Genomic DNA, 72,089 nt, shown 5'->3' with positions numbered 1-72,089 from the left:
ATATATATATATATATATATTTCCTTGGAATTGGCTGCAGTTTGTTTGAAGCTTCAGATGTTGCTATTAAAGAATGCATATCACTCAGCTAGTTGTACCTTCTAAAAGTTCTAATTACTTTGGTTATTCACCTTTCCTATAAATTTAAAAAACTTGTAGATTAAAAAATTGCAGACCTTGATCATAAGCCTACCATTAAAGCAAGGAAATGCAGGAAATGAGATGAACAAACAGAGAATAATCCGATATAATATCCAAAAAAGAAAAAAATTACTCATAGTTGTGTAAATTGCAATGTTCTTAATTGACCAGAATCTGAATTTGAAAGCCCTAACTCTTCCACTTTTACATCTTCAATTCTTAAAGGAATGATTTCTGATTCGAAACGTGAGAAAAACATGCCTTAAGTGAGATATAAACTATTTCTAATACAGATTAAAGAAGAGATATCAACTAATGTACAAATTAAGGGATCTAAACAAGTTTAATGTTAGGAAATGCCAACATTCATAGTGTGAATTTGATATAAATTTCTGATAACAGGTTTAGTCACTTTCTTTGTGTGAAAAAAAGCTAGAAAACATACGCCCTTTGCAGCCACTATATTAGTCGAAATGAACTGTTAATGAGGAAGAAAATAGTAAAGAGTGTAAAAGTTACAAAGAAATGTCACATATTATCAGATTCACATGTTCTTAAGAACAAAGAACATCCAACAGCATCCCCAAATCTTCCAATTACAATCACCAGTTCATTCCGTCAGAATTTGCCACTCCATTTGTGAATTTGATGACTTTGTGACAGCCCCTTTTAACTTTTCTTGCTACTTACTATCTTCTTTCTCATTAACCACATCAAGCAAAAGGAAATGACAAAATCTATAAAAAAAAATGTGTTTTCCATGCTGCAGATCTAGTGCTTCAAGTGGTGATGGCAAATATTGGATTTAATGCTAGAAAACTTTTTTTTAAAAAAAAGAAGGATATGCATGTCATATATACAATAGAGCCTCAATTTGTCATTGACATCTTTAGATTTCTATGAATGATCATCCTTATCGAGAGGCTTACAAAATGCCTCTTGAAACATGCAGTATCAGCTTCATGAACAAGGCAATAGAACTTTGATTTGTCATAACATATTTTCATTTGGAGATGGCATTAACCTCATATAAAAACTTTATTAGGAAAAATGAGTAAAAGTATTGAGAGAAAGACATTTCTATTTCATTACCTTCTGGTTTCACTAATTCTTCACATCATTGTCTTTTGTTTTCTCTTTTATGAGCCTCAATTATCTTAGCTCTACGACCTCTTAGTCTTGGTTGATCTGAAGCTTTTGATGGTTCCCCTTGGCTCAACTGGTTTTGTTTGCTTGAGAACGCATAATTATTGGGAATAGTGACTCAAATCTCATAAGAAACTTGTTTGGGATTGACTAGATAATATTTGATGGATAAGAAGACTTACAAAAGAAGAATTCTTAGAGAAAATGGATTCTTAATAGACAATTTTGACTTACAGAAGAAGAATTCTAAAAGAAAAGGGATTCTTCATAGGTAAGTTTATATGCTCATAAAAAAGTGAAGTCTTTATAATGTTAGATATGAGAAAAAGAGGTAAGAGAGTTGTAGTATTTTATGGGATAGACATCTCATAAGACCACTAGAGATTTAGATTTTATGAGTGTGTATATTTGTATATTTGTGAGTGGACTAAATGAGACTGAGATGGTCCACATAGGTATGATGAGTGGGTATATACGGGTATATGTTTGTTTGTGTTGAAAGGGTATACATGTGTATATGTTTGTTTGGGTTGAAAATACTTCATAAGACTAGAAGAGATTGAGAGGGTCTATGGGTATTAGTTATGCGTATTTGATTTGATTGTATGTTTGTAATTCTTTATAACTGGTAGATCTTGTTTCTCATTTGTGGACGTAGGTCAATTGGGTTGAACCACGTTAAATTTTTTCTCTTTTGTGATTAATTAATTGTTTAATTATGCTTTTGTTGGCTTCATTAGATAGAGACTTTTTGCTTAATAACAACTACCCATTTGTATACTATTATAACGTATTGGTTCGAGGACTCGACCACTAAACATAAAAATTTAAAAATTAAGAAAAACACGAAGAGTCACCACCAATCTTTTTTAAGGTGTGATTGACCACCCAAAAGTTTTATCTTTTCAATAAAAATAATAAAATAGGTTTAAAGCTTTACTAAAAAGATAATTTTAGTCTATGAAAACATATTAGGTTTAGGAGTTGGTTACATGTAAGAAAGAATTAATACTCTTACAACACCCACAAACTTGGTACCAATTAATTATGTGCTATTTGTAATTTTAGATAACAGTGGTTTTCTATATGAAATTTAATTATAATTCCCTTTATTTGGAAGAAATAAAATTAGGTTAAAAAATTTTTATTTAAGAATATTATGAAAATCTTCAAATTAAAGAAATACCTTCAAAGTCTTCGACATAAAGGTAGAATTTAAAGATAGTCTTTCCATTTAAGATTTATCATAACATTTCTTCTAAAATAATAAAATAATACTCTTTGTCATAACGTCTAGATCCGGGGATCTATCGCTAGACATTGACTGGAGGGAGTCGCCACCAATCTTTTTTATCCAGGTGTGATTGGCCACCTAAGGAATCTGCCCTTTTAGGGAACACCTAAGCTTAAGGGTCCCTAAAAGAATAGGTTCGGGTCTGCTTAACCAGAACAGAGTTCGGGAGTTCGGTTACGTGTGAGGAAGGTTATAGCACCCTCACAACGCCCATCAAAAGATGGTACCAGCTTGAATTTGTGTTATCCAAAAGCCTTAAAATTTTACCAAGTAGTTAGTTGTTGAAAATTATTCTCAATTGACTCTAATACTTTTAGCAGAAAATTGAGAAAATTCCCTCACCTCAAGAGTATGCAAGAAAAACTACTGTTTCACTTGCAGAGGCTCCGTCGTCGGATTAATTAAAGAAAAATCAAGATCAACCAATTAATTAATTATCGAAAATTATTCTCAATTGACTCTAATACTTTTAGCAGAAAATTGAGAAAATTCCCTCACCTCAAGAGTATGCAAGAAAAACTACTGTTTCACTTGCAGAGGCTCCATCGTCGGATTATTTAAAGAAAAATCAAGATCAACCAATTAATTAATTATCGAAAATTATTCTCAATTGACTCTAATACTTTTAGCAGAAAATTGAAAAAATTCCCTCACCTCAGGAGTATGCAAGAAAAACTACTGTTTCACTTGCAGAGGCTCCATCGTCGGATTAATTAAAGAAAAAAAAAATCAAGATCAAAATCAAAGTCAAAAAAAAAAAAAAAAAAAAAAAAAACCTGGAGCGGCTCGGATCGCGGCTCGGCTTGGTTCGGCTCGGCTCGGCTCGGCTCGGCTCGGCTCGGAGGGGCTGAAGCGCGCGGGTCAGAAAGCGGGTCGACGCTTCGGGTCGGGTCGGGTTCGGCAAAACGCGCGGATCCTCTTATTAACTTAAAGCCAAAACGACGTCGTTTTGGGAGGGTATAAAAGGCACCTTCCTCCGTTTTTCAGCAGACCGTTCCTCCCCTCTCTCTCTCTTCTCCCTTCTTCTCTGCCTTCTCTCTAGAATTTGAAGAACGCCGGTGCCGGATTCTGGAAATTTTGTCGGAATCTGGGAATTTCGCCGGAAATTGGCCGGAAGTTGGCCGGATGGTCGCCGGTTTCTGGGATTCTTCGCCGGAAACTGGGTCTGTCGCCGGAAACTTCAAAGTTCGCCGGAATTGTCGCCGGAAAATTCAAAATTCGCCGAAATTTTCGCCGGAATCTGGAAATTTCCCAGAAATTTCCAGAAAATTTTTTTGCCAAATTTTTCTAAAAAATTTTTCTCACTGCCAGAACACTCCTAAACTTTTCCTTAGCTCTCTAAACACCCCTATTCTCTCAATCAGTAGCTTTTGCTTCTGTTTTCTCTGTGTCCTTGAACTGTTCCAGGGGGGTCCCTTTTATAGGGATTGATCAGGAGTTCCTGATCAATCCCAATTCCTCCTTGGACGGGAATTCAGTCTTTGAATCCAACTGGACTCTTCTGATTGAATTCCCACTTCCAATGGGATTCTTCAGCCTTCAATCTCAGCCTTCCAAAATCAAAATAAAAAAAAAATAATAGATAATTAGAAAAGATATAAAACAATAAAATCTGATAATCTGAAGAAAATCAGAACAGATAATTTAGAGAGAAAAAAAATAAATAAAAATAAAATAATAATAATATAATAATAAATATATAACTATATAAATAAAATACATATAAATCTAATCTGAATAAAAATAAATAAATAAATAAAGATATACATAATAATAATAATAATAATAATAAAATACATAAAATACAAAAAGAGAGGAAAAAAAAAAAGAAAAAAAAAATACAGGATTGAAATGGGCCTTACCCATTTGGGCCAGGCCCAATTGATCTGGGCCTGGACCCAATTGGGTGTCTACAGCTGCCCCTCTTTGCACATTTTCTGTGAAACAGAAATTGCGCAAAGACGTAGACACCCAATCAAGACTCAATTCAACATTTTTTGATTTTTTGATTTTATTGTTTTTTTGTTTTTTTTGTTTTTTTGATTTTTTTTTGTTTTTTTTGTTTTTTTTTTTTTTTTGCCGAAGCTCCTCTAAACAGTGACTCAACGACTTTTGAAAGTAAATTGCTCCTCTAAACAGAGGTACCACGACTTTGAAAAAATAAATTGCTCCTCTCAACAGAGGCACCACGACTTTGGAAAAGTAAGTTGCTCCTCTAAACAGAGGCAACGAACTTTGAAAAGTAAATTGCTCCTCTCAACAGAGGTACCACGACTTTGAAAAAGTAAATTGCTCCTCTCAACAGAGGTACCATGACTTTGGAAAAGTAAAGTGCTCCTCTAAACAGAGGCACCACGACTTTGGAAAAATAAATTGCTCCTCTAAACAGAGGCAACGAACTTTGAGAAAGTAAATTGCTCCTTGGCAATCATGTCCAAAGGAGTTGAAAGTTGTGTTTGAAGGGATTCTAGGTGATTATGCCCAAAGGTCTTATAAATCAACCCTGATACCAAAAGACATCCTATTTCAAGGATTAGGAACTTACCTGACAAGCTTTTTCTTTTTTCAATTTTGCCAAATATCTTCATATTTGTCTTCTCCATGTGGGATGTTGGAACACCCCTGCTTCTTGAATTTATACACTATATTCTCCTGAAAGTAGTGTATGCTGTGCAAATGCATATGAATTTCAATGCATGCTATGCAAATGTTCAATGTATGGTACTCAAGCTTCTCTAGCTCTTTTTTTCTTGGGTGTCAAGCCCTTTGATTCCTCCAGGATCCAATTGCACTGCTCTTCTAAGATTGAACCAGTGTAGCTCTCAATTTGTCTTTTCCACTCACATTCTCCCTTGTTCAGTTTCTCAATACTCTGGAATAAGCTTCATCAATCGATCATCACTTGACCATTATTCAATGAATTTCTCAGCACTAACAAATTTCAAAACAAGTTTCATCCACCATCACTGGGTCATTGTCTTAGCATTTACCATTCCAAAACAAACTTTGTCCATTGATTGTTCTCATCATTCAATCATAACTTGCAAGCCATATCGATCAATTCATCACTTTTCAAGATTTGCCCCATTATATCATATACCTTTTCAAATCATCTCCTTTAGGTTTCTACCATTTCTTCATCATCTTAGATTTCTTTTCAAATGAATGCAAGACTCTTTGAAGCACATATTCATTCATTTACTATCATTTCAATTCTTGGCAAATACAATGCAACCAAACATTTTCTCAATTCATTCTAGGGGTGAAACAATAAGAGAACGCAAGGTGAATTATGGTAAAGATAATCAATGAAGATCTGTTTTGGTACAAAGCAAATGGGAAAGGAAATGAATTGGATACATGTCATTGGGATGGATGGTATGTCCAAATGATGAATATTCAGACAATTCTCAACATTAATCTAGGATTCTTTTTCAAAAACTCATTCCATTTACTGTTGAAGTCAACTTGAGCTTGGTGAACTTTGCTCCAGTCTTTGAGGGATCTTCAGATGTCTTTGATCTTCCATTCATGTGAGCCATTTGCCCTGGATCTTTTTTTTTTTTTTTCAAGATCACCCTTTCAGGTTTTCAATTTGAATCTCTTTCTTCATTTTCTCATTTTTTTTCTTTTTTTTTCTTTTTTTTTTTTGTTTTTTTTCATCATCTTCTTTTTTTTCTCATTTTCCATCCATTGTTGATATCTTTCATACATCCAACTTTAGAGCAATGTAGTATGATTCCATTGCTTCATCATGAGCATACCTTCGCTCAACATGTGATCATTCAAGTTTAGTATTCACACTTGATCTAAATGGACTTTTCAAGGTTGTAATGTAGGCCAAGGTGAAGGGTCATAAAAGAAATGGATATAATAGGCTCAAAACATATATTAAAAAGGTTCAAAACCAAAGGATCATTTGATACAACTTGGCATTTTGCCCCACATCATTTCACTGCTTTTTCTTTCCTCACGCAAAGGATCTCATTACTTTGCCCCAAATCATGTGTGGCATTTATTTTTTCTTTTGCTTTTTTTTTTTTTCTCTTTCCATCTTTGAGACCTTTCGTGGTGTTTTTTTTTTTTTTTTTTTTTTTTTTTTTTCAAAATTTACCCTCCAGTGTAGAGGGTGATCCTTGGTTGGGGTTCTTCAAGAAAAAAAAATCATGATTGGCTCAAAGGGGTAGCAATAAATGGTTTTTCCAATGGTAAAAGAAAGATGGCCATTTTTCATCTCAATTGTGAATACCTTTCTTGAACATCATCTATTGAACAAAGCTCATGAATCTGTATAAAAGATTACACATCTTCAAGACATATCTATTTCTCCTCTAATAATAGCTTACTTTTTGCTCAAATCATCTTCCCATATTAAATGTGGATGAGTTCTCAAAATTAAATCCCAGAATTATTGTTATCATTGTCTAAATATTCATCATCTGAAATTTGAAAATGGGAATGTGAAGTTATGAAGGGTAACAGGGCATGGAATAATGGTCAAGTGAAAGAGAAAATGTAATGAAATGCATTAACTTGCCCTTATTAAGATGATAACAAGTGAAGTCATATTGCACAAAAAAGAAATCTAACATTATTTGAAAAGAAATCTTAACATGATAAAAAAACCTTCAACCCGCCTTATCTCCATTCTTAAAAATTAGCCCCCTCCATTGACATCTTGCCCCTCAATTCATTGTAACTCTTCAGATCCTTTCTGTTCTTGACTTTCACTCAGTACGCTAACATTGGGCGTTGTTGCTTTTCCCTGATCAAAACTTACCATTCCATCATTGATCAACCGTTGCACCTTATGCTTTAAAGCAGTGCAATTTTCAGTAGAATGGCCAGTAATTCCATAGTGGTAGTCGCAGTGGGCTGTAGGATCATACCACTTTGGATAGGGTGGTTTAAGAGGTTCCACATAGCTGGGGGCAATCAAGTGGCTATTATAGAGTTCTCGATATAACTCTGTATAAGTCATAGGGATTGGATCAAATACAGGTTTTTCTCGAGCAGTCCGTTGTTCTCGCGAGCCACTGGCTGGGTTAGTAGGGCGGATTTGGGTTCTTACAGGAGCCTGAATGTTAAGGCGATAAGTGGATGAACAAGATGGTTGTGGAGCTAGTTGGTATGGGTAGGATGAGGCATTATTCACAGCAGGATAGTATGGAGAGTAGCCTTGGGAGGGATAGGGTTGATAACCCCTGAATTGTTGTCTATCAAAGCTCACAGCTTGAGCTTCAGCTTCTTTTTTTCTGATGTCTTCTTGGTTTCTCCTCCTTTCAACTTACCATTTTTTATGGCACTTTCAATAATTTCTCCAGAGATCACCATATCAGCAAAATTTTTTGTTGCATTCCCTATCATTTTTTCATAATAGGGAGGTTTCAAAGTGCTAGCAAACAACACTGTGGTCTCTTTTTCTGTCAGAGGAGGTTGTACCTGTGAAGCTATATCTCTCCATCTCTGGGCGTACTCTTTAAAAGACTCGTTTGACTTTTTCTCCAGATTCTGCAAAGACAAACAATCAGGAGCCAAATCGATAATGTGTCGATATTGACTGATGAAGTCATGTGCCATATCACTCCAAGAGCGAATACGAGTCCTATCCAACTGAACATACCATCTAGCGGCAGAGCCAGTAAGACTGTCCTGGAAAACATGCATCAAGAGTTTTTCATCATGAGCATGAGCTGCCATCTTCCTGCAATACATGGTGATGTGGGTTTTGGGGCACTTGGTACCATCATATTTTTCAAATTTTGGTACTTTGAACTTATAGGGAATAACCACATCAGGGACTAGGCAGAGCCCAGCAGCATCTACTGACCCATAAAAGCTAAATCCTTCCACAGCCCTTAGCCTCTGCTCTAGCATACTAATCTTGGAACTTTCCTCAGCTTCTACTCTCATCTTTTCCTTCTCTTTTTCTTTTAAATCATCTAGATCAGGAATTGGTTCTGCTACCTTTTCAGTGAAGACAGGATTTATATAACTGTTATACTGCCCTGGGTTGAAGGATGATGGCATTCCAGGATATGCAAAGTGTTGTGGTGGGACCTCTTGGGCAGAATGGACTTGAGGTGGGCCGAAACCTGGAGGGTACAAAAGGTCAGCCACATCTTGTTGGCTTGTATTTCCTTCAACTCCTTTTCCTTTGTTCATGTTATTAAGAGCCTCCAGAATCTTGCTTAGTTCACTTTCAATCTTCTCCTGAGCTTTTTCTAGCTTTTCAAATCTATGAGAACTTTCCTCCTCCATTTGCCTTGCTCTGGATCTTGTGTTGTATGGATGAGTAAGATTTTCACTAGATGGAGCTATTCTGGGACCTTGAGTACCATACTTATGATTAGAAATGTTATGCTGTGCCTTATGTATGATGCTTTGATACACAAATGAAATGTACATTTTTCTAAATGAAATCTAGTATGAAATGGATGCAAATGATTATGTTAAAACATGATCATGAAATAATACAGATGCATACAATCAGACAACCAACATAGTTAGTTCCATGGATGAAATGAAAGTGATGCTGATTTCTAATGTTACATATGAAAATGACACAAAAGTTAAACAATCAAAATGATACACAAAGTTAAACAATCAAAATGATTAGATAAACACCCTTTTGTGTCCTAATTTCAAGGTATATCTATCATTGGGTAGAAAGGGCTCTATCCTAGGTGTAGGCACTCTTAAGGTTCACTACATGTGGTTTTAAAGTCAGAGTCTAAAGGTCCTCAAATTGTTCCTTACATCCTTGTCCATCACAGACTAGTAAGGCACCCTAATCCTCACCCATTACAGGCTACAAGCGGAAAAGGTTCAATTTGAGTGGGAGTATTTCGCTAGCCACTGCGGAGGTATTAGACCTCACGAAAGCAATAGGTACTTTACTCCCTCCTAGAGGGACGGAGCTCGGGTATAGAGCTCATGTTATGCACATGCACATGAATGACATAATTAACATAAACATGAATAATAACACATATATACAAACAGGTTCAATTTTATTAGGCTTTTGGATAACACAAATTATTTGCTGGCCTGACTCTCAAAGTCCCCAGTGGAGTCGCCAAGCTGTCATAACGTCTAGATCCGGGGATCTATCGCCAGACATTGACTTAAGGGAGTCGCCACCAATCTTTTTTATCCAGGTGCGATTGGCCACCTAAGGAATCTGTCCTTTCAGGGAACACCTAAGCTTGAGGGTCCCTAAAAGAATAGGTTCAGGTCTGCTAACCAGAACAAAGTTCGGGAGTTCGATTACGTGTGAGGAAGGTTGTAGCACCCTCACAACGCCCATCAAAAGATGGTACCAGCTTAAATTTGTGTTATCCAAAAGCCTTAAAATTTTACCAAGTAATTAGTTGTTGGAAATGATTCTCAATTGACTCTAATACTTTTAGCAGAAAATTGAAAAAATTCCCTCACCTCAGGAGTATGCAAGAAAAACTACTGTTTCACTTGCAGGGGCTCCGTCGTCGGATTTATTAAAGAAAAAGCAAAATCATCCAATTAATTATTGGAAATTATTCTCAATTAACTCTAATACTTTTAGCAGAAAATTGAGAAAATTCCCTCACCTCAAGAGTATGCAAGAAAAACTACTGTTTCACTTGCAGAGGCTCCGTCGTCGGATTAATTAAAGAAAAATCAAAATCATCCAATTAATTATTGGAAATTATTCTCAATTAACTCTAATACTTTTAGCAGAAAATTGAGAAAATTCCCTCACCTCAAGAGTATGCAAGAAAAACTACTGTTTCACTTGCAGAGGCTCCGTCGTCGGATTAATTAAAAAAAAAAAATCAAAATCAGCCAAGTAATTAATTATCGAAAATTATTCTCAATTGACTCTAATACTTTTAGCAGAAAATTGAGAAAATTCCCTCACCTCAGGAGTATGCAAGAAAAACTACTGTTTTTACTTGTAGAGGCTCCGTCGTCGGATTAATTAAAGAAAAAAGAAAAAAAAATCAAGATCAAAATCAAAGTCAAATAAAAAAAATTCAAAAAAAAAAAAAAAGAAAAAAAAAAAACCTGGAGCGGCTCGGATCGTGGCTCGGCTCGGCTCGGCTCAAGGAAGAGAAAACGGCTCGGAGAAGCGGCTCGGGAAGATCGGCTCGGCTCGGCTCGGCTCGGAGGGGGGCTGGGCACGCGCGGGTCAGAATCGGGTCGACGCTCGGGTCGGGTCGGGTTCGGCAAAACACGCGGATCCTCTGATTAACTTAAAGCCAAAACGACGTCGTTTTGGGAGGGTATAAAAGGCACCTTCCTCCGTTTTTCGGCAGAACGCTCCTCTCCCCTCTCTCTCTTCCTTCCCTTTTCTCTCCCTTCTCTCTAAAAAACCGAAGAACTCCGGTGGAAGATTCACCGGATTCTGGAAATTTTTGCCGGAATCTGGGTTTTTTCGCCGGAAGTTGGCCGGAAATTCACCGGTTTCTGAGATTCTTTGCCGGTTTCTGGGATTCTTCGCCGAAAACTGGGCAGGTCACCGGAAACTTCAATGTTGGCCGGAATTTTAGCCGGAAACTTCAAGGTTGGCCGGAAAATTCAACCGAAAACTGGAATTTTCCAGAAATTCCCAGAAAAAAAAATTTCGAAAAATCCCCAAAAAATTTCTGATAATTTCTGGAACTCTCCTAAACCTTTTCCTAGCCTTCTATACTCTTCCCTACGCCTTTGCTTCTCAAATCAGTAGCTCTAGCTTACTGTTTTCTGTGTGTTTTCTCTGTTCCAGGAGGTGCTTTATATAGGGATTGATCAGGAGTTTCTGATCAATCCCAACTCCTCCTTGGACGGGGATTCAGTCTTTGAATCCAATTGGACTCTTTAGATTGAATCCCCACTCTCAGTAGGATTCTTCAGCTTCAATCTCAACCTTCCAAAAAAAATCAAATAAATATAAAAAAAAATAGATAATTAGAACAGATAAATAAAAAAACAGATATATTATAGGATAAATAAAAAAAATAACAGATATATAATTAGATAAATAAAAATACAAAAATAAATAAAATATAATAATAATAATAATAATAATAATAAATATGTAACTATATAAATAATATACATATAAATCTATAAAAAAAATAAATAAATACAGATATACATTAATAATAATAAATATAAAAATACATAAAATACAAAAGAAAAGAGAGAAGAAAAAAAAAAGAAAAGGAAAAAAAAAATAATAATACAAGATTGAAATGGGCCTTACCCATTTGGGCCAGGCCCAATTGATCTGGGTCCGGACCCAATTGGGTGTCTACATAATGAATTCAAACAAAGTGACTCTTAACACTATTTGGGTTTAGCCCACCCTTGCCTTGTTGAGTTAGTCATTCGGGACCAAAAATTCCTTAACCTATTGGGATTAGTTGTTATAGGCATATAATACTTGTTGATTTTGGGGTTACTTTTTGAGTGGAAACTTGGAAAATATTATTTTTTGGCTTTGATTTAGAAGTAATATGCTTTGTTTGCTGAGATGAAAAAAATAAAAAAGCGCAAAATCTTGCTCTAAAAGTTTTCATAATTCTTATTGCTTAAGGCCAAATAGCTTTAGGGCTTTAACTTTTGCAAGTAGTTAGAGGTTTGAAATTTGTTCCTTGATTTAAGTTAATTAAATGTTCTGAAGCATTCCAATTGTCCATTAATTGACACCATACTTGATAATGCTAACGTTATTTCTTGAAAAATAATAGTTTTGGCTCATGTCATGTCTTCACTTCTCTCTTTTGATATTATATATATATATATATATATATATATAAGTTTTGGCTCATGATATGGGTTAAGGATATTTTTAAATTTCATCTGAATTTAAGTCTCTTTCAGGAGGATGATATGTTCAGGTTTCAAAACGTCTTTCATTGATTGGAAAGGAAAGTGGGTGTAATAACTTTCTTGTTACTAGGTTTTTGGATATTCTAGATTCATTAACTTGAATAAAATTTTCATTCATTTTTCCAAAAAAAAAATAGTTGACACTGTTTTTGTTCCTTCGTAAAGATTATCATTATGGTTAAAGTTTCTAAACCTTCAAAATCCCTTACGATTTTTGTATTTAGAAAAAAATCTCATATGATTTAATATCAAAGATTTTATATAATATTTGCATTGTTCTTATTGAATAAATGAATTGTCCATCACTTTTATTTGGCTTGATTTGATTGAAAAGTCAAAGCCTGAATTCTTTGTTTTTTTTTTTTTTTTCTTGGTCTAAATTATTACCGTTTAAACGTACGAAAACCGACCCTCAATTCTTGGACGGTTTGTCTCCCTTCGGTACTGTCGGGCAGTTACTCATACTCATTGACTACTACTTTGGGTACAAGTTTTACCTTGTTCTTTTACTTACACAGCATCAATGTCTTACTAATATTCTATTTTAGTTATTTTTTTTAAGAAATTAATATTCTATTTCTATTTATTAAGATATCACTCTTTACCCACTTTGAATTTAATTCAAATTCAAATAGTAATACTATCACTTAAATAAAATTAAATTTCGATAGAAATTTTAGATTCAATTCAAAATGGTTTTTTTTTTAAGAAAGAATTAATTATAAATATTAAAATTTGAATCTAAAATTTATTGATGGTTAGCTTTTAAAAATAATTGAATGAACAAATTTAGTTAAATTCCGAAGTTATTTAACTTTTTATTTAAATTTTAAATAAGTTGACAATACTTTCTTTTGAATATAAAAGAAAATAAAGAAAGTATCATTCTTGGATTCTTACTTTTTTTTTTCTCTATTCTTTATAATAATTCATGAGTAAAGAGAAACTAGATGTTCAAGAACTAGGTAAATTTGAGATTCCTATAGAATTTAAAGGGATTATTGGTTGACAAATGAGGCTTTTACTTTGAGTATTGTTTTGACTTGTTAAGGGCAATAATCATGAATTTCTTCAGTTGCTGGATAGTCTTTGCCCTACGGTTAATGGTTCTAAAACAATACTACTACATCTTACCAACAAGACAAACTCATTTATAACGATTCCTTCATCGTTGTTCTCAAAACTTGTTCATTTCCACTCCAAATCTAAAAAGACAAGTTTTATGACAATTTTCTGCAACTTGCAACTATTTTGCTGTCAAAGTAGTTACCGAGAATAATATTTAAAGGTAGACAATAGAGCTTTATATAATATAACCCGACAGCTTGCCCTAGTCCTTGTTGTTCATCAAATTGAAGAGGTTTAAGAATGTTAAAGCAATAGTGTTAGCCATAATTGGTTTCAATCAATCGTTTGAGTTTTTGATCATCTTGTTAATAGAGTGAAGACTCATCAAAGATTTCAAGTGAATTTCAATAGAGATTCCATGAAACTGGTTTAGCACTTTCGAGGTAGAATTCAATATATTGTAAAAAATTATAAAGAGGACCTGTATTCCAATAAAGTTTCAGGTGGGTTTCAATAAGAATTCATTGTATTGATACAAAGAAGACTGTAATTTTGAAAAAATAAAAAAAATTTCATGTGTTGAAATGTGAACTCCAGATATGTTAGGTACCATCTCGACCGAATGAACTAAATAAGTTAAATTTTGGTTAAAAAACATATTTGCTTGGTTGTACCCGACGCCATATCCTGAATCCTTTTAACATAGGCATTAATCTAGCTTGTTCCCTCTTTGGATGCCAAATTTTGAATCAAGCTTTGTGAACGAAAACCTCTAATCTGACTTTGCCCACAGATTAAGACCCCCATTAAAATCCAAGAGAAAATGTTGGAAGCAATAGTATGTTTTTATGGTTAAGTGTTGTTGTTGTTGTTGTTTTCTTCTCTGCAATTTCCAATGATCTGACCTTCCATATGAAGGACATGAAGAAGTACAGCTGCAAAAGTTAGAATGTCTTGGATTTAGCAACCTCATCAGAGGTGTAAGAGTACGGACACAATAAAATTTTAAGGATTAGATGGCAGAGAGACCCAATGTTCATGGGGTCAGCTGCCACCATGTTCATGATCACATGAGAGAGATGAAACAAAAGAAAAATAATTGAAAAAAATATCGAAATTTGGAGAAGGTGAAAGGGTAGATGAATTTTCCTCATGGTTTTGCCTATTGAAATTTTTTACTCAATATCTTGTTTTCTTTTTTGTTATTATTGATTGTTGTCATCACTGCATATTACATCACATTCAACCCTTTGGAATTTCATATCACAGCACATCCAACCCTTTGGAACGTTCAACTTTGTAATGTAATAGGTTTGAAGAGGTGACATCCAGTGGTTTTTAGGTTCGAATTTCAATACTTACAATCTTTTTATTATTTTCAGACTGCCATTTTTTGTTAAAAAATGAGTTACTTCAAAAGAGTAGAAAAGATTTTAGCGGAAACTGGCACATGCAGTGCCCGAAGGGAGGTTTCAGTGCTGCTGCTGAGGCATTGAATAATGAAATGATGACCCAAGACCCAAGTTTTTGGTGGATAAGGGGGAATTTGTCATGGAGCTGTAACGTGGCATGCGATTGCCTCATGGTAATGGAAGAGAAACCATGATTTTAGGGGGGGGGGGGGGGGGGCTTTTCCAGTACAGTGGAATCATTTGCTAAAGCTTTTCTATTTTCAGTCTTTTTCTTTTGCAACATATTTACAGTCATTTACTTTTCTCATATTCAAGCCTTATCTCTCACAACATGAATTCTAATCCCTCTTATCCTTATTGCTCTGTGATATCTGTCACTGCCCTTTCTTTCGTTTTTGATCTCTTGGAACCAAAAAAAAAAGCGTCCAAGCTTGAACAATGGTTGTCACAGTTGCAATATTCCGAACAATTATGGCTTCTTTGTAGAAAAAGGAAAAAAAAAAAAAAGACTATAATTGTCTCAGGGAATACTTTTACCAAACCCCACTGGGGCAAACGAGTACTGTCACTGATTCATTGATGTGTTACTATAAAAATTTAAAAATTCCCAGCAATTCATATTTCAATTTAATGGTTATTATTACATTGTTTCAATATGTTTATTTATAATCTACTAAATAATTTCTAAAGGTACTCGCAATTAAGCAAAATATGTGATAAATTATAATTTATTTGTTATATATTAGTCTAAGTATCTTAAAGATCACTCTATTGATAAGAAAATTGATTGTCATGTTTTACATTTAAAATTTTACTCATTGAATTTTTTTATAAAACTTGAATTTTAATTGACCAAATAAATGATATTTTTAAAAAAAACTAGATTAATTTGTGTGGACGCATAAGAAAATTGATAAAATTTAATTTAACAATGCATGATTTTCTCACATTCTCTCAAAAATGTTAACCCAAAAACATCAAAAACAATAATATGAACTAGAAATTTCAAAATATTACAAGTCAAAGAATGTTTTGGTTTGAGAAGTGGCCTCAAATATATGATATACAAAGAAAAGAGTACAGGACAGGGGAAAAGAATTATGGATGTCAGAGACCACTTTTTTAAGAATGAAGGATCAGTCCGACTGATTGCAATGTCTCACAAAGAAAGCAAGACACCACCCTTTTAAGAACTTCATGTCTCACTATAAAACATGTCACAATAATATTAGAAGTATTGGTCCCGCACATTTGTACTATAGGGTTCAATAAATCAGATAGCTGTACAAGAAAAGTTGGATTCATTCCTTCATTTATTTGTACATGTAACTACAAATTCCAAGGTAAAATACAGAAGTGCCTTTGAAATTTTTGTAAAAGCATACTTATTTCGCAATAATTTAAAAAATATCCTTGGGGCTTTGCCTTATATACAAAAATAATAGTGTTAAATAAATATTTTCAATAAAAAGTGCTCCTTGGATTCCTCTTGGGGAGAGAGAGAAAAAGGGGGAAGTGATGGGGATGATAAAAAGGAAAGGGGTTGAGGAGCTTCCTTCATGACTCGGCTGGTCTGTTTTGTCTTCCGCCTATTTTTGTTGTTATTGACAATAGAGTTCTGTTACTTTTTTCTTCTTATACTTGTCTCTAATTGAGAGCCTCTCTATAAAGTTTGGATGTTTTTGACGTAAAAATTTTTTTGAGTCAGCCTAAAGCTTATAAATATGCTTAAAGACATCAATATATGTATATATATATATATATATCTATTTTATATTAAATATGGATAAAATAAAACATTATCGTATTATAATTTATACCAATATATTAAATATGAAATATATTTTTTTGATTTAATCAAATCCATATACGATTTTGTTAAAATTTTTAATTGTATTGTTTTTATATCTTTTTTATATTATTTTATTGCATCATATTTAAAATTATTAGATCTAATGAAAAATCGATGCTCAATGTTTATAATCTATCTATCCCTCTTAGTGAATGCAAGATTTTTAGTTTATTGAGGGATTTGAGGATGTAGAAGGCCACATGACATACATTTTACACACTAGATTGGAAATAATTTTATGATTTGTACCTTGCATTGTGATTTTTCAATTTCTAAAAATTTCTTACATTTTTCTTTTTGTATATATATGTGTGCACACGTGCATTCATGCGCATATATGAAAATAATCATGCTTTATTATATTTAATTTCTCTTAAACTTTTTTATATTAAGTTTAATTAACTTTTTAATTATTTTTTGGATTGCTTAATTAATTTAATTAAGAGATTGGTTAGTCATGATTTAGTCACTTTTAAAGAGAAAATAAAGTATTTAGACAAACCTTTTTCAAATCATGCTCTGGTTAAAAAAATCACTAATTTTATAATTTGATCATAAAACTAACATTTTTTTCTTTTTTAATTTCTTTTGAAAAATATAGAAAAGGTTTGTGATTTTTTTGGTACATAAAGGCTGCACATTTTTAGGTGGTCGATAGGGTGTATCTTCATGGGCCACATGTAATTTTTTTTATTTAAAATTTTCAAAAATTAAAATTTAATTATTAAAATTAAAAATTCAATACTGAGATACGCATCTTTACTTGCATATAATTAATTAGTTGGAAAAAGAAAAAGTTAAAAGAAGACATGGGCCTATAATGATTCTTTCTTAGATGGCCTAATCAAAATAATAATGATTTTTCTTGGGCCATGCCACCAATTGATTCTCTTGAATAGCACTTCTTATCACCTTGAATGACACACTTTTAAACTTTTAATTTAACTTTGAGGCCAATTAATGTTAGTGAAATCCAATCTTTCAAGTTAAAAAACCCTCTGGTTGAAATTAATAATTTTCAATCATCATATTTTGACTTAATTTTATGTTTCTTCACTCTTTCAAATTTCTAAATTCTCCATAAAATATTCAAATAGTTCACTTTGGTTTGACAAATCAACTTAGAAATATTATTATTATGATTATGGTTAGACTATTTTCCGATAAGATCACAGGGTTTTTGAGTTTTGTTAGGCCCAATTTCCTTCTCGATTGATTTTATTGACACACTTTTATTTTGGTGCATTTAAAATTTTATTTTTGAAATACCTTTTTGTAGATCAAACTTTTAGATGATTTTATTTTTGTGTTAGTATGTAATTTATGCATTCTTCAACAAATATCACAAACAGAAATATAGATGAACAGAAGGAACAGTTTTTTTATCCGCCAATCTGTTGTAAGGATAAAAGCTTTCCCAAAATTTTGGCATACTCTAAGCAAATACCAATTTTTTTTAAGATGAAATTGGTGATCCAATCAAAGGGACACAATCTGATAGAAAGATATAGTAGTAATGGTTTCAAGTTGGAAGATGTTGTCTTGAATGGGACCATGTAGATGGTGGATGCCATTGAAGCAGTATAGCATGCTAGGCTAGCTCCTCTGGCATGTCCAGCACAACGCATAGACAAATATAGATATTGAAGAGGCAGTGGGAAACACTCATCAATGGATAAGCAGAAAGATGGGCAACCATATCATGAAATTAAATGGGATTTAAGGAGACAAGTCGCATGATATTTAAAGAAACCAAATTTATAGATGGGATCAGTTGTTTGATTTGTCAAAAGTGCAACAGCATTTCCTATGGGTTATGTGTGTATTCTTTGCTAATCAATCCAATGAAAAGCTATGGAATTTGGGTTTGATTTGAACAGGATGTAGGGAGCAGAAGATGCAAAATATGGCACCCTTCACAGGTCAATCACTGCTTAAATTATTGAAGGATTGATAAGATTAAAAGCACATGGCATACACACCAAAAGATCTGTTACAAGTTTCTGATGATGGGTCCATTGGTGCATAATTACATGTTAAAAGTCTTGGCATAAGTAACATCTTAATCTCTTTATAACATTTCTTTCATATCCAGGTCGATGGATTTTTTTTTGGTGTTATTCCATTTAATTTTCTATTTAACTTTGTTTAATTTGATAGAACATTATTACATGATTGTTGCTAAGAAACACTTCTTCCAAAAAATCAACAACTGTTTGACAATGGTATCAAAGCTAAAATAAAAACTTAAGAGTTTATTTTATGTTGAGATAGAATGTTGTGTCTGTTGGGAAATCAACAACTGTTTGACAATGGTATCAAAGCTAAAATAAAAACTTAAGAGTTTATTTTATGTTGAGATAGAATGTTGTGTCTGTTGGGAAATCAACAACTGTTTGACAATGGTATCAAAGCTAAAATAAAAACTTAAGAGTTTATTTTATGTTGAGATAGAATGTTGTGTCTGTTGGGAAATCAACATGCACGTTCAGATTACTCACAAAATAGCAAACTCAAAATAAGAATAAATATATTTAGCCTAACTCAAAATGATCTACTCGAAATCCAATACATTAACAAATAAATCTTTACAACCGTGAGATTTTTGGAATGAGAAAAGTCACTAAAACCTCTTTATTCAAAATTTAATTCAAAACCCAATTACACCTTTTTAATAACTTGCTCACTTAGCTATTCTCTTGGTATTTAACTATTTGGGAATACTAAACTAAAACCAAAGTATCTTATTTATAAAGTAAAATCTCTTATACTTTTATTAAATTTCTGATGTGAGATACAAGAGAAACTCTCAACTTTTGTAACTTTACTCAACTTTTAATGTGGGATTACTAGATTCAAGACAAACCCCAAAAATTCTTCCCTTGACTTAAATCTCCAAACACTTCAACAGTATCTGTAAAGCTGAACACTTGCCCTTCTTTTTTTCCTCTGTCATAGAAATCTTAGCAACTGAGCGTCCATCAAGCATATATAAATGATTTTTGACTCTATTTCCTTGTAGAATTATACTAGCATTCTTATACATTTTCAACCAATCATTACTACTATAATATGTGTACCCCTAAAAAGCTAACTCACTCAAAACAATAAATTTGTGGCTACAACTTGGTACATACCTTACATAATTAAAAGTCCTAACAATACAGTTGTGAGATCTAAGGCGAACACTCTTAATACATTGAATCTGCACCTTTTCATTGTTCGCAATCACAATATCTTCATACTTCTCATTCTCATCCAACTTTACAAAGCAATGTTTATTATTACAGACATGAACTCTAGCATATGAATCTAAAACCTAACTTTTATTATCGTTCAAAGTCTAAGTCTCATTCACACAAGTCGTCAAAATGACATCATAATCATCAGAGACGACAGCAACAACATCATTATTTTTTTCATCTAATTTTTTCTTGTTATTCATCCTTTTGAAAGCAGCCATATCCTTTTTTAGCTTCTTGTAGCGCATTTGGATATATCCATTTTCACCACAATAATAACATTTTATATCACTGTAATCTCTATCTTTTGACTTTGATCTCCCTCTTGATCCATCAACACTCTACATTTAATGCACTCCCTCTAGGTGATGAGTTCTATATTCTCATAAACCTTTCGTTCTCATGTAATAAGACAGTCACATCATCCAACTTCAATGTAGACCTACCTACCAACAAAGTGTAAACTAAAGGTCTATAGGACTTGAGCAAAGATGACAACAAAATTAAAGCATTCTCTTCATCTTCTAGCTCATCAATAGAAATTGGTAGCAATTGATGAACTAATCTATTAAACTCATTTAGGTGATTATAAAGACTTATACTTTCTTTCATCTTCAGAGAATAGAGATCCATCTTCAAATATAATTTGTTAGACAATGATTTTGATGCATAGATACCTCCAAGCTTATCCCACAAACTCTTCTGAATACTTTTAGTCAACACATTATACTTTACTTCTGAAGCTAGCGCCAATCTAATAGTACTAATAGTTTTCTTCTGAATTCTATTCCAATTGCTATAAGATATTCCTTTAGACTTACTCCTCTCTAATGCTTGATCCAATCCTTGTTGTACTAATAGATTTTGAATCGCATTTTTTCATAACATAAATTACTTTCTTTTGAATTTTATTCAAATTACTATTAGACATTTACTCATACTTACTACTTTCTAATGCCTGATCCAATCCTTGTTATATTAACAGATCTTGAATTGTATTTTGTCATAATATAAAATTATTTTTTTCATGAAATAACAAAATCTCAAACTTGAACACAAGCATACTAGACATACCTTTTTCAGATATCTTGAAATATTTGGTTCACGCTTTTCTTTTCTTTTTTTGAATCTCATACCACTTGTTAGGAAATCAACACGCATTCATACCACTTGTTGGAAAATCAACACCGACTTATAACACTTACACACAAAATAACAAGCTTAAAACAATAATAACAGGTCTAACTCAAAATGACCTACTTCAAATCTAATCCACTGACAAATAAATTTTTACAATTGTGAGACTTTTGAAATGAGAAAAATCACTAAAGTCTCCTTATTCAAAACTTAACCCAAAATCCAATTACACCATTTTAATAACCTACTCACTTAGCTATTCTATTGGTGTCTAACTATCTAAGAATATTAAACTAAAACCAAAACATCTTATTTATAAAGATGAAACCCCTTATACCTTTATTAAATTTCTAATGTGGGATACAAGACAAACTATCATCTTTTATAACTTTACTCAACTTTTACAACTTTATTTAACTTTCAATGTGAAATTACGAGATTTAAGGTAAATCCTAATGGTGTCTATCTATATACTTAGTGAACGAAAATAGTGCCATTTTTTAATAAGGAGAGTTAATTCTCTTATACTTTTTCATCTACTCCATTCCATCTTTTAAATACTATATTTCAGCTCAAAACCAAACTCATATTAGTAAAATCCTTGAAATTTAATACATAGCTATTTCTTTGATAGCATAATTATGAATGAAAATTTCATCAATAATGCTTATTTTCTTGTAATGTATGCATATGTGTCCCAATAAGAAATTGGTTTGTCACTCTCATTCTTTTTGTTTTTTTTTTTTTTTTAGATAAAAAAATTTGAATATTTTAACATTGTAACATCTAATTCAATAATCGATGCATGATTTTTTAGTCAAAATATTAAGTTCAAATCCTCCATTTCCATCTTCAAAACCCAATTTCAAAGAACTTTATGTGAAATCTTATATATAGTAGATCCCAACCCATTCTAGATAACCCACTGCTAAACCAATTGGGCTTTCTGGCTTAATTGAAATTGGAAGAGAATGAAAGTAGAAAAGGGGGCAGAAAGAATGATGATTCTAGTTTTTTTCAATACCAAAAAGAGAATACTAGAGAGAATATTGTTTTAACACCGTTTACTACCATTTTTCTTTTGATAGCATTAAGTAGTGACTTACATAAAAGTGAAAAAAATAAAAAAATAGAAATCGATTTCTATTTTAAGTTATGCTGTTTCGATTCTTCATTATTACATTATCATGTCATTGAGGAGAAGTTGATTTGGATGGGGATGAAGAGAAAACAGAAATCAAGGCACCAGATTGAGTGTTGCTTATTTGAATTGTTGGTTGAATGGAAAAAAGATTTGCGAAGGACCAAAACAATGAAACAGCAGATAACCTTTTGGGGTATTAATTACATAGTGCTAAACGCCTTTGATTTCAGCTTCTCGGTGGTCTTGGCTATTGTGTTGCTTTGCTCACCATCTTTTTAATTAGGTGTGCGAGAACTGTTGCATCTACGGGGTTCGATTTCGGATGTCGAAATGCCTATTAAACATCAGCCTGATCCATGCATTGCATTTCGTAAAAGTACTCAAAAGGATGAAGCAGTGAGGAGATTCAACATTTTTGGAACAAATAATGGGAAAATCATTCAATTTTCGCCATTGTTCGACATGTTTATAGTTGTTTTACGGCACTGGTTCTTTGTCTGGCAAACTGATTTGTAATTCTGAATGTCATTTTTTCGGACTATAAAATCAAATATCAATGGGAAATGCTAGTGGCGGCCATTCCCACACTCCCTTTACAACACTCGAGCAACTAAAAGGCCCACGTAATCGTACACAAACCTGTCACACGAGGTTGCAGTAAACCATTTTTATTTTCCGTAGCCTGTAGGTGAGAAAGTATTGGTTTTGACTCCCAATAAATTTTTGACAAAGACAATCAAGTCTTTTAAATTTTTCTTATGAAGACTGCAATATCATTCATATACATTAGTTTATTTTTTGCCAAGTCATATACAGTAGTTCAGAAAAGATTAATTAGTTAATTTTCTAGATGCTACCGGAGCAAAAAATTAATTTTATAGAGTACATCATTTTTTTAGTACTACTATTTTAAACTTAATTACTTTCATGTTTAATTTTATTACAACAGTTTAAAATCTACAATTTTAGAAATCTAAATTTATTTTATATGGATAATTTTTTGTTGAATTTTTTTTTTGGTTAACTAGATAAAATATTTGTGAACAAGAAATAAACTAAAATTATTTAAACATAAAACAAATAGCATTGAAATATTAATTAAAACTGGAAAGTATTTTGACATTTTGACTCTGTGTTGGAGTTTATTTTTTAGCCACTTTTTAAAGATTAACCACTATATTTGTAAATTAGTATTATATCTTTCAAAATTTTGAACAAAATAAAATATAAATTTATTTTATTAAAATTTAATTTAATTAAATACTTTAAATTATTAAAATCAAGGTTAACAAATTTTAATTAAAAAAATGTTACTAAAACTATATTTATGAGATGCAGAGAATATATTATGAATTGTTTTGCAAATATATTTGTACCCTAAAACCTTAGATTTTAAATTATTGTAATAAAAACAAACATGATGAAAATAATTAAGTTCAAAATAGTAGTACTAAAAAAATAATATACTCTATAAAAATAACTTTTTGTTCTGGTAGCATCTAGGAAATTATCAAGTTAGCCTTTCTGAACTACTGCGTATGACTTGGCAAAAATAAACTAGTGTATATGAATGATATTTCAGTCTTTATAAAAAAAAATTTTAAAAGACTTGGTTTTCTTTGTCAAAAGTTTATTGAGAGTCAAAAGCCAATACTTTCTCACCTACAGATTACAGCAAATAAAATATTGTTTATTGAAAGTTCAAGTGTTGCAGAGGGAGTGTGAGAACGGTTGCCGCTAGCATTCCCCAATATCAGTATGATGCTATTCATAATTATAATTCTGTTCAAGAATTCAACCACTAAATAATTAAAACTAGCCTGGCTTTGGTAAGTTTTTTCACAAAACTTTTCACTTTATCGATCAGGAGATCAAATAAATAAAATTGAAAATAAAACAAACGAAAATAATATGATAAAGAACTACAATTATAGGTAAAATATAATATTAGAAATTCCATTGTTTCATCTTATAAATCTAATTATAAATATAGAAATTTAATATAGAAATTGACAATTCTAAGCATCTAGAACACCAACTTAAGGTTTGGTTACTGAACCAATTTACAATCTTCCATTAAACTCATTAACTTCACTAATGGAGTTAAACGTAATTCCACCGTTTCCATCCAATTGCTTCAAAATATTTCCTTCTTCATCATACTTGATCAGATCCGGGACATCATTCTGAATCATTCCTGATCTCCCAGTGTTTAAAGCTACCCAAAATTTTCCTTTTGCATTAGTTTTAATTTTATCAGGAACTCTAGGTAACTGAGCAAACACTTCTGGATGATAGTTTCTTATTTCATCTTCAAGTCTAAACTTTAAAATTCTCATTCTAGTCGATTCTGCCACTAGAAGAAAAGAATTATTTTTGTTTAGAGCCACCCATTCGGAAAAACTAAACCTTTATACATTATGTGTACTTTTTTTGTGTGGGAATCATCAGAGATTTAAATAGCGGTCGCGGTCACGTTTTCGGTCGGGTAGCATTTGTCGCGTTTTCGGATATAATGGAGATAATTACGGTCATTGCGGTCATCACGGTTGTGAATTTTTTTTTTTTTGCACAATTTATTATAAAATATAATGATTATAATTATAATTATAAAAACTCTTATTCAATGATTTTAAAAATAGTTTATGACACTATGTTTTTTATTTTCTAAAAAAATTATTCACAATTTTATTTAGATTATAAAAAGCATACATATTTGGTTTATCCATAAAATTTTTCTTGGCCAAGTTCATATTCAATATTAATTCTAGACAAATCAAATATTAACAAAACATAATATGTTAAATACCAAGCATTTAATTTAATAAAATTACAAACTTAAAAATATAATAAATTCAAATTCCATCAACTACAATTATTGATACATATTTCAAATTTTACCACATGGTAGAATGACGAGGAGGATCAGATTCTCTATCTTCACTTTGAGAGCCAAGTTGACTCCATATCCATCCTCGAGGCCTTTGTTCTTGATACATTTGAGGTGGAGGATATATTTGAGGATGATACATTTGTGGTGGAGGGTACATTTGTGGTAACTGATACATTTAAGGTGGAGGATACATTTAAGGTGGATAATAACCATATGGAGGTGGATAACCATGAGGAGGTCGAAAATTATGTTGTTCTGGTGGATAGTAATGTCTTTGAGTACTAGTAGATGATTCATTATACTCAAAGTTACTAGAATTTGGTCTCTCACTTGAAAATGAAGAACCTCTAGAAATTTCATAGTGGTGCTTCTTCGCTTTTCCTTTTGATCGAGTTGTACGTGCACTTTGACCCTCACTAGATTCAGCAAATGGATTTCCTTCGTATTCTGCCATATTAATGAAAAGTCCACCAGTAGCAGCAAGCCCAAATTCTCCTCCAAATGGGCTGTAAGGTCGATTTGCATCCATATTATCACCAAAATTTGCATCATCACCATCACCATCTCTATCACCATCATCATCTGGACTTAAACCACCACCATCATCACTCTAACTTGGTGTTGGACTTGAACTTGAATGAGACACATTCCTTTCTTGAGATTGACGTGATTGTTCAACATTCATTTCATTATCAAAATTATCTGCAGGCAACCAATCAGAGTTTTGATCATCTAATAGAGGATTTTCTTTCTCTTGCAGCCATTCTTTTAATGGATCATCATCTTCAAAAATATGGTTAAGGCTAATAGGATTAAAACTATTATTTATTTCATCAATGCTCATTCTTTTCTGATGTCTCATCCTCAACCTCATGTTATAATAGGTATATACAAGTTTTTGGAGTCTTTCAAACTTCAATCTATTTCTTGCTTTGGTGTGAATATAGCTAAATGTGCTCCAATTACGTTCACAATTTGATGCAGATGTTGTTTGACTAAGCACTTTGATTGCTAGTTTTTGTAATTCAGGAACACAAGTGCCATATATCATCCACCACTCAGCTGTATAAAATTATTTAAATTAAATTTCAATGGGCTATACAATTAAATAATATAAATAAATTATAATTAGTTAACTTACTATTTACCTGATTCATTTGCTTCCAAGCTCTTTGTGCTTGTGGACTACCAAATGTTTCATGCTTGTCTCGAAATAATAACAACTACATCGATTGAAAATACAATAATAAATGAATAAATAAAAAATAATTTAATTTTTAATACATAAAATAAATGTTAAAGTTATAAAATAGTATTAAATATTAACCTGATTAATCATTCTGATTTGAGTATCTATCAAAGGTTCTAATCTTTCAATAACTACTTTTATACCCTCTAATGTTTCCTTAAATACATTTGCAGAATGTTCCACTCCAAATTGAAATTGTGGATTTAAGTAGTAACCTAAACATAATTTATAACAATATTATATTAAAGTAATAAAAAATAAATATATAAGCAATTTAAGTATAAAAAATAAACATATTTTTTAAATACCATCTATATTCTTGGTTTACTTACCAGCTGAATGCAAGTCAGAGTGCATGAAACTCTATCTATTGTCAATAATCTTTTCATATTCAGTAGAATAATGACAAGTTTGTTGAATTGCTTATTTAGCTCTATCCACAACCTCGTAAATAAAGCCCATTGTTGGTTTTTCATCACCATCCACAAGGAGCAACACTTTTACCAAAGGCTCATAAACTTTTATTATATCGCCTGCTTTTTTCCAAAAATCTTTTCCCAAAATGATTTTTTTGACTTCATAAGCAAGTCCTGATTTTTGTTGTCCCCATTTTGAATCTTTAAATTCCTATATATTCATCAATAAATTTTTAGAGTAATATATATTAAATTAATATTTTAAAACAATAATATCATAAAAAGATGCTAGATTTAAATAGTTGTACTAATTACTAAGTACTAACCTTTGAATTGAACATCTCTCTCAAACTTTGCTTTTGCCTCATTATTTCTTCTAATTGTATGAAATGAGTGGTAAATCGGGTAAGAGTAGGATGAAGTATTTGCTTCCCTTGTGTATATTTCTTCATCAAATTAATAGTCCAAATGTGATTGTATATAAAACAAGTCACTTTCTTTGCATCATCCAAAACTTTTGCCACATTTTTTTTCTTCCCAATATCTTCAAGGCACAAGTCCAAACAATGAGCTTAACATGCTGTCCAATACAAATGTTTTCTCTTCTCCATTAGTCTTTTTCCTACGGCCTTAAGTGTTGCCTCGTTGTGAGTGACTATTTGAACAATGTATTTTTCTCCAATTTCTTCCACAACTTTATCTAATAATCTGTAGTAAAAGTTTGTATCTCTACTACGAACACTTAAGACATCTACAGATTTCCAAAAAATGGTCCCTTTACTATAGTAAACAAGGAAATTAATGATATGCATTTGATTCAAACTATTGGTCCAACCACCACACATCAAAGTGACACCCAATTCATTCCAATAAGCTTTAAATCCATTAACCTATTCATGAACTTGTTGATACTCAGACTCTAAATACACATTTGAGACCTCATAAGGTGTTGGAAGTCTTACATGTTGGCCAACTTATGCTGCCATAGAAATGAAATTATGCAACCATGGGGAATTTGCTAATTGAAAATGAAGTCGATCATATATCAAAAATTTTGATACTGATTCACCCATTTTTCTTCTTAATGTCTTTAGAAATGAATCACTTACTTTTGGTTGTCTTGAACTTTTACTTCTAACCAATTCAGGAATAGCTCTCTTTAATGAAAATTCAGACTCATTTGGAGTTGATTTCCTTGTTCTTTCTTCAAAATATTCAATAACTGAACCATGAGAGCTTCGTCCTTCTTTATATATGTTACTCCAACCACTAGTTCTTTGTCTGAATTCTTGTCTTCTGTGCCACTCATGTTGTGATTGGATACTATCTCGCACAGCTTGTCTAGTAGCAATGTCTTCATCAATAAATTCTTCATAATCATCTTCCCCTCTTAACAGTGATAAAAATTCTTTTTTTCTCCTTTTGTTGTCAGCTTTTTTTTATTTGCTTTCTTGAAGGAGTTTCATCATATTTTCTCTTACTATACCTATTAATAATATAGTTAAAAAAAGAAAGAGAAAATTAGATGCACATGCTTATGTAATTTTATAATTTTTATTAAGAAATTAACAATAATATTTTTAAAGAAATTAAAAAAACATAACATACCAGTAATGTTGGGGCATGGTGCAACATTGCCAGTTTTATGAGCAATGTGTTCTTTGAAACGTGTTATTCCTCCTTTTACAACTTTACCACAAAGTTTACATGAAACATTTCCTTTTGTATTTGGCACAGGTGTTCCAAAATGCCAACCTATATCATCACTTGGCATGCCCTCTACTCCTTTACTCGGGAACTCTTCACGTGGTGGCATACTTACTATTTTATATAAAAACAAAATAAACTTATATTTAGAAATATTAATATTACTTATTACATCATTAAAAATTGATTTTATGCTAAATTTTTTAATTTTTAGTTTTAATCTTAAGAATATTATTAAATAACTTAATCTTTTTGATACACTAATTGATATTAATTTTTTATCACAAATAACTTCAAATAATTACATAATAAATACAATCTTCAATAATTACACAAAAATAATAAGAATTAATCTAATATTAAAAGAATTGACAACAATATAAATATCAAAATAACAAAAAAAATTATTAAATTTCATATACAAAATTATAAATTAATATCTAACACAATCAAAATATAATATTTAATTTTAATTAATTTTCGTCCAGCTTATATAAAAAATTTATCAATAATTTTCATCTACAATCTCTATGTATATCATATTAAATTATTAATCTCTTAATTTTTTTAATTATAAATCTTCAATCCCTCTAATTAGATTTTATCTAAAAAAATTTCAAAAATTAAAAGTTTTCAAACTTATATTTTAATAAAATTTTCAAACCTATATTTTTTATTTTTTAGTTTTTAATCTTAATAAGAGTAATAGATCATAAAATGCTAAATTTGTTAAGTAACTTAATTTTTTTGATACACTAATTGATATAAATTTTTTTTTATCACAAACAACTTTTAATAATTATATAATAAACAGAATCTTCAATAAGTACACAAAAATAACAAGAATTAATCTAATATCAAAAGAATTGAAAATAATATAAATATCAAAACAACAAAAAAAATATTAAAATTCAGATACAAAATTATAAATTAATATATAACACAATCAAAATATAATTTTTAATTTTAATTATTTATACAAAAAAATTTATCAAAATTTTTCATTTAAAATCTCTATATTATATTAAATTATTAATCTCTTTTTTTTAATTATAAATTTTCAAAACCACTAATTAAATTTTATCTAAAAAATTTTCAAAAATTAATTACAAAATTAAATAAAAAAATTCAATCCCACCCTTCAAACAGCCAATCCCTCCCCACCCCCATCAATGCCTCTCCACCTTCCCCCCAACGCCCCACCACACCCAATCCTCCCCACCCCATCCAATCTCTCCCCACGTGCCTAATATCTCAAATTTGTTTAATTCTTTCTAACAAATGGCAGACCCTTCTAGAAACGCTAATACTCTCTTCTGTTCATCTTCTTTTTCGTGTTGCCTTCCTTGGCTTTCCAAAATTTTCTTCTTATCTCTTTTTTTTTTCATCTCTCATTTTCTCTCACATCCCTTTATCACTATCACTTGCTGACTTGCCTAGTATCTACAGATACCTCGTTCCTCTTTCAAACTCTCACAGGATACAACAGATCATTTTACAAAAATTTTACAAAAAAAAAGGTAATTTAACTTTCTTTTCTTACCTTATTTGATCTTGAATGTTAATTGAAAACTTGAGGTTGATTTAAATTTGAATGCTAAAAATGCCGATTGAATGGTTGAAACTTGAAATAATTGATCTGTTTTTTAGCTCGTTTTTAAATTTATTTTGATGATAAAGATCTGAGATTGTGAGCTTTATTTTTTGCTTTGGCTTTTACTTTTAATTTTGCAAGTTTATTGTTTTATTCTGCAGACTTAAAATTTTATTTTTTTCTTGAACTATTAGATTCGTGAGTAGAAAAATGGAATAGTGACAATAACGGTCCATTATTGCCGCTATTGCCCGTTACGCCATTATTTTGCGGCCGTTACTCTCCATTTTTGCTGTGAATAAATTTATCAACTGCTTTTTATCTAATAACGGTGGTGGAGGGCGGCGCTACCACAATTTTGTCGCCGCTATTCCGCTATCAAACCATTATTTGAATCCCTGGGAATCATATCTGAGTAGCTTCCCACTACTATCCATTGATCTTAATAAGTAATCAACATACCTACAAAATCAGAAAGGCAATTAGTTTTCTTTTTTATATGAAAGTGGGATAAGGCTTTAATCCTAACATGTGATATTATATTGGGAGGGAAATTGATGAAGTATAGAGGCAGAGAAAGAAAAAGTGTGTTGCCTAAGCCACCTTTGGGTCCGACCACAAGTAGGCCAAGGTAAGCATCTGCAATGTAGAGATGGCATGTTGCAGTGTTGAATTTGAGACCCAATGGCCTTCCACTTATTGGTTCAAGGTTGGGATTTGTTGACCCATCGCACAACTTCCTTTTCCTTATCCAACAAATAAATCAACTAGACATTAGTCAACTGGTTGTTAATTATTATTTCAACAACTAATCAAAGGACCATGGATAAAACAATTGATTAGTTATATATATATATATATATACATATATACCTGATTGGTGAGGGTATGGCAAACTCTTTCCAACCTAGGTCTGGTCCTTGCCATTTGAGTATTCTACCATCAGATACTTCCCCTTTGCAATCAAAGGCGATGCTTTCAGGTCCTGCGACTTGAGTGAGGTTGGTTTGATAGTAACTTTTCTGGATAATCTCACTCTCATGATCAGGTGGCTGCTGACGGGATTGTTTGATGTTCAGAGCAAAGAAAAGCACAATGAACAAAAGCATGAATGAATGAGATTTCTTCATGGTTGGATATTGGAAACAAGGCTAGCAGCTGCAGATATAAGAATCAACTTCAATGGAACTTGAAAATGGTAAAGGTGACAAAATCAGTAACTGAAAAGTGAAGGAGGACGTGAATATGGGATATATATTTATAGTAGTAACTACTTGGGGAGACATAAAATACAATTTCAACCCGAGTCCAACTACTATCTATAGTGGGAGCCCACATGGATATAGAATTTTTTCTGCATCAAAAAATATCATAAAATTACTTACATGTACAAAAGCAAGATGCACAGATTTTAAAATATATGAAAAAGTTGTAATTTGTGCACAATTAGTGTTACTTGATGCATCTTTCAATCAACCGTGACAAAAATTTTCAATTAAATTAAATTTGAAGTAAGATTTTTATTTAAACTCAAATCCCTTTTCCTATTTGGTTGTGTAACTCATGTTTATACAAAACATTTACTTTATTTTAGTATTTGTTTTATGGGAGAAACAAGTCCGCATTGAATTAAGTAAATTGGTTTTCCTTGCTGACTTGGCACAAAGTCATGAACGCAACAAATTATGAAAAAACAAAAAATTTCTGATAATTTTTGTTGCATATATATTAGTTAAGTTGGTTGGCAGTTGGCTATGTAGTTGAACTTTGAATTTGTATCATCATTTTGATTGAACGATGACCCATTTACTGGTTCACCCATTTCTGCCAATTGCTCGGCAAATCAGCAAAGCAACAGCATGTTTGGACTTTGCAAAGTATAATACCTTTTTTTAGGCGATTAAAGCATAAATATTGTATATATACTAGTTTGTGATTAGCAGAAAGTTGCAATGATTTCTTGAGAAAACAAAAAAAAATCACCAAAAGAAGCATAAAACTTCGTTGATTCCAAATTTCCAATACGAAAACATATATTGATTCTCTAATATTGTCTGACAACTTTTAATGGGTAACATAAGACTTTTTTTTTTTTTTTTTAAGGGGTTAGAAATGGAATCAGTAATTGAAACTAAAACTTTGAGGCTTAATCAACAAATTACATGATTGTTGGCAACTAAGCCTAACTTTGAAGTGTACTATACATGTAAGTTTTTTTCAAGGCCTTCTTATATTATTTTCATAAAAAACCAATATAAAAAGGGTTTGCGAGAAAATTATTCACTGGACATTTTCGACACTTATGTCAAAGCTAATATTTATAAAATAAATTATCTTTTTGATCATCTAATATTTTTAAAATTTTTTACTTTGATTTTAATTTTAAAATATAGTGTTTTTATCACTAATATTTATATTTAACCATTAAAAGATAATATATTTTCAATTCACGTCATCGTTGCTTGACGAGTGATATATTCGTGTTAATTGCTTGATTATTTGATCATGCCCACATGATAAAAAAAATATTTAAACTTTTTTAATATAGATTACAATTGTATTTGGTTATAATAAATTTCATGTGTTCATATCTTTTATTAATGTTACCCTAAAAGGCCCATAAAATTAGTTCTTGTCAATAAATTGTTAATTTTTTTAGTATTAAGAAGTCAAAGTTTAAGATAAAGAGAAAAAAAAATTTGTAAACACTTGTAGAAATTCACTTTCTAAGAGTGGTGGATGAGAGATTTAGACTTAGTCCAAGTTCAATAGTTAAGATTTTCTAATGATAGGTTTTACCTTTTTCATTGTTCTTTTGCGGCCTTTTTCTTGCTGGTTGCTAGCAAACAACATATTTTAGCTAGTTGGAGCGTGACTGCTAGTGGGACCTAATCACCTAAACAAGTCTTGGGTGTTCGAAATTAAAAAAGCAAAAGATATAATCTTGTCCTAAAGAAACATTCTAATGACTAAAATTTGAGAGTCCGGAAATTTTATGTTTTGAATTTTGGATGAAGCATGTGAAATTTATAACATGCATATATAGCTCAACATTTGTCCAAGGTCACATGTGGGATCAAAATGTGGAGTTCTATCTCTATGTCTCTCCGATATGTCATTTGGGATCAAATCTTTTAATTTTATTTTAATGCAATGGCCGAAAGTTTTATTGGTCTTATTCTAGAAGTGGGATTCATGACATGTACAATCATCTTTGGAAGCTATTTCTTTTGAACAATTTTTTTCATTTGTTCAACAATGTGAAAAGCTGAATTCTGTTTATTAGATTCAGATTTTGTTTTTATTTGAAGACTGCTTTGCTTTGTGCTATTGTACAATGAAAATAACTGTATTCGACTATCTAAAAGTATAATCATAGATACAATTCTCATGATCATATAATGATTTTGATATTATAAATAGAGTGAGGAATTAGTATCTTTTGTATTCAGCTAATTAAGTTCATTCTAGCTACTGATCCTAATTTTTCAGCTATGCCATCCTTTGAGAAAAACCTAACCAAGGTTGATGTTAAGAAGCAAATGGCAATTCCTACTAACTTCATTGGGTAACTGCCACAACACGAAGGGGGGTGGACGATATACTTTCCTGTCCATGATGTATCTGGCAACGTTTGGGAGAGATTCGAGTATTATATTAGAAGAGGACGCAATTCTAAACTTGTTTTCTAAGAGAATTGGCATACTTATGTCCTTGCTAAAGGTCTCATTCCTGGTGATAAAATTATTTTTTGAGTTGCAGAAAATGTTGCCAATGATGATCCAAGATATAATATTGCAGCACAAAAAAGAAGTTTGTACTTTTTGGTGCGATCATTTGATCTAAGGAGTTCTAGTCATTTTATGGATAAGGTAATTGGGATATGCTATTGTTGTTTTTTGTTGCTGTTCGTCGTTGTTTGTTGACGTCGCCATACTGATAGTGTGACCCTTTTTCTTTTCTAGGTTGTCGTTATGGTAGCATGGTCTTTTTCGTTTTTAGGTTACTAGTATTTGTATTTAATTTTGATAAATTTCATGTACTTTTAATATAACTTTTATTTGTATCACTTAAGTTTATGCCTATGAATCATATTTTCTTCTATATTTTCATTCAATTTTTTTTTCATGATTCATTGTTGCTTTTACTATCTCTTTTTTGTTTTGAATCTCTTCCACTAATCTCTTTATTAATACTTTTCAACACACACTTATTATCACCTAATATCTTTATTAATACTTTTCAATATACGCTTATCATCACCATTAATATTTCTTTATTTAAAATATTTGATCATAATTCATATAATTTTAAACGTGTTAAACCCAAACACTGTTTTTTATTGTGTCTTGTGAATTATCACCTTGGAACAAGAAATATATTATCATCTTTGGATGATAATTGGATTTCCCATTTACAATGGTAAACACACATACCAATAGCAAATTTGAGCACCAATATTTAATGTCAAGGGTAATTCCAAGATCACAATTTGTAGCAGACTACATTTTACACTAGGCGATGGAACCAAGTAAAGTGAGTTTTCGCTTTGATCTTTAACAATGGTAAAAAGAGTGGCAATGCAAAAAATCTCTTGGCAACTCACATATGTTACAAAAAATTGTGGAAGAAAAAATGGCATGTTATGATTGGAGGAGGAATGTTTAGATGTGTCCAATGGCAGTGAAATCAACCTAACAGAACAAACAATTCTCCGAAACACCTTTTCATGTTCTAAAAAATCTGTGTTTAGGCCAATTTAGCTAATCCTCATCTGATGACAAAGTTGGATTGTTCGAGCAAGTGTCTTTCTGATGAAGTTCCAATAGCTTTGTCTCTGGATTGCATAACAAGGGTGATGTTAGAATACAACATATATCTATTGATTTCGAAGCCATAGTCGCAACCTAAAGGTTTCAAATTTTCCATTGACATTAAATCAAGTAAATAGTCAAAGTGCAGTTTGACACTGCTTTAGTATCTCTCAAGTGCTATTCGTAACTGTCATATTAAATGTGATGTTTTAGGGGAGATGACCTAAGCTAGTACCAGATTTATGTGGATTTTGAGGAACTTTCTATTGGGTCAATATCTCATACAATCATGTACATGCATGGATCCAACCATATGCTCCCGCATTATGACTGATGGAAAACATATTAAGAAATTGTGGGAAATATAAGCCATTGATATTTCACCATGCAAATCTTCAGGGATCATGTACACAAACTTTATTTTTTTAAGAGAACTTATGCACCTACCCTTTTTTTTTTGTTCCAAAGTCCATAGAAATAAATGATGTAGGCAGGCTTAGAATGATTATTGGTGCGTCAATTTGTAAGCTTTAAATGGACACAAACCTGAACAATTGGGTATATCCCATACAGCAACAGATGTCAGTGTAAACTCTGGTTCACACGGTGCTTGATTATCCTCATGGTTGACATTCATTGCAAGCATCCATGCACCAATTGTAGCATCTTCATTATGCAACATCTGAAAACTGCAATTCATACAAAATGGAAAAACATCATAACAAATCAGAGATCTAAAAAAGTAGTGGATGAAGCATCTTTAGTAATATTCATCTAATGTTATGAAATGGGCTGTCAAAGAAATAGAACATGTTGCATAATATATATTGGATTAAGCTTTCCTAATATTATCTCACTTTTCTTTATGAATATCTACAATTTCGATTAAAACCAACCCCTTAACCTTCTCAATCACAACAAAGGAGGAGGAAAAGATAAAGAGGTTGATCAACATAATAATTTTTCAGTTATATTATATTGTCTTGAGAGAACAAGGTTGGCCATGACCCAAAGAGTTCAAACATTTGAGTAACATTTAAAGCTAAGCATGTTGAGTTCAAAAAGAGAGATGAAATTGGGCAAATTTGGGAAAGAAAACCTACAAAGTCAGCAAGTGAAAAACTGTGATCCAAAATATAGCCAAGGGAAAAGAAACAAGAGGAATAGAGAGAAATGGTTTAGCAGATAATTACAGGATTAGATATAAAATCGTTAAGCGTACTTGTTGTTTCTGATAGCAACCAAACTTGCAACAACATCAGTTGAAAGAATATATATAGGACAATAAGCATGAAGAAAGTACTCCTTGCCTAGTAGATAGGATAGTGGCTCATACCTTCATCAATTTAGTCATATCTGATCACTCACTAGTATATCAATATCCAAATGCCTACCTTTTTGGCCTCATATGCTCTAACATTGAATTTTGTCGAACATAATTCAAAATAGAAAGCTATGATATTCTATACTAGACATATAATTACCAATAAAGGAGAGTACATAGGCAGAACATGATGCATGGTGCAATTAAGATGCATGTACTTGTGACCCAAAACATGAAGCCAAAAAAGCAGTTGAATATACATATCTAAACCATAGATAGTAAATATAACAACTCAGAATCAAAGAGCGCATATGCAGCTTTAAAGAACGCTAACCAGAAGCAGAAATTCTAAAGGGATCTTCTTTCAATTGAATAACATGATGAATCGATAACTAAAATATTCAAAATGAAGTAACATTTTGTATGGGAACTTACTGAACTCCTCTATATCTAACAGAATGAAATCATCATATTCTGCAACTTCTTTTTTCACCTCTGCCATCTTTGAATTATCATTTGTTGTACCAATTATAAACCTAAAAGCTAATCATGTTGCCTCTTCCAACCTGAAAAACAAAATGAAAAAAATTAAAAATTAAAATTGTTGCTTCTATTTTTTTTTTTTTCAATTCTTAAAAAATGTTACTTTGCTTTGAGTCTGGTGAATAAGAGTAACTTCTAAACAGAGCTTAATTGTTCTAAAATTTTATATACCATTGAAGCTCTTGACGATCCGAAGGCATTCAAGTCTTCCTCAAGGACTGTTTTCGATCGGTCGAATCGAACCCAGTTTGGATCCCAACAAAGCCCATAGCTTTATGCCTCTTCATCCCATAATCATCATCTCCACCAGCTCCACTTTTATTCCCATCCCCGGTTCTGTCCCAAAAAACCCAGATGGACCTCGGGCCGGAGCTCCGAAACGGTAACCTGACCCACCGGAGGAGAGTGGCAAAGAGGAAAGAGACGATGGTGAAGGTGAAGAGGGCGAAGAAGATCAGGATCGTTGATCTGGTAGGGTGAGTGGGTGACGGCAAAGTGCGCGCATGGAAGAATTTGGGAGGTGATGGCATAACTGTAATTGTGTTGCCCGCCGTGGGCACAAGCTTTAGTTATATACCTGAGAAAAAGACTAGTAGCCCTTTCAGCGGAAAGATTACATACAAGTCTTTGCATAATTTATTAAGGCAAATACATCATAAGACAAAAAAAAAAATGATGAACTATGGCAAGCTTCTAATATCAGATTAATTAAATTAAAATTTCAATCGTAGATTGATTTACGTCGTCTCAATACATAAGTGATTTTCTACTAATTATTTTAACCACAGATACACACAATTGATAAAATCGTAGATTTAAAGTTTATTTCTTTCCTGGCCTTGGATTCCTAAGAGTATTTAATTCATCAAGAGTTTTTGCCTTTGTTTCTTTCTTTGTTTACCTTGCGTTCTAGAGTATTTTATTCTCTTTAAAATATTACTTCTTTGCTGCTGCTTTGCCAATGACATTCAAGCCTAGTTTAAGAGAGAACAACTTGGATTAGATTTAATTTCTGCGGCAGGGCATTCTTGAGAAGTTGTCCCGATTCTAAGCCTGTCTTCAAACTCGGTCCTAACTTCTTTGGAGCAATGATTCTAAGACAGAATTAATCCACACCAATCAAGAATACACAAAGATCTCAGACTGAGCATTTTTATATTAGTGAAATCAAGCCTAAAACAGTTCTTGTAATGGTTTTCTTTTCGAAATATGTAGCTTTCAGTCCAGACAATACTCTCAATTGGATTCTGAAGATTGCTGCTTTTATTTAAAACCAAAATTACCAAACCTCTACTCAGGTTTCTTTCTCTTCTGATTTTTCTTAAATTTTGCAAATATTCATCAGTTTGCAATCACAAGAAAAATGCAAATTACACCATAAGTCTATCAGTTACTCCATTTGCCAGGATGATGATTGTAACTTATATCATCTAACTGTTGGGATTCTATACTTTTAGGAATGGTTTTCTACAGATAATTGTTTTCGATTATTCCATAACTGAATGATTTTTGTAATGAGAAGTGCATACATTACTTTGTAATTACGGTTTGTTTATTTCCTCTGTATCTTGTATACAGTGAGGAGGACTAAGGAAATAGACCTGTGCTGACAGGCAGTCAATTGAACTCCTCAGCAACAGCTATTCACAAAATTAAATCCTTCATATCTCTCAGCACGGTTCCTCTTCCAGTCATCCACCTCAACCTCTAATTGTAAGATCCTTGCATCTATGATCTGGAGCAGTATGTGTCCTATCTAACCAAAGTAAGCTCGGGCAATTTTCTGCAAATGTTCCATCGCAAATCTCACATTGAAATTAATGCGTAGTGCATCCTTTATTGTGTCCCACCACCTAAATATTTTCTTTTCAGTAACTTGCTCAAGTTGTAGATCATCCATCTCTTTGATTGTAGGTCACAGCAGCACAGGGATTTATTAGACTAGTTGCAGAAACACCACCAAATACATCATTGATTCTCTCAACAGTCGGAATAAAAGACACTGGGAAACTGTCTCCCAACTGTTGTACATCATTAAAAAGTCCCTTGAAGTTTTTATGTACCTGCAATGCCACCAAAGAGACTTAGAGACATACATATACCACACATATGTTTTTTTCCCTATTTTGTTTCTAAGGATGTATGGTATAAATTTCTGATAATTGTTTTAGTCACTTTCTTGTGGTGAAAAAAGCTAGGAAACAAAAGCCTTTTGCAGCCATTATATTAGTCGAAATGAACTGTTAATGAGGAAAAAAATAGTAGAGAGCATAAAACTTAACAACTAAATGTCACATGTTATCAGATTCACATGTTGCTAAGAATTAAGAACATTCAGCAGCATCCCTATCTTCTAAAGAATCAAATCTTCCTATTACAATCGATAATGCTATCTGTCAGAATCTGCCTCTCCATCTGTGAATTTGATGACTTTGTGACAAGTCCCTTTTAACTTTCCCTGCTATTTACTATCTTCTTTCTCATTAACCACATCAAGCAAAAGGAAATGACAGAATCCATAAAAGTTGTTTTCCATACTACAAATCTTGTGCTTCAAGTGGTGATGGCATATATCGGATTTAAAGCTAGAAAGCCGGCAAAAAAACATAAGGATAAGTATGGCATATAAATAATAGAGCCTCAATTTGTCATTGACATCGTCAAAGTTTGTGACAATGATCTTCTTCATTGAGAGGCTTACAAAATGCCTCTTGAAATATGCAGTATTAGCGTCATGATCACGATAATAGAGCCTTGATTTGTCATAGCCATTTAAGTTCTCCCATATTTTCATTTGGAGATAGCATTAACCTCATATAAAAACTTTTCTAGGAAAAACGAGTAAAAATAATTGAGAGAAAGACATTTCTATTTCATTACCCCTTGGTTTAGCCGATGCTTCACATCACTATGTCTTTTGTTTTCTCTTTTCGGAGCCTCATTCGGTTTATCTCTACAACCTCTTGCTGTTTGTTGATGTTAAGCTTCTGATAGCTCCCCTTAACTCAACTGGTGCATACAACTGAAAGTTCATTGGATCAGCATGTATAATTTGGTCATACAGTCTCATTTGTGAGGATAAATAGGAACTTGTAGCTTCTGATGTAGTATTCACCATATTTCCGATGCCAAATTTGTCTTTGCAGTTTGCAGATTGACCGATTCTAGTTGATCTAGACAATTAAATGATATAATAATATTAACCACAAAGATGAGAATAATTAAACCATATGTTATGAATCATAATACAAATGATAAGGAAAACATTCCATTCAACTTAATGGGGTACGAAATTATATAAAATCTTGTTTGAAGAACATAAAAAGCAGATTAGTCAACTTTACCCAAAACAGAGGGAAAGGGGAACGAACAAACACATAAATTGAGCCTCCCACCAAGAATCTTCAATGAATCCCGGATGAAGAATTGACAAATCAAAAATTAAAAATAAGAGCTGAACATTTCCTTAGATCATTGATAAGTACGAGGCAAATACAATCTGGCAAATTTTAGGTGTTGTCTAAATTTATTCGTAACGGTTGCAAACATGTCTTTTACATCTTGCAAGAAATCAATTTTGTATATACTGGTCAGCTGGTTAACCTATCCGGCCACTAATCCTTTACAACCTACTGATGACAGTAATCTTACTTATCCATAAGGGAGTGGTTGGCCTGAGAATTTAGCCTCAAGATATCAAAGGCAACAACAATTGGACCATTAATTCCGAGAATCAAAACAAATGTTAGAAACTCCAACATTTATAGTGTAAGCAAATTAATTATTTACTAAATCTCAATAATCAAATTGAGTAAAGATCCATACCTTGTTCTTAGCTTGGCGCTGCAATTGCTTTAATTCATTTTCTAAAGCTGAATGATTCAGAAATTTTAATTGGCAAAAATAGTATACAACTACATTTTCAGACATATGATATTGAAATATGTACCTTAAAACTTATTTTGATAGGTAAATATTTTACTTAACTAGAGAGAAGAACGGGAAAATCTTTCTACAAGCAGAAGTACCGCTAATTATTAGTAAAAGATAAAAACAACCTACAACATAAGAGACACAGCCAAGTAAACAGACATCACCAATCTGACAAATAATAAAGCAGCTAAATCTCTCAATGCTGAAATAAACTGGAATTGACTGCATAGTCCGCTGCTTGGTTTTTGCTTCTGAATCTTGGTTTTGTTTTGCAATGAAACTTTGAATTGCAGAGAACAGTGAATGCAGCTGCGAGAACCCAATGCTTGAGAGCAATTGAGAGAGCAAAGAGGGAAAATTAGTTTCTTGCATGCATTTTCTATTTATTCTAACCGTTTTATATAAGAATTTTATAGCACAAGATTGAAGAGATGGGTATAGGGTCTTGTAATTATGTACTTGGGTTTATAGCACAGGATTGAAGAGATAAAATTTGTCTAAATCTAATAACAAACCATTCCAAATTATCGCTGAACTGAATAGAAAATGAAGAGTGAATTAATAATGACAAGCTAACACATTTCATACCATATTAAACTTGCTCAATGCTGATTAGAAACTTATGTTTGATTTTCTTGAGCATAGCCACAACATCCGCCATATTGTTTCTATCCTCAGGTAACTCAGCTGAGCATTTCAAAGCTAACTCCATGATAGATGATATGCAATTTGCTTTAATAATGAAATATTCGTCCTCTCTACTTAATAAATTGGCATCTGCAATATCAATCATTCCTTTAGATAAGGATCTTTGCATCCAATGCCTCATAGTCATTGTTTCACAAAAAATTTCATCCGTTGGCTTCTTTTTTGTGAAAGTTTCTATTAAGAGAATCCCGTAACTATAGATGTCACATTTTATGGAAACAATTCCTGCTGATCCAAATTCTGCATTTCAAGCATAATCAAAAGTATTATTGATCATTAATTAATTCTAAAAAGATTGTCTACCTATATCATGTAAAATCCTGAATATGAAAAAATTGTAAAGAAAAAAAAGAGAGAAAATAACCATAAGTATTCAAAAGATCACCTGGTGCCATATATCCAACAGTTGCAAGTGTCATGGTTTGTCTCATGAAATCATCTTCGTCTAATAGTTTGGCAATGCCAAAATCTCCCAAATGCGCAACCATGTCTTCATCTAGTAGAATATTACTTGGCTTTAGGTCACAATGGATTATAGGAGTTGGTTGTCCAGCATGGAGGTATTCTAGAGCTGATGCAACATCTATCATTATATTGATCCTTTGTAAGATATCAAGAAAATAGTGTTCAGAATGTAACCATTTTTCAAGACTTCCATTAGGCATGAAATCAAGCACCAAGGCTTTGAAGTCCACATTGGAGCAACAAGTAATGACCTTGACAAGATTGCGATGGACTATATTACGCATAGCTTCACATTCAGTGTCGAAACTCCTAAATGCTCCTTCTATCTGCAAATTGAAAACTTTTATTGCAACATTCATCCCATCTGAAAGCCTCCCTTTATATACAGATCCAAAACTCCCTGAACCAAGAAAGTTGCATTCTCCAAATCCATCAGTTGCTTGTGAAAGTTCAGCATATGAAATTCTTCTCCATGTTTTCAAAAATAACAAATCTTCCTTAACCGGTAGAGTTATACTCCACCTTTGGCGTTTTCTGTATATAATAGTAAAAACTATTATTACTACAATAGTAGCAATTGTTGGCAAACCATACCTTAAAACACGCAATATGGTCAACTTGGAATTTCTGTGGATGCTACTCTTGCAAGGTGGGACTAGCAATCTAGATGGACCACAAAGTGCATAATTTTTCATGAATGATCTATAGGAAAAGTTTTGAAAACATCGTCCAGTGGGGATTTCTCCTTCCAATCTATTGTAGGAAACATTAAAATATTTTAGATTCGAAAGCTTTTCCAATGATTTGGGAATAACTCCAGAGAGATTGTTATTGCATAAATCCAAGAATTCCAAACTAATCAAGCCACCAAATGATTCAGGAATATGACCAAGAAACTTGTTATTAGATAAATCTAAAGAAACCAATGTTTCAGGGCCCTCAATTGTAGACGCCATATCACTCATTAGTAGATTCTTTGACAAATTCAAATACATTAGTGCCCTTAAATGTCCGATATCAAGTGGATGTGAGCCGCTAAAGTAGTTTGAGGACAAATCTATTTCTAAGATATCTTTAAGGCTCCACAAGGTTGGGGGTATTGCATAACTCAATTTGTTGGATCGCAAGTAAAGATTTCTTAAAGAAGTCAAATTACTCAAACAAGTAGGCAGAGGTCCATTGAGCTTATTAAATGATAAGTTCAATGTATATAATCTCTCCAAACCACAGATTTTTTCAGGGATGGGCCCTTGTAACTCATTAGTCTGAAGAGTCAAACTTTGGATATTTCGTAGTCCTCCTATTATCGCTGGAATAGATCCACTTATTTTATTATTGCTAAGGTCTAAGAGAAACATGTTGCTTAAGTTAGCGACTTCCAATGGAATATTACCTTGAAGCTCACAATCAAAAGCTAAAAGTTGTTGAAGACTTGTTGAAAGATTGCCAATGTAAGTTGGAAGAATGCCATTCAATGGATTTTCTGAAACATCTATAAATGTCAAATTCTTGCAATTTGCCAAAGATGAGAGAAAGCTCCACTTGTGAGTAGCAGGTTCTGTGGTAAAATGATTGCTCCCAATTTGGAACCATTCAAGGCGTCTTAAGTTGCCAAGGGTACTTGGAATAAGGCCAGAGAAGGAGTTCTCTTGTAATGCAAGGATCTTGAGCATGGAAGCATTGGAGATGGAATTGAGAATGTTTCCACTCAGATTATTTCCATCCAGAATGAGTGTTTCAAGTTTTTGAAAACTGTTCATGGGTGGTAAGTTACCTGTTAAAAAACTGAATCTTTTAGTATTTTGTGCTTACCACAATTTTGTCAAAGAGAGTAAATTTGACAAGATAAAACCTAAATTGAAAAAAATTAGAAGTTGAAAGAAAGATAATGTATATGTTTACAATTTATGTTTATTTTTGTAGAAATATTTGTACAAACAAATCAACCACCAATCCAACAAATTTTATTTTTTAAATTAAAGGAAAAAAATTATCCTTGTTTTAGAAGTGGAATGTATTACTACCATCAAGCTAATAAACATACATCACCAATTGAATGGCATAAACGAAGAGGTTGAAATTTATATTTCATATAAGAATACAAGAATTTAAATTATAAAAATAAATGAAAAGAGATTAAATGTTCGAGATCTTTCAAATTTTGAAGTTTATTTAGGTCCAATAGATTTGTAATTAAATTTCAAAGTAGCCCATTTACAACATTTTGACCTTGGGTAACGATTGCTTTGGGTTTTAATTTACCAATTGGTATTGGTTTAGATTAGATTCATTTTTTGATTTCTTTATTTTATCTTATTTTATTTCAAAAATTAAAAAAATTAAAAATACAAAAAGAATAAAAAATTCCAATTTTCCTTTCTTTAACTTTTTTTTTATTTTTACATTTTTTTATTTATCTTTATTTTTATTTTATCTTTACACTTTATTTTTATTTATCCGTCTTTGTCCTTTTATATTTACATTTTATTTTATTTATCTATCTTTATTTTTTTATATTTTCTTTATATATTGTTTTCATTTTTGTATCTTTTGTTTTGTTATTTTTGAAAAAAATCATAATGAAAACCCAAGAAAAATGAAAGACAAGTTTTAATTGGAAACAAATAGGTGATTAAGCTTAGGAAGATGATGACACATATCATCAGGCCACTTACCTGACAAACTATTGTTTTGTAGAGCAACAGTGGTCAGAGAAGAAATGTTGAAGATGGAAACTGAAATCTGACCAGTAAGGCCCATATCTCCTGCACTTAATATCTCTAAGGTAAAAAGATTACCAATTTCCTCAGGAATTTCACCTGCAAATAAGGTAAACAATCAAAGTGTTAGCTTGACTACCTATTTTGTTTAATTATGTCAGTATATTGGTTTAGAAATTGAATATTTTGCATTGAAAAAATGAAAAAAAGATATGAAAATGCATTTAGACTAAAGAAATCAAATTAAAGCTCACCTTCTAAGTTATTTACACTCAAATATACTTCTTTGAATTGTGTTAAATTTCCAGTATTTCTTGGAATGAACCCATTCAATTGATTTCTAGACAATGTTAATATTTTTAAGCTTACTGCATTTGCCTATACTTGATGGAATATAACTAGATAATTCATTTATGAACAAGTAAAACACTTCAAGTAAAACACAAATCATCTGGCAAACTGCCAGAAAAACTACTATGTTGGAGATAAATCTCTTTCAAAGGGAAAATCTTGAAGAAGAAAGATGGAATCTGACCCGATAGTTGATTGTATCTTAAGTCCAAGATCGCTACGTCGGACATGTTAATAAGTTTTGGAGGAATCGTGCCTGTAAAATTACTATTTCTCTTACCCAAGCCGTTGAGCTTGAACTTATGCGTGGAGCTGAGCCAAGCCATTTTGTGAGCCATTCAATCAAAACCAGTTTTGGTAATTTTTTGTTTATTTATTTATTTTATTTGTTTAAAATAAAAAATTATTTTTTAAGGATTAAAAAATTAAATTTATAATAATCTATTAAACTATTGAAGGATTTTTATTGATTAAAAAATTTTAAAATAAATTTAAGGAAATCTTACCACAATAAAGGATCTTATTAAAAAATGAAATCTTACTTAATTATTAGATGATTTTATGAATTTTAAAAAATAATTTTTCAAAATTAAATTTATGATAACATATCAAACTATTGCAAGGTTTTCCTGAATTTAAAGAAAAATTTCAAAATAAATTAAAAAATTCTTATTAAACTATTGGATAATTTTATTTTGAGAAATAAATTTTTATCAAACTATTAGAGAATTTTTATAGATTTAAAGAAAATTTTTAAAATACATTTAAAAAATCTTACCAAATTATTAAATGATCTTATTTGAGACAAAAAATTCTACAAAACTATTTGAGGATTTAATGAATTTATAGAAACAATTGAAATTAAACTTTACCAAACTATTGGAGAATCTCATTTGGGAAATAAAATCCTATCAATATATTTGAAGGATTTTATGGATTGAAAAAATAAATTTTTGAGAATAAAATCCAATAATGAAGCCTCTTCAAGAGTGATAATAATCTCCTTAAATACTCCTGATGTTAGAAAATATTTCTAAATTGTTACTAAACAACTGGAGTAAGGAAATTTTCTAAAAATTATAATTTTCAATTTGAGGATCTTTTTTGAAAAATAATTTTAAAGCTTAATGAATAACATGAAATCAACTGATATTATTTTTTGGATAAATGTTGTAAGGATTTATCATTTTTCTTGTACATAACCATACTCTCGAACCTATTTTGGTTTCATAGACTAAAATCTACTCTTTTAAAAACTTGAATTAAACTTAATATATTTCTTTAAAAGGAATAAGATTAATTAGGTGACCAATTACATCTAAATAAAAAAATTAGTGACAACTTTTATATTTATATTTAGCGATCAAGTTTATGGTCTTGTACATTATGACACATATTTTTGTCATATATAAAAGATTAATTTCATATTTTAATCATAGTTTTTTTTTATATAAATACGGTATGAGATCTTTTCAAATTTTGTTTATATTTAACTCTTTTTCAAACATCTTAATGGTGCATTTTTCTTATTGATTTGTTGCATTCAAGACTTTATTTTTGAAATGTTCCCCACAAGAATTGAACTTAGGATAGTGTAAAATTGAAACTCCTTTCTTTACCAATTAAACTAACTCTTTATGGGTTAATTATAGCTTAATTCCTTTAATTATATTATCAACTCATAAAAACAATATGCATAATTGATAATCCTAAATGCTAATTCATTAAGAAAAAGTGAATTTAAAATTTAGTTTAGTTAAATCATATAATATTTTTAAAACCAAACATTCAATAGGTTTGAGATTTGAACCCCAACACCTACAACATTTTTTCTTATTCTCATATTGCAATGTCCTATATTAAAAAAAAAAAAAAAAAAACAAATGAGAGCCTGCATTTTACTTCAAGATTCACTTCATATATCTTGGTACTTACTAAAACAATAAATTAGACTTAATAATTTAAAACATAATACAATGACATGATAAAAATAAAAGATACAAAAATCATACAGTCTAAAATTTTAACAAAAACCATAAATGCATTTAACAAAAAAAAAATATATTTGATATTTTCGTTTAGACACGAATTATGATACAGAATTTTATATAAAACATAATATAAATATATAAATTATTAATATTTTAAATGATATAAATACATGAATTATTAACTTTACAGTAACTATTTTTTTTCCCATATTCACTATTTCTTAGTTAAAAAGAATAGAAGGGAGGCACAAATCTCTGCAGTAACCGAAGAATCTGATAAGATTGCAAACGGTTCCATCTCAGACGGTGATTTTCGGAGTCGAAATAGAGTGTTATCAAGAGTTTGGGAAGAGGCAGAAGAGTGGAGGGAAGCGGAAGCTACTTGGGAGGTGGCCAAACAACTGGGTATCGCGGCGAGAGGAGACGAGCAAGTGGTAATTAGAAAGATATACGAGCTGTAAGGCAAGAAAGATCTGTACAGGGGATGAGGAAACTAATTTACTAAAGGAAACGGAGGACATCTGGAGGGCGGGCAAGTAGGTTGGTTTATCAGCATTAGGAGAGGAGGTCTTGGTCGCGATACTACTCTATCTAAATCTTTTTGCTTTATTCGTTGACTGGTGGTTTAATTTATTGAGTTGTTGTGAGGAATTTGTTACTGGGGTGGTTGGTTACTTGTGGCATTTTTAGGTGGGTTTATTGCCTAGCTGATGGGCATAGGTGATAGGGCTCTAAAAGAGAAGTTATTCAAGGCCGTCTTCGGATCTTTAAGCCAAAGATAGCAAGGTCAACGAGATTTTCAATCATTCTTATTTAAGAAAAATTCCATCATTTTCGTTGAACATATATCATGTTTATTTTAACTAATTTTTAAACTTTTATTAATGAAAATACTTTAAAATAATCAAAACATTTATTTAGTATTTAATTGTTAATAAAATATCACAAAATTTTACAGTAAATGCGGTGCTAAATTTTTAAAAATAAGCATTATTTAATTCAAATTTTGAAATGGGCTGTAATCATATATGCTTGATTTTATGCAAATAAAAAATATATAGTAATAAAATGGCACTAAAAATTTTCTAGCTCCAATTACAAAAACTGTGAACTAAAAAAGAAAAACACATTTAATAGAATGTTTTTTGACTTGGAAAAAAATCGAAGCCAGATGCATGCCTTCTAAACTATTTTCAGCTATATGTACTTCTTCGAGCATGTTTAAATTCAAAATACATTTTATAGCACTAGTTTTGAACTATATATATATATATATATATATATATATATTTGACTAGATTAATCAATTTTTATACCTCAAAATTGAAGAGAGGCTGATGATAGGTTGCGATCATACAAATAAAAAATATTTTAGCACTGAGTCTTATTAGGTTAACTTTGGCACTAAAAAATTCTAAAGAAAAAAAAATTATGTGGAACCAAATAACTCTAAAATGATTATGAACTAAAATGAAGAAAAAAAATTAAATAGAATGCTTTTAACATAGAAAATAATATCAAAGACAAAAGCATACCTTCCAATCTGTTTTCACCTAGATATACTTTTTTGAGCAGGGTTAAATTTCCAATACTCTTTGGAATGAGCCCCGTGAATTGATTTATAGATAATGTCAAAATCTGCATATTGTAGCATTTGCCTATACTTGGAGGAATATTACCAGATAATTGATTTTCAGATAAGTAAAGCCACTTAAGCTTAGGAAGATGATGACACATATAGTCAGGCAATCTACCTGATAAACTATTGTTTTGTAGAGCAACAATGATCAGAGAAGAAATGTTGAAGATGGAAGCTGGAATCTGACCAGTAAGGCCCATATGTGATGCACTTAATATCTTTAAACTAAGAAGATTACTAATTTCCTCAGGAATTTCACCTGCAAACAAAGTAAACAATCAAAGTGATAGCTTCACTACCTATTTTTTAAAATTATTTTAGTATATTAGTTTAGCAAATTAAAAATTTTGCATTGAAAAAATGAAAAACAAATGCAAATGTGTTTAGACTAAAGAAATCAAATTAAAGCTTACCTTCTAAGTTATTTACACCCAAATATACTTCTTTGAGTTGTGTTAAATTTCCAATATTTCTTGGAATGAACCCATTGAATTGATTAATAGACAATGCTAATATTTGAAGCTTGCTGCATGTGCCTATACTTGATGGAATATAACCGGATAATTCATTTGTACCCAAGGCAAGTATCTCGAGTTTAGGAAGATAGACACCTAAATCATCTGGCAAACTACCAGAAAGACTATTATATTGGAGATGAATCTCTTTCAAAGAGGAAATCTTGAAGATGGAAGGTGGAATCTGACCGGATAGTTTATTGTTCCCCAAGTGCAAGATCTCTAGGTTGGACATGTTAACAAGTGTTTGAGGAATTGTGCCTGTGAGACTATTATTTTTCATTCTCAACTTTTCAACTCTATGTAATTTCCCAAGCCATGATGGAATCCTCCCATTAAGGCCGTTGAAGCTTAAATCAATGAGCCTCAAACGATGCAGTTGCCCCAATTCTTTAGGTAGATGACCATAGAAACTGTTGTTGCTCAAATCGAGAGAGAGTAGAAATGAGAGATTTCCAAGATGAGGAGGGATTGTTCCTGTAAGATTCATCTTTGGGAGAGTCAAGGATGTGACCCTTCCATGTTTGACACCACAAGAAACACCAAGCCAGGTACAAACAGAGTTAGAGGCCGTCCAATCGTCTGCCAAGACATTGTGAGGATCAAGGATACGGTGTTTAAACTGGAGTAGTGCAAATTGATCAGTGGTCAGATTCCTCACAGTCATAGCTAAGCTAACCATGAAACATTGCATAAACAAAAATGAAAGAAAATGAAAGTAGGTGTTGTTCATGATTGTGGGATGCGTATTAAGAAAAGAGTTCGAAAGAGAGGAAACTAAAGTGATACAATGGTAGGTAGGACGGTTAAGGAAGAGCCCATAAAGCTTGCTTAAATAGGGTTTGCGAGTCTAGTTCTTCAAAATCAATTCATGTGTGAAATTGAATTCATAAGTCTAGTTCCTCAGAAAAAGTGAAAACAATCACAAAACACAAAGCAATGCGCAACACATGTGTAGTCGTTAATATTTAAAAAATTTTAAATATATATTTTATATTAAATTTAAAATGTTGACATTTGAAAAAGAAGCAAAATTCTTTTTTTTTTTTAATGATAAAGGAGATGATCAAAGGAAAAACCAACTAAGCATCCTTAAACGGTTATCATATGACATAGATAGCTCTATGATGAGATCAAAGTCTTTCTTCTACAATTACTTTATTAAATTTCTTTAAGACGAGTCTTTGTTGTTCATAATTTACTTTGATTATTCACTCACTTTTTTATGATCAATGGGATTGATTGGAAATTAAATGTATTTTCAGTCAAGGATTTACACTGGCTTTCTCCCATCCCCAATTCTTTCGTCTTTTGAGAAATTTCTTTTATCTTTTCATTTTGATTGAATGACGGAATTAAATTAAAATAAATTACATCATTAGTTTTAATTAGTCTTTTGTAGTGTTTCATTTTCATGTGTGACCTAAAAACTTGATTTATATAACATATCATTTTTGTTTCAATCAATTTTGTGATTCCATACCTTCAACCATTTGTAACATATCCTAAAAAAAACTAATTAAAAAAAAACTCAATTTTATTTCTCAAAAATATTAGTCCAACACTAACATAGTTGTCGATATTTAAATTTTAGAAATATATTTTTATTAAACTTTAAAGTGCTAACATTTAAAAAAAAAAAAAACATCTAAATTGATAGAATTAATTGGATTTCGTAGTGGGTACATGTTCATTAATAATATTCTTTGCCTTTAAAAAGAATTACCATAAAAAATCTTGAGTTTTTTTTGGCATACCAAGAATGGAACCTAGTGCAACTATGTGATAGGAATGTATAGATAATAATAATAATAATAATAATAATAATAATAATAATAATAATAATAACTGTATTAAACCGCTATCTTAATTTATTAGTAAAGTTTTAAATTTTGAAAAATAGTAAAAGAAATAGCATTTCAGTTGTAGAATTCAATTCCCGAACTCAAAGTTTACCTAATTATTGCTGCGTGATCAAAATGCACAATTTGATAGTTTTTTTTCTCTGCCTTCTTTTTTAAGTGTGTTTCTCTATCCTAAACTTTATCAATGTGAAATGTCTGTAGTAGTTGTTGTAATTATGATATCAATAATGATAATGCAAACGGTACAATTTCAGCCTGTAATAATAATTTGTGGCAGATGTTTACCTTCGCAAACCTCTCTTGCTTTTACATCATAGCAAAATTGAAGACCAAGACTCTCTAGATGATTCATCACTTTCGAGATGAAGTATAGAGAAGGGACTAGCACTACAGAAATACTTTGCTCATTTTCCAATTAAAAGATAGAAAAAGAAAAAACAAATCTACTCGGTCGGTTGTCAATTGTCATTTTCTTGCCAAATGGAAAACCAATTTTCTAACCCAAAAAATAAGCTAGAATTGTAGCCACAATGCTATGAGTTCTAGAAATACTTTGCTCATTTTCCAATCAATGTCAATGGTCAATTTCATGTCAAATGGAAAACCAATTTTCTATCCCAAAAAATAAGCTAGAATTGTAGCCACAATGATATGAGTTATAGAAATACTTTGCTCATTTTCCAATTAAAAGACAGAAAAACAAAAAGTCTTTTACTTCGGTTGTCAAATGTAATTTTCATGCCAAATGGAAAACCAATTTTCTAACCCAAAAAATAAGCTAGAATTGTAGCCACAATGATATGAGATTGAAAGACGGAAAAAAAAAAAAGTCTTCTAATTCGGCTGTCAAGTCATTTTCATGCCAAATGGAAAACTAATTTTCTAACCCAAAAACTAAGCTATAATTGTAGCCACAAGGATATGAGTTATGGATTTAGACATTAAATTTTATTCGGATTTATTATTTTAAGTTTTTGTTTAATATTAATAATAATAATTCTAATAATGATAATAATATTGATTTAATTAAAATTAAAAATTAATTAATTAAAAAATAAAAAATAAAAAAAGACAAACAAAAAAATCTAAATGGAAAAAGAAACAAAGAGGTAGGGGCTGGTGCCAGTGAGTGCCATGCATGGCACCACTGGCCACCCACTCCTCTGCCCTAGCCATCATGCCACCCCTGTCCAGTCCCTTCACTAGAGCACTGTAGCTCTATCAGCATTGCCTATTTCTCAAACACCTAGTCCCTTTAAACATTAAGGGCTCTCGAACAGACATAGAGGCACCAAGTACCCACACCTAGAAAACCCAATTCCACTCAGAAACGCACCTCTTGCTTAGAGTATACCTCAAAAACCCATACCCAGAACACAAATAAAAACAAAAAAACCAAAAAAAAAAAAAATAGCCCCGCTATAGGTAAGGAACCATCAGTGCTGGGCAAGCCCTGCAAAATAAACAAAAAAAAAAAGTCAATTTTTTTTAAAAAAAAAAGAAAGCTTAGAAACCACAAAAGAACGGTGGTGGCTTATTTGGCTGATCAATGATAGTGGAAAGCGAGAAGAAAGTGAGGAGAACAACATACTACAAATTCAAAAAAAACTAACAACAAAGAAAAAAGTTTTGGCGATTTGAAAGTTTAGGCTTTGGGTTCAGATCTAGTGATTTCGAGGCCATTTTGTGTGAAACATGGTTCAGATTTGTGAAGAGAAAGTGAAAAATAAGCTTTAGGATGATTTTCAAGATTTTTTTACGCTGGTGATTGGCGGCCAACAATGAAGCACGACTGTCGATGCGACTACCAACGACCAATTTCTAGCAACTGGCCAACCATCTGTTTCTTTTTGGTTGAAAGAATTTGGCCCTTTTTTTTTTAAGAAAATAAAAGAATTAATGAAGTAAAAAAAATTGGGTTTTATATAAGGTTAAGAAAGCCTAAAACAACGCCATTTAAACCAAGAAGGATCCGCGAGTGGATCTAGATCATACTCAGGATCCACACAACCTGACCTATTGACCCGTTAATTCAACAGCTTCTGATCGGTGCAGTTGAATCGGTCTAAATCATTTATCAAAGGTCGAACCGCCCAAACCGACATTGATCGGACCGTTGACCAGTCCAGTTCAGGTTTTTTTTTTAATTTTTTTTGTATATTATTTTTGTTATTTTAAATTTTATTATATATATTTATGCTTATTAAAATGTGCAAATTTGCTAGAATAGATTTTTGTTGTTGTTTCATAATAATAAATAAATACATAAATAAAAGAGAATAATAATAAAAATGCTAAAAATGTTTAAAAAATTAAAAAAAATGATTGATAATAGTAATAATTTTTTTTCTTCTTTCCCTGCCTAGATGTTGAAGGGCATCAAAATATTCTTTTAAAAATAATTTCGCCTAGATGTTGAAGAATTATAAAAAAATTATATAAAAAATATAAAAAAAAGGGTTAATAATAATAATAAATTTTTATAAAAAAGAAATATAAGAAAATTTTCAATTAATTTTTGAAAATTATAAAAACCGAACTTGCTTCGAAAATTTGCCTAGATGTTAAAGATTTTTAGAGATGTTTGCGTTTTCTTTAAACCCAAAAATTCAAACCCTAAATTTCAAAACCCTAAAAACAAAACCTTAAACCCTCTAAACCTTAAAATCTAATCCATAAAAACATCCAAACCCTAAAATCAAATCCCCAAATCTCAAACCTAAAATCAAAAACCTTAACTCCAAAATCTGAAACTTGAATTCCTAACCCTGAAATCCAAAATCCCAAATCTTAAAATCCAAAACCTTAAAATCCAAAATTCTAAAAATCTCAAATTTGGTATGCATTCCCAAATCATTACCAAAAAAATCATTCAAACTTTAAAACCTTGACCCATACCCAGGTTAAAAATTATTTCAAAACTCTAAAGATGCACGTGAAAATCTCACATGAAATGATTCATTCCCGAATGCCACCTAGACGATGGGGTATTTAGAAAACTTTATTTCATTAGGGTTTTTCATACGAGTCCTTAAATAGCATTAATAGTGGGATCAATAAATAAAGAGGTGTAATAATAAAATGGGATCTTAAATATAAATAGTTGCACTTAAGCTCTGCCTAGATGTTGAAGAGTTAATGTGGTCTCATTATATTTAAGAATCCAATTTTAAATTTGCATTTCATTATCATACACAACACCTATTGGCTTACATGCATTTATTTGTTATTGTTTACACTTGTTTGCATTCCTCTGTCTTTAATTTCTATTTGTTCCTAATAATACCATCATTTACTTTTTCGTACAAAATATTTTTTTTAATTTACTTACTTTTAAAAGTGTGCAATTTTAAAATAAAACAAAAATAATATTATCAAGAAAATAATTTTTGGTACTCTGCTTAGATATTGGAGAGTCATCAACAATTATCTTCTACAAAGGATGTTATTTTCATTTCCAAAGGATGTCATGGTATATATTAGTCAAAAGTATTATCTTTAAAGTTTTGCATAGATGTTGAAGAATTTTAAAATAATTCTTTAACTTAGAGATTTCTTCGATACTCCTAAATAAAGAATTTTGATAAAATTAATTTAATAAAATAAAAAGGAATTTATATTATTGAATATCAAATCAAAACCATTTCATCCAATGTTGAAAATAGCGCATGATTAAATGGTACCAATTTATTGGCGTTGTAAGGGTGCTAATTCTTCCTCACACATAACCAACTCGCAAACCCAACCTGGTTTTCATAGATCCAAATTTATCTTTTTGATAAACTTTAAACCTGCTTTTATAGTTTTATTAAAAAGATAAACTTTTGGGTGACCAATCACACCTTAAAAAAGATTGGTGGTGACTCCCTTTTTATTTTTCTCAATTTTAAAATTCTTTACATCTAATGATCCCAAAACCGTTACGACAACTTGGTGACTCCATTGGGGAACTTTGAGTGTCAGGCCAAAACTTTAATTATGTGTTATTAACAATGATTGGATTTAATTGGTTTTATTTTATATTTAATTTAATTTTCTTTATTTTAATTTTTCATAAAAAAAATGTACAAGTTAATAAATAAAATAAATTGCATGTTGGTTATTACTTTATTTTGATTTTGTGCTTATGATTTATTTATGTTATTTTGATTAATACATCACTTTGCACATATTTTGCATATTCATTCGCATGCATGAGCTCTAGACTCGAGCTTTATTCTTTTTAGGAGGAAGTAAAATAGCTATGCTCTCGTAAGGTGATAATCTCCGCATTTACTAGCAAAATACTTTCACTCAGATTGAACCCTTCCATTAGTAGCCCGTAATGGGTGAGGATCGGAGAACCTTACTAGTTTATAATAGACAACGATGTGAGGAATAATCTGAAAACCTTTAGACATATAAATCTTAACCCAACATATCATGAGCCATAAGAAGCTTGCCTAGGATAAAGCTTTGTCGACCTTTTTATAGAAATAACCCAAATATGTATTAAATTTTGAAAAATGGATAATAAAAGAAAGCATTTTCTTTTAAAAAAATAAATTTTCTCTTAACGTGTAGCTCGTTCATTTAGTAATTGTCCAAAATTTACATTTTCATAAAATATTTTAGAATAAAATAATTTTTTTAGCATTATCCAACAAGCAAAAAAGAAGCAAAAAAACAAAAAAAAAGTTTTCAAAACAAATTTAAGATTTTTCTTAAATTTTTTGTTTGTTGGCTAAATAAAAATTAATTTTCAAGTCCTAGTTATTTTGTTTTTCCTTCTTAAAAAAAAAATTTTTTTTTTTTTGCATTTTGTTTCATTTTTTGCATTTCATACATCCTAATAAATAATACATGTAGTCCATTTTGTGCGTATCATAATAGGATAATGTGAGCATTCCATCCCATCTGTATCAATGGATAGTACATACATCTTATATTATGCACATGTTGATAAATGATACATGCATTCCATAAGCATCTTAATAGGTAGTGCATACACTTAATTTCATTACATATTTGAATGTAGTATCAGTTTCACTAAGTTGGCATAACACAAGCATTGCATAAAAATATAATGTACACTTGATAGGTTCATGCATTCCATATAAGTATGTTGCATTAGTCGTAGGTATACATCTCATCATTCATGTAAGTATGCCATTGCATTTCATGTATATGGATTCATAAATAGTAGGGTTTCATGGAACATACATTGCATTCCATACCCCATCATCCCTAGCATAACATTACACTTCTTGCATACACATTCATGGTTGATGAAAATTTTCATTTGGTTCCTTGTACATATAAAAATTCATTGTCTTAAGCATATATGCATTTCATGACATTCATTAGGCATCATTGTCACATTCATGAACATGCTATGTGTGCCATATAAGTTAGAAATTATTTTTGTGGCATTCATTCAATAAGGGTAGTAATCTAGAATTTTTTGCCTAAGTCCTGGAATAAAATGTCTGTCTTGATGGAAATTAGAGTGGCAAAAATGATAGACCAATTGGAAGCAAGGATTAGTGCTTTGGAGTCGAATTAAGAGAATTTTTTGCTCGAGCTTTGAAAGATGAAATAATAGATTGCTCAATTGATAGAAATAGTTAAAGTAGTAGTATGGTTGAGTTTATTCTCATCAAGGATCATTGTCACTTTCGTCAAGTCAAGATCAATTGGTTCCTGTTAGTTCCAATACCTTTCCAGAGTATACTAAGGCATTGAGTGTTTTGAACAATAACCAAGGTTGGGTGAACTCAAGAGAGGAATGGGTGAACTATCCAAGCAAATGATTACGTTCAAAAGTTTGATTTCAAAAAAAAATTAACTGGCTTCAAACAATCATCACCAATTATCCCAAGTCTAAACCCGTAACTAAATCCTTCCTATAACTACTTCTAACCTCTTTTCCAAGCACCTAGGATTAGGCCTCCAAATTTCATGCAACCTCTAAGAATTTCACACTTGAATCCATGCCCACCATCTCATATTTCACAATTACTTGTTCAACATGCTATCCCATCGCTACTTTCTCAACCCAATCTTTAACTCAGAGTTTCTCAATCCATATCAAGACCAAATATACTACCATATTTTCAGCAAAGCAAACCAATCATAGGATAAAAAAACTCTGGTAACACCAAAGAAAAAACCTTTATTGATCCAATACCTATGTCATACATTAAGTTATATCCATTACTCTTAGAAAACTATCTCATTGCTCCTTACTAAACCTCACGAACCACTTTTTCCCAAATGGTACAACCCTAATGCCCAATGTGAATACCATTTTGGCATCACAAGCCATTCTTTTGAATACTACATGGCTCTAAAACATAAGATGTAGAGACTGATGAAAGTCGAATATCTAAGTTTTGATGCTAAAAAGAAGCCAATTATTCATAAAAACCCTTCATTGATCCATGTTGAGGTAACAGGCAATGTTATAGACAACAATAAGGTTGGCCAGAATGATGAATAAAAAGTCATAGTCCACTTTTTTTGGATTTCTTAGGCAAGGCAATGAAGAGTAAAAGCTAGTATAGTATGTCCTATGATTGTTCTTGATGTATGAACTTAAAACTTTTGGGAATGAAGAAAAACTTTTGAATTTTCTATGAATAGACGTCTCTGTTTATGTTTCACCTTTATTGGTGCATTTAAAAGGGCTCGTGAGAAAGAGTGATGGTTATAAATATGTTTTCACCAAACTTTTGAAGAGAAAGGAATGTCTTTAGATGACTCTGTCAAAATATAGGATGAAACTCAAGTTTTTCCTCCTTAATAATAATAAAATTTGACTTGCACATCATGTATCATCTATTTGAATTCATTATTTTTCATACTAGCTAAGGTCAAAAAATGATGATGATAAGCTTTTGTTAAACCTTCAAAGTCAAAAGATTTTTTGTAATAAAATTTATGTCATGCATTTTTTACTTTTGATAATTAATAAAAGGTTCAATGATAGCTATCCTAGAAACGAGATCAGTTAAGTCTATGCACTTATAGCACTCTAGTCGGTACCAGAATCATGAAAAATAAATATGCAAGTCGGATGGATAGAGTAGAAAAAGCTCAAGGAGAAATCAAGGAAACAATTATGGGAATGCAATAGAACATAGATAGACAGTTGGCAAAATTAAAACAGATATTAGTCGAGTTGACAAAAGGAAAAGAAGTTGTTGAAACATACAAGGCAAGAAAGGAAATAGTTATTGAGACACTATTGTATCCATAGGGTTCACATATGTTCAAGACCCCTATATGCCATAAGCACCTCTAACAACTCATCAACCTTATACTAGCCATTTTTCCAATTGCTATCAATTCAGACAAATAACAATCTCGATCCTATTCGTTATGACTCCATTATTATGCCTAATATGGATAATCCTAAAAAATTAAAGAAATTGAAAATGGTGCCAGATCCACCAAAAGATATGATGATGAAGGATAAATATAACTTGTTAAAAGAGGGACTAAAAGCAATTGAAGGCCATGATATGGATGGGAGTATTGATGCTAACAAGCTTACTTTAGTGTCTGATCTTGTTATTTCGGTAAAGTTTAAAGCATTAGATTTTGAGAAGTACGATGAGATAAAATGCCCTTTAACATATATCACCATGTACTATCAGAAGATGACACACCATACTCATGATGATAAGTTGTTAATCCATTACTTTCAAGATAGTCTCATTGGGTCTACAACAAGATAGTATACTTAGTTAGACTGAAATAAGATTTACTCTTGGAATGATTTAGCTAGGGCCTTCCTAGCACAATATAAGCACGTTAAAGATATGGTGCCAGATAGGTTATCCTTGTAGAACATGAAAAAAAAGTCAACTGAAACTTTCAAAAAATATGCACACAAATGGAGAGACATAGCAACCCAAATGCAACCACCCTTGTCAAAAAAAAAATCACTGTTCTATTTGTCAATTCCTTGAACACTCTCTATTATGAAAGAATGATTAGAAATGTCTCTAAAAACTTTTCTAACATGGTGATTTCTAGTGAGATTATAGAAAATACAATTAAGAATGGCAGAATTAAATTAAAAGGTGCAATAGATGTCGAAAAGGGAAGTATATCAAAAAATAATGAAAAGAAAGTGCAAGTAATGACAATGGAGAGGCATCTACCCAATAGCTTTATCCCGTACAATCCTTATCCTAATCATCAATCTCATCACCCTATCACTAGCAATATCTCTCAAAACCCATGTATTTGCCAACCAAGTCAACATTTGGGCTTTTCAGCAAATTCTCATCCTCCAATGACCATTCATGATATTGTCCCTACACTTAAACCTATCACTTGACCAACAAAGAACTGAAAGAGACTAAAAATTGATGGAGAGAAACTGTCAATCTCTATTTCTTACCTTTTACCTTTACTATTAGAAGGTCGATATCTCATTCATGTGCCTCTAAAAATAACACCAAATCCAATAGTAAGGAGTTATGATCCTAATGGCAAATGTGATTATCATGTTGGGGTAATCAACCACTCAACTGAAAAATACAAACAGCTAAAAGAAAAGGTTGAAAATCTTATCAAGATTGATATTTTAACTTCAGAAGTGATAGAACAGTGAAAGTTAACTCTGTCTAATTGCCAAATGTGAGGAGTTGAGATGAAAAAAAAAGGTCTTGAATTTTGAAAAATCAAGATAGGATGATTGTTTTTAAAATCTTTTCACTGTTTGTGTATAACATATACATGGTGTCCTTAAGAGTTATCTAACTTATTTTGAAAGAATTGAATATTTTGAATCCTTTTTATGAAATTTCTCTTTATGTATTTGTTTGAATAAAAGTCCCTTATAAGTAACTTTCAAGATTAAAAAAAAATAAATAAATAAGTTTTATTATGTAATAAAGATGGAAGGATTCTTTAAGAGAAATGGTAATATTATTGGAAAAAGGCTCATCAAATACCTTCACACCTTTTCAAATACTTTTATGCCCCTAATCACTCAAATGATTAGACTCATCAACCATAACTCTTTCAGGGAATGTGAATTTGAATTCATACTTTAAAGGGTCAATAATCTTTTCTTGGGCAAAGAACAAAAGAAGTTAATTTTGAAAGTTCATTTTGAATTTCAAAAATTAGATACTCTTTCAAATTTTTAATTGGTAATTCAATATATGTCAAAATTTTGCTATGACCACAAACACAAAAATGCCTGAACTTTTTCTCTTAAGTAACCATGTTTCATGCCTTAAAGCATATTGATAAAAAAAAAAAAAAAGAAAGAATCCCTTTTTACTCAAGACCATTTGTTACATACCATTATACACTTTTGCTCCTTATTACCAAAAAAATGCCAAAAAAAATTTTAGAGCCCAAAGATCCTTTTTGAACTATGCAATCAATCCTATACAACTTGATCGTCATTATAACCTTGAGTAAAAAAAAAACAAGATAGGGCATAAAAAATAAAAACAAAAAAAGTAAAATATATATATATATACAAAAGACATCTTCAATGATTTGCTTTTATAATCAAGTAATCATATTTAAAATGATGAATGGCCATCTTTTTCTATCCTTCTCACACATAAAAATTATCCATTTGCTACCCATTTGAGCTTATTAAATTTTTTGTTCCAAAATGAATACCAGCTAAGGATCATTTTCTACATCAAGGGCAAAATAAAGATACCTTTAATGGACCAATTTCAATGAAAGTGTTGAAAGCATCTAAAATGCCATTCGGAGATAAGAGTCTGAGGTAAAAAAAATTAATAAGGTTTTAATTGAAGTCCTAAAAATTCAAGAGAGTGAATAGCTAAAGATAAAGTTAGGCATTTCCAAGGAAAAGCAAAGAAACTTTATATATAAGAATTTAAAGCTTCAATTAGAATTAAAAACAAATTAAAAAATAAAAAATATAAAAAATAGGGAGAAAATATGTACCTTGAAAATGAGAATTCAGGGCAAAAAAAATGAATAAAGTTACTAAAATTAAAGCCAGTTGTTTCAAAAAAAAAAAGAAAAGCAAAGAAATAAAGCCAGAGAATACTCCTCAGGATCCTTGGCCTAATTACACTAAATAACATTTTTTGAGCTTGTTTATCCATTTTTTTCAAAACCCATAACCTCAGCCTACTTACATACGTTGAAAGTTCATTTTGGTCAAATGTGGACACTTTGATTGAAGAGCAATATCCTTGCAAATTTGTATATACTTATTGATATTTGACAAGATTTCACCAAGTTCTTCATTGATAGAAGATATAACTCTAGGGTGAAAACCTCAAAAGAGTAGTTTAGAGCTAAAGTCATTTTTTAGGCCCTAAAATGAATTTTAGAGTTTCAATGTTCTATCTAGAATAAATGATCTCAATACAAAACCTTTTGAAAGATCAATACCCATTAAAGACCTTACATTTAAAAAAAAAAAAAAACCAGCCTTGTCCTCTTCCCAAATCTTGTTTGAAAGGTAATGGTTAGTTTGGACACACATTAAAGTATCACATTTTCAATAAAAAAAGTTTAGAAAATTATCTCTTTTGTGAGCCTAAGAGAAATGCTTGCAACCCTTGTCAAGTTTTCCATGAGATATGCCCATCAGTGAAAAAAATTGAATTGTCAATTACCCCACCCATTAGCTTTTCAAATAGTAGTCATCAATTTTTAGGAGATTCGAAAGTCTTAAGTTTTAAATTTTTTATTAATTGTAAAGATACTTTATGTGGGGTAATTTTTTTATCACTTTTGAAAATTTTAGAGATTATTTGAGCATTTTGTACATAAGACTGAGATCATTTGTTTTTGAAAATGAAACACTGAAAATTTAAACAAAACATCTTTTGGAAAAAAAATAATAAAAAGAGTCATTGCATTTGCATCACTTGCTTCATAAGAAAGATATTTGACTTGCAAATAAAAATATATATTTGTAGTTGCATCACTTGCCTGTGCATCATGATATTTACATGTTTATCATGAGAAAGACATTTGCATTCACATCTGCATCACCAAAAAAAAAAATTTGTAGTTGCAACACTTGCCTGTGCATCATTAAAAGGACATTTACATTTGCATCGCTTGCATCGATATCACAAGAAAGACATTCACATTCGCATCACTTAAATTTGCACTTGTATAAGACATTTGCATTCGCATCATAAAAAAATTTGCATTTGCATCGTGGCAATTGCATCTTAAGAAAAGGTATTTGTAAGGGCATTTACATGAAAGGAACATGGTAATTTGCAATGTAAAAAAGTCAAATTTATTTGCATAAGCATTCACATTGTTACCTTTGTATTGACATTTGCATTCACATTGACATTTCCATTAGCATAATTTGATGAGAATAGACATTCGTATCATTATTGCATTTATTAACTTTGTAAGTATTAAAAACCAAAAAAAAAATGAAAAAGAAAAATAGAAAAAAAAAGCAAGCTTTTAAAGTTTTAAAGCCTCTGTTTAAGAGGAACCATTTTCAATCAAGATTTCAAAGCCTTTATTTAAGAGAAAGCAATTTCAATAAAGATCTTAAAACCTTTGTTTAGAATGAACCTTCTTCAAGCAAGACCTTTAAAGTCTTAAACATCTCTGATCAGGCAAAAGCCATGTTTAAAAAGATTTTTAAATTTTTAAAGTTTTATTACCTCTAATCAATAGGACATTCAAAGATTTTGAAATTTTTAAGACCTCCAGACATAATTTCTAAGATCTTCGAGCATAATCTTTAAGACTTCCGGGCATAATTTCTAAGACCTTCAAGCATAATCTCTAAGACTTCTAAACATAATTCATAAGACCTCCAAGTATAATTTTTAAGACCTTCAGGTATAATTTCGATTCGCGATGTTGTCTCGATCAATTCTTTATTTTTTGACTTGTGGTGTTATTTCGATCGATTATGTAAGACCTATTGGCATAATTTTGATTCACAATATTGTCTCAATTGATTCTTTATTTTTTGACTTGTGGTGTCGTCCTGGTCATTTCTATAACCTCTGACTCACAGTTTAATCTCAGCCTTTTTTGTTTTCTTGACTTGCGGTTTAATCCCAGTCACTTTTATTTTTTGGACTTGTAGTTCAATTCAGGTTGTTGTTAATCTCTGACTCGTGGTTTAATCTCAGTCACTTTTATTTTTTTGACTTGCGGTTCAATCCTAGTCGTCGTTAATCTCTGACTCATGGTTTAATCCCAGTCACTATTATAATTTTTGACTCACGGTTTAATCTCAATCATTTTTATAATCTCTAACTTATGATTTAATCTCAGTCATTTCTATAATCTCTTACTTATGGTTTAATCCCAGTCACTTTTATTTTTCTAACTTGTGGTTCAATCCCAATCATCGTTATTCTTTGACTCGTAGTTTAATCCTGATCATTTATATTTTCTTAATTTACAATTTAATCCCAGTCACTTTTATTTTTTTGACTTGCGGTTCAATCCCAGTCTTTGTTAATCTCTGACTCGTGATTTAATCTAGGTCATTTCTATTTTCTTGACTCGCGATTTAATCCTAGTTGCCTTTTTTTTTTTACTTATGGTTCAATCCCAGTCATCGTTATTTTATGACTCACATTTTAACCCCAATCATTTTATCTTTATCATTATTTTTTTACTTTGCGATATCATTCCACTTAATTCATAGTGCAATCCTAAATTTAAAATAAATAAATAAAAAACAAACAAAAAACACAATCTTTTAGAAAACTCATCGAGTTAGCTTTGGACAAAATCGTTGTCTTTACCCTATTCTTGATTCTCAGTAATGTGTAAAAAGGAGCAGCCATAGACATCGAATTATGTCCAGGCTACCATTTTCAATTCTTGTTTAATAATAATAATAATAATATTGATTTAATTAAAATTAAAAATTAATTAATTAAAAAAAGAGGCAAACAGAAAAATCCAAATGGAAGAAGAAACAAAGAGGTAGGGGCTGGTGCTAGTAGGTACCGTGCACACCACCACTGGCCACCTATGCCCCTACCCTAGCCATCATGCCACCCATTGTTCAGTCCCCTCACTAAAACACTGTAGCTTTATCATCACTCATTGTTTCCCAAACGCCTAGTACCTTTAAATGCTAAGGGCTCTCGGATAGACATAGAGGCACCAAACACCCATACCTAGAAAACCCAATTCCTTTCCACTCAAAAACCCACCTCACACTCACAGTATACCCCAAAAACCCATACCCATAACACAAATAAATAAAAAATCTCAGCCATAGCCGAAGAACCATTAGCACTGGATAAGCCTTGCAAAATAAACAAAAAATAAAAGTCAGTTTCTTTTTTTTTTTAAATGAAGCTCAGAAACCACAAAAGAACGACGGTGGCTTATTTGGGTGATCGGTGATGGTGGAAAAGGGGAGGAAGGTGAGGAGAACAACATACTACAAAATCAAAAAGATCTAACAGCAGAGGAGGAAGTTTTGGCAATTTGAAAGTTTTAGCTTTGGGTTTACATCTGGTGATTTCGAGGCCATTTTATGTGAAACAGGGTTCAGATTCGTGAAAAGGAGGTGAAAAGAAAGCATCAGTGATTTTCAAGATTTTTTTATGCTAATGACTGACGACCGACGATGAAGCACGATGGCCAATGCAACCACCGATGACTAGTTTCTGGCAACTAGCCGGCCATCTATTTCTTTTTGGTTGAAAGAATATGGCCTTTTTTGTTTTAAAAAATAGAAGAAAGAATAAAGTAAAAAAAAATTAGGTTTTATATAGGGCTAAGAAAGCCCAAAACGATGTCGTTTAGACCAAGAAAGATCTGCGTGTGGACCTAGATCAGACCTAGGATCCGCGTCACCCAACCCGTTAATCTGTTAATTCAATAGCTTCTAACAGGTTCAGTTGAACCATTCCAAACCGTTTATCAAAGGCCAAACCGTTCAGATCGACGTTGACCAGACCGTTGACCGATCCAGTTCAGTTATTTTTTTTGAATTTTTTTAAAATTTTTTTATATATTATTTTTGTTATTTTAAATTTTATTATTTATATTTATGCATATTAAAATGTGTAAATTTGCTAGAATAGATTTTTGTTATTGTCTCATAATAATAAATAAATACATAAATAAAAAAGAATAATAATAAAAATGCTAAAAAAGTTTTAAAAAATAAAAAAATGATTGATAATAGCAATAAATTTTTTTTCTTCTTTCCTTGCCATGATGTTGGAGGGAATCAAAACATTCTTTTAAAAATAATCCCTCCTAGATGTTGAAAAATTATAAAAAAATATATAAAGAAATATAAAAAAAGGTTAATAATAATAATAATAATAAATTTTTATAAAAAGGAAATATATGAAAATTTTCAATTAATTTTTGAAAATTATAAAAATCGAACTTGCTTCAAAAATCTGCCTAGATGTGAGAGATTTTTTAGAGATGTTTATATTTTCTTTAAACCCTAAATTTTAAAACCCAAAAATTGAAACCCTAAAAACGGAACCTTAAAACATCCAAACCCTAAAATCAAATCCCTAAAACATCCAAACCCTAAAATCAAAATCCCAAACCTCAAACCCTTAAATCAAAAACCTAAACCCCAAAATCTAAAACTTGAAATCTTAACCCTGAAATCCAAAATCCCAAATCCTAAATTCCAAAATTCTAAAAATCTCAAATTTGGTATGCATTCCCAAATCATTACCAAAAAACTATTCAAACTTTAAAACCTTGACCCATAACCAGGTTAAAAATTATTCTAAAACTTTAAAGATGCACGTGAAAATCTCACATGAAATTATTTATTCCCGAATGTCGCCTAGACGATAGAGTATTTAAGAAACTTTATTTTTTTTTTATATGAGTCCTTAAATAGCATTAATAATGGGATCAATAAATAAATAGGTGTAATAATAAAATGGGATCTTAAATATAAATAGTTGCACCTAAGCCTGCCTAAATGTTGGAGAGTCAAGGTGGTTTCATTATATTTAAGAATCCAATTTCAAATTTGCATTTCATTATCATACACAGCACCTATTGACTTACATGTATTTATTTGTTATTATTTATACTTGTTTGCATTCCTCTGTCTTTAATTTCTATTTGTTACTTGATAATACCATCATTTACTTTTTCATACAAAATATATTTTTTTAATTTACTTACTTTTAAAAATGTGCAATTTTAAAATAAAAAAAAAATAATATTCCAAAGAAAATAATTTTTGGTACTTTGCCAATATGTTAGAGAGTTACTAACAATTATCTTCTGCAAAGGATGTTATTTTCATATTCAAGGGATGTTGTGATAAATATTAGTCAAAAGTATTATCTTTAAAGTTCTATCTAGATGTTGGAGAATTTCAAAATAATTCTTTAACTTAGAGATTTCCTCGATACTCCTAAATAGAGAATTTTGATAAAATTAATTTTTAAAAAAAATAAAAGGGAATTTATATTATTGAATATCAAATTGAAACCATTTCATCCAATACTAAAAACAGCACATGATTAAATGGTATCAATTTATGGGCGTTGTGGGAGTGTTAATCCTTTTCCACACGTAATCGACTTACGAACGCAACCTGATTTATAGATCAAAATTTATCTTTTTGATAAACTTTAAACTCGCTTTTATAATTTTAGTAAAAAGATAAATTTTTGGGTGACCAATCACACTCTAAAAAAGATTGGTAGTGACTCCTTTTTTATTTTTCTCGATTTTAAAATTTTTTACATCTGGTGATCCCAAAACTATTACAACAATGGACATCACTTTCCTGTATTATTCACAACTTGTAGATTTGAAAGATAGTTGTTGACTTTAAGACTTAATATTATCAAATTCTACCATCTACCCCAAAAAGGAAGTTTTAATTAGTTACACTACACTCTTGTAAATATAATATGTATTGATTATTAAAAATAATTTGATTCTTGGTTTTACAATTTTTAATATTTAAATTATGGTAACAAAAATTTAAGTTTAATTTTTTTATTACTAGATCACATGATTATTGGTAATTTTGCACTTAAATTTTTTCCCTTCAGACATGTTTAACACTTTACCTTATTTCTTTAAATAAAAGAAATTTTAGCATATTTGAAAAAAAATGTAGAATTATAGACACCTTAATCCTCACTTTCTTTCATTCTCATGCATTTAGTCTAATGAGAAAAACAAAAAAAATAAAAACATAATTGTAGGCATCGTCACTTTCAATTGGTTTTTCATATCAATTTAACAAAGATCATAAGAGTCTAATGACCAAAGATATAGAATTAACCATAAAATGGGAAAAGACCCAAGATGAAAGGCATTCTAATTTGTCAGTTGACATGGCCAAAATTGAAAACTTTGTAACTCTAAGGCTCCAATCACTTTTTTTTCTTCTTTTTCATATTATCACATTCTCAATAAAATCAAAATAAATACTTCATTGGAGATCAAATATTTAAATTTTTGCCGTCAAAGGTGTCGTAATGATTTTGGGACCACTAGACGAAAAGAAATTCAAAATCAAGGAAAACGAGAAGAATCACCATCAATCTTTTTTAGGGTATGATTGATCATCCAAAAGTTTATCTTTTTAATAAAACTATAAAAGCGGGTTTAAAGCTTATCAAAAAGATAAATTTTGGTCTACGAAAATCAGGTTGGGTCCGAGGTTGGTTACGCGTAGGGAAGGATTAGCACCCCCACAATGCCCATAAATTGGTACCATTTAATTAGTGCAATTTTTGGTGTTGGATAAAATAGTTTTGACTTGGAATTTAACACTAACTTCCTTCATTTAAAGAAAAAATTTGCTAAAATTCTTTATTTAGAAATATTGAGCAAATCTTTAAGTTAAAAAATTATTTCAAAATTCTCCAGCATCTAGGTAGAATTTAAAATAATCCTTTTCACTTAAGATTTAACACAATATTCCTTAAAATAAAAAATAACACTCATTGTAGAAGATAATTGTTGGTGACTCTCTAACATTTAGGTAGAGTACTAAGAACTATTTTCTTTGGAATGTTATTTTCATTTTAAAAATATATCCCTTTTTGTTTTGTGAAACATTTTATATGAGAAAGTAAATAATGGTATCATTAGGTAACAAATAAAGATCAAAAACAGAGAACTGTGAAATAAGTGTCAACAATAATATAATGATGCATACATATGCCAATGGATATTATGTACGATGAAATGTAATTTTAAGGTTGGGCTCTTAAGTATAATGAAATCACTCTGACTCTCCAACACCTAGGCAAAGCTTAAGTACGACTATTTATATTTAAAATCTCAATTTACTATTATATCTTTTTATTATAGTTTTAATCACATTGTTAAGACGAATTAATGACTCATGAGAAAAACTTAATAGATTAAGATTTCTTTAGATACCCCATCATCCAGGCAACATTCGAGAATAAATTACTCTACTTGAGATTTTCACACATATCCTTAAAGTTTTAAAAAGGTTTTGAGTATAGGTTTAGGTCGAGATTTTAAGATTTGATGACTTTCGAGCAATGATTCGGGATTTCATCCCAAATTTGGGGTTTTTAGAATTTTGGATTTTAAGGCTTTAGGTTTTTGGATTTTAGGGTTTTGGTTTCGAGTTTTAGATTTTGGGGTTTGGTTTTTGATTTTACGATTTATGGGATTTAAGGTTTAATTTTAGGGTTCGGAGGTTTAGGGTTCGGAGGTTTAGGGTTTTGATTTTAGGGTTCAAAGGATTTAGGGTTTCAATTTCGGGGTTTAAAGGTTTTAATGTTTAGTTTCAAGATTTGGAGGATTTAGGGTTTCAATTTTGGGGTTTGAGATTTTAGGGTTTCGATTTCAGGGTTTGATATTTTACAGTTTCAATTTTAAGATTTGAGGTTTTGAATTTCGATTTTACGGTTTAAGATTTGGGGATTCGATTTTAAGGTTTGAGGTTTTATGGTTTTGATTTAGGGTTAGAGGATTTAAAGTTTAGTTTTTAGAGTTTTAAAGGTTTTAAGTTTTTTTATTTTAAAAAAAACGAACATCTCTAAAAATTTTTAACATCTAGGCGGACTTTCGGAGCATTGTTCGATTTTTATGATTTTTGAAAATTTATTCTTCATATACTTTCTTTCTTTTTTTATGAAAATTTATTATTAATAAATTATTAATTTATTTTTATTATTATTATTATTATTACCTTTCAAAAAAAATTTTATATAATTCCCCAATATTTAGGTGAAATTATATTTTTTATTTCCTCCAACATCTAGGCAGGAAAAATAAAAAAATATATATTATTTTATTATTTTTTTTAGATTATTATTATTATTATTTTTAAACATTTTGAGTTTAGTCTTTTTTTTGTTATTATCCTAGTTGTTTTCATTTTATTATTATTAAAAATAATCAAATATTTATTTTAACAAATTTTAAAAAATTATCATGCATGAATATTAAAAATAAAACTCAAAATAACAAAAATAATAACACATAAAAAATTTCAAAAAAAAATACCTAAACCGAACTGATCAACACTGGTTTAGGCCACTCGACGATTTGACGGTTCTAACCAATCTAAACCGGTTCACTTGCGGTTCGATACTGGTTCAACTAGATCGGTCCTGGGCTGAGGTAGAATCGATAGCGGGTTGGGTTGCACGAATCTCAAGTCGGATCCGGGTCCACGCGCGGATCATTCCTGATTCAAAACGGTGTCGTTTTGAGCTTTGGCTTTGTATATAAAAGGCTCCCTTTTTTTTAACTCATTTCTCCCCTTTTTTAGAAAAAAAAAAAACTCTTTTTTTTCCTCTCAACCAAAAAAACAGAACATTGGCTGACTTCCAGAAGTTGGTCACAGCGGTCGTTTTGGCCGTCGTGCATTATTGTTGGCCGTCGGTCACCGGCACCAGAAAAGCTTCAAAAACATCCAAAGCTTCCTTTTTCAATCATTGTTCTAGATCTGACTTTATTTTCACCGAAAACAACCCCGATCGTCTTAAATCAAGGCTTCAAGTTTTCGACCTTTTTTTCCCACTTTAAAAAAAAAACGAAATTGATGTGATTTTTTTTTTTGCTTTTGTAGGTAGCTCGACGCTGGGTTTCTCCCTACGAGAAGGACTGTGTTTGTCTTTTTTTATTTTGTTTGTGTTGTTTTTTTTTCTTTTGTGGTTGGGTATGGGTTTTGTTTAGGGCTATTGAAAGAGGCGGTGTTAGAGGGTAAGTGTCAGAACCTTAGAGTTTCAAAGTATAGTTGATTTTGGGGTTTCTAGAGGTTTAAAAGTTCGGTTTCTAGAGGTTTGGGGTCTAAGTTTTTGTTTATTCAAGTATGTGTCCGAGAAAAGGGCCAAAAAGGAGGAAGTTGGGTGTTTTATAGTACTGGGGTGTTTACAGGGTGGTGAGTAGATGGTGGCTGTAAAGTTGTTGCAGGGGTAGGTTGTAGATGGGCTGGTCGGGCGATTGGTGAGACTGATCGGGTGGCTGATAAAGGGACTGGACAGGGGGCTGATGAGGTTAGGGATAGCTGAAGGTGGCTGCAGAGGTGGGCTGTAGGGTGAGTGGTCGAGGGCAACAGCGACGTCGTACACTAGTCAACCTACTTTCTGTTTTCTCTTTTTTTGGTTTTCTCTTCTTTTTCTTTTTTTTCTAATTAATTTTTAATCATTTTTAATTAATTAAATTTTAATTTTAATTAAACTATTATTATTATTATTATTATTATTATTATTAAACAAGAATAGAAGTTAGTAGACTCAGACAAAATCGATGTCTGCAAAAGGTTGGGCATTTAATTTCACCTTATTTTGATAGAAGACAAAGTTAAGTAAGTTAAGTGTTGCAGATAATACAATTCGTTTCTAACATCCTAATTCATAGAAACTTCAAAATTTTACATTATACTTCTTGTTTTCCAAATACAAAAAAAAAAAAAAAATCAAATTGGACTTCTCGATTTCCAATTGCAAAAACCCTCAGGATAAGAGATAGGATTAAAACTGTAGAAATAGTTCACTTCCTTTCCAATTAATGGATAGAAAAAGAAGAAAGAAATTCTGGCTGAAATAGAAAACTAATGAAGTTCTCTAGCCATAACAATAAGCTATAATTATAACCACATATGACTTATTGACAAAGAGTTGCTCAGAAAATTAGTGTTGGCTTTGACATATATGATCAAATTCTTACCTTCTAGCCATTTTAGGTTGCACTCTTGTCAATTCATTTGTTTTCAATTGGGCATTTCCTGGTAACAAATTAACCAAATACCAACAAAAGAAAGATACAAACGTTCTAATAAAGCGAAAGACTATTGAAAAATAAACTCAAAATTAACTCAATTAATTTATACAATCAATTTTAAAAAATGACATATTCAATAAGTTAAAATTCAAATATCAATATTGATAATTATTTTTCTTATTCTTAAACTGCAGCTTTTTTTATAAAAAAAAAAATTGAAAAATGACATCATGATATATTATATTATATTATTATTATATATATATATATTTGATTAACCGATCTTATCCGTGACAAAACCAAATTCCACCTTGTCTAATCTTTTTTCACAATAACGTGGAAAGATGTCTAGGGTACATATCACTAGTGATCTTTGTATAACATCCTTACACTAATTTCTTGTACTCTTTCCTCAAATAATGCATGCCATTTTCTTCCTCGAAATATAAAAGATAATATGATATATAGGTTAATACTGATAGTTTCGATAATTAAACTATGTCAAATGGAAAAAAAAAAAAACTAAATTTAAATATGAAAGGACTTGTTTTAAACTCTATGACTTTCCTTCCACTCATCATAAAATTTTAATTTTGCAATTGTCTACATAGACATTTGGAAATTTAAATATAAAAGGACTTATATTTCAAAATTAGTATAAATCGTGCGTGTAATAAAACTCATAAAACATTATTTTTAAAATTAGATGACAAATTCATGGAATTTTTAGGTCTTGATTATGTTAAAAACTTAACAAACATAATTAAATAACAAAGAAATAAAATTTTAGTTTACCTTCTTGTATTCATTCAAATACAAAGCTTAATGTGTTGAATTCTACTAGTTTTTTTTTTTTTTTTATCATAATGCTTTCTTTCATCCTCGGTTTTTAA

The 72,089-nt window shown here is 31.0% G+C and overlaps 1 protein-coding gene and 2 pseudogenes across 5 annotated transcripts; all 3 read right to left on the bottom strand.

Annotated features, from left to right (window-relative positions):
* Nucleotides 1-24,309: 24,309 nt before the first annotated feature.
* Nucleotides 24,310-31,280, bottom strand: LOC111288666 (protein STRICTOSIDINE SYNTHASE-LIKE 10-like; annotated as a pseudogene). The gene is made up of 3 exons (XR_016341870.1): nucleotides 31,024-31,280; nucleotides 30,547-30,896; nucleotides 24,310-24,726 (listed from the first exon to the last, which is right to left on the bottom strand). The product of XR_016341870.1 is annotated as a protein STRICTOSIDINE SYNTHASE-LIKE 10-like (transcript).
* Nucleotides 31,281-34,913: 3,633 nt separating this feature from the next.
* On the bottom strand, nucleotides 34,914-37,643 carry LOC111288667 (putative beta-1,3-galactosyltransferase 14; annotated as a pseudogene). The gene is made up of 5 exons (XR_016341869.1): nucleotides 37,003-37,643; nucleotides 36,724-36,854; nucleotides 36,187-36,274; nucleotides 35,511-35,653; nucleotides 34,914-34,987 (listed from the first exon to the last, which is right to left on the bottom strand). The product of XR_016341869.1 is annotated as a putative beta-1,3-galactosyltransferase 14 (transcript).
* Nucleotides 37,644-38,232: 589 nt separating this feature from the next.
* On the bottom strand, nucleotides 38,233-50,011 carry LOC111288349 (uncharacterized). Of its 3 annotated transcripts, XM_089759326.1 has the most exons (9): nucleotides 49,052-50,011; nucleotides 48,754-48,897; nucleotides 48,535-48,657; nucleotides 44,613-44,756; nucleotides 41,858-43,711; nucleotides 41,353-41,712; nucleotides 39,947-41,089; nucleotides 39,712-39,853; nucleotides 38,299-38,894 (listed from the first exon to the last, which is right to left on the bottom strand). In XM_089759326.1, the coding sequence occupies exons 1-6, from the start codon at nucleotides 49,884-49,886 to the stop codon at nucleotides 41,357-41,359; spliced, it is 3,456 nt and encodes a 1,151-aa protein (XP_089615452.1). In that variant the 5' UTR covers nucleotides 49,887-50,011; the 3' UTR covers nucleotides 38,299-38,894; nucleotides 39,712-39,853; nucleotides 39,947-41,089; nucleotides 41,353-41,356. The 3 variants fall into 3 exon arrangements, with proteins under 3 accessions (XP_089615450.1, XP_089615452.1, XP_089615451.1); XM_089759325.1 differs by having other exon boundaries at nucleotides 48,535-48,897; XM_089759324.1 differs by having other exon boundaries at nucleotides 38,233-38,894; nucleotides 39,712-41,089; nucleotides 48,535-48,897.
* Between the last annotated feature and the right edge of the window lie 22,078 nt (nucleotides 50,012-72,089).

Source organism: Durio zibethinus, chromosome 4, assembly GCF_047325235.1.
Source record: "Durio zibethinus cultivar Kanyao isolate XHJ-2024 chromosome 4, ASM4732523v1, whole genome shotgun sequence".
Taxonomy (NCBI): Eukaryota; Viridiplantae; Streptophyta; class Magnoliopsida; order Malvales; family Malvaceae; genus Durio; species Durio zibethinus.
The sequence above is the reverse complement of the archived record's forward strand: the minus strand, read 5'-3'. Positions and strand labels throughout refer to the sequence as shown.

Coding starts and splice junctions, on each gene's coding strand:
- LOC111288349 (XM_089759324.1), bottom strand. CDS start 49,886: ATGAACAACACCTACTTTCATTTTCTTTCATTTTTGTTTATGCAATGT. Junction 44,757..48,534: donor AGGTGAAAACAGATTGGAAG/GTATGCTTTTGT, acceptor CCTTATTTGCAG/GTGAAATTCCTGAGGAAATT. Junction 43,712..44,612: donor ACAAAACAATAGTTTGTCAG/GTAAGTGGCCTG, acceptor GTTTTTTAACAG/GTAACTTACCACCCATGAAC.